We start from the raw sequence: 72,089 nt of genomic DNA on the forward strand, positions 1-72,089 counted from the left end.
AGAGCAGGAGGGTACAAGAACATTTCAAAGGCGCTGATTATCCCTCTCATCACAGTGAAGTCCATCATTAAGAAGTGGAAGATGCATCATACTACCTAGATCATGTCGCCCTCCCAAACTGAACAGCAGGCAAGCAGGAAACTGGTTTGGGATGTCGCTCTGAAGCCAACAGTGACGTTGAGAGATCTGCAAAGTTCTGTGTCTGAGATGGGAGTCAGTGTTCACACATCAACAATAAGCCGGTCCCTACACAAGCTGGCCTGTATGGACAGGTGGCAAGAAATATGACATTACTCAGCAGGACAATGACCCGAAGAACAAAGCCAAAGCCACAGTGGAGTGGTTGAACAAGAAGATAATTAATGTTCTTGAGAGGCCCAGTCAAAAGCCTGACTTGAATCCAATCGAAAATTAATGGCGAGACTTGAAGATTGGAGTCCATCGACGATCCCCAACAAACTTATCAGAACTGAAGCAATTTTCCCGTGAAGAATGGACAAATATTTCACCATCCTAGTAGAAACCTATCCAAAAAGACTCATAGCAGTAATTGCTGCAAAAGATGCTTCTACCAAGTACTGACTTAAGGGGCTGAATACTTATGCAACCAGTAAATTTCGTTTTGTACATTTTCTTTACAAGTTTTGCTGACATTAAACCTCCTCCTCATATAACAGTGTTCAGTTTAACCACTACAGCTTTGAATAAAAAAAGTTTGTTTGAAAAACTATGCAGACATTATTTGTAATTCAACAAAATGTGAAAACTTTGCAGGGGGTGAATACTTCTGCAAACCACTGTACATATATCCCTTCCAAGTCATATATTTATAAATATACAGTACCGAGAAAAAGTTTGTGAACCCCAATGATAATTATGGAAATTCTATAGTTTTACCATGATAGCCTTCTTGAATCAAAACCAGTCTTTTCTTAAATATCGAGTAAGGTTTATATTAACCAATTCCATGTCTTTTGAAACAAAATGATGTATGAATTAGGCAAACAATGGTTTTATCAGCTCAATTAAGGGGATAATTAGAATCAGGTGTTTAATTAGGTAGATCTTCAGGGGTGAGTTTGGGAGGCCCCACCCTATATAAAGATTAGAAACTTTGTGATTTTGGTCTTCACCATACAGGTTTGTGGAAACTTGTCATGCCACGATCAAAATAAATCTCTGAGGACTTCAGAAAAACAGCTATTGATGCTCATCAGTCAAGAAAGGGTTACAAAACCATTTCTAAGGATTTGGGGCTCCACCAATCCCCTGTCTACAAATGGAGAAACTCAAGACCACAGTCACTCTACCCAGGAGCAGTCATAATACCAAAATCTCTCCAAGAACAAACCGGAAAATAGAAAATCATCAAAGAAGTCACAAAGAACCCCAGAGTAACATTCAAGGATCTGTAGGCCACTCTCGCCTTGGCTAATGTGAGTGTTCATGACTCAACTATCAGAAAAAGACTAAACATGGTGTTTATGGAAGGATAGCCAGGAGGAAACCACTGCTCTATAAAAAGAACATTGCTGCCAGTCTGAAGTTCGCCAAAGAGCACATAGATGATCCACAAGAATTCTGGAACAATATTCTCTGGACAGGCGAGTTAAAACTTTTTGGCCTCAATGAGAAATGTTATTTTGGCAAAAACCAAACATATGTGTTTGAACAGCAGAACTTCATCCCAACTGACAAGCATGGTGGTGGAAGTGTGATGATTTGGGGCTGCTTTGCTGCCTCAACGGCTTACCATCATTGACATAAACATGTATTCTGCATTATATCAGAAGATTCTAGAGGAGAATGTCAGGCCATCTGTCCGTGAGCTGAAGCTGAACCAAACGTAGTTAAGCTGTCCATGCAAGGAAGCCCTCAAATGTCATTGAATTGAAGCAGTTCCGTAAGGAGGAGTGGGCCAAAATTCCTTAAAACCAATGTGAGATCCTGACCAACAGTTACAAGAAATGCTTAGTTGAAGTCATTGCTGCTCAAGGGGGTGCCACCAGTTACTGAATCTAAAGGTTCACATACTTTTTCACACGTGGATATTGAATGTTGAATTATTTGTGGATAAATAAATGTTGAAAAAGTATCATGCTTTTGTGTCATTTGTTTAATTAGATTATCATTATCTATAATTATTATAATAACATTTAGGTTTGAAATATGGGAAAATCCTAAGGGGCTCACAGACTTTTTAAAATGTGAACTTTGGGGAAGTGCTCATACTATATGTATACTAATATCACAAATGATCCTTTGTAGGTACAAGATGAGGAAGAATTTGGCAAACTCCAAGAACTGCATGACCAGGTATACATGCAAGCGTGAACCTGGTTCCAGAACTTGAAAAATAGATTTCGGGGGCAGATTTTTCAACACCTTGGACCAGTGCCAGAGAGGGAGGAAGACATACAGGTAAACTCTTCTCTAAAATACCACCCTTTCTCAACAAATGAACTGAATGATGTTGCTGTGAGTCCATTAAATAATGAATTATTAAGAAAACAATCCTTACTATAAACGGTTTATACGTCTTGTGTCTCTTATATTCTTTGTTTTTTTTTTTTGTAGTGAAAATGCATTATATATATATATATATATATATATATATATATATATATATATATATATATATATATATATATATATATATATATAATGAAAATCTGGTTAAGCTTTCCTTATGCATGTTGGGTCCTTTCATGCAGATGCAGCTACTAGTCACTAGGGCTATAACGAGGGGTCCATTTTGACCTTTTGAAGGTTTGGAACACATTATCGAACGAAGGTTTGAACCTTCCATAGTACTAATTTGCATAATTTACTGGTGACCGTCACCATAGCTACTAGTTTATATTTGATTGAAAATCCTATTATTTTACAGGCAAGCTATATACATGGAATAAAACATTCACATGTAGTTTAAAATACATTATATAGAACAGCAATCATGTTTTTCTAATTTAAATACAATATATATGTTTAAGTACACGTAGTTGATGCTGCTTGCAATACATATGGTTTGTTAACAGGAAAAAAACAAAAAGAAAAAACATCTAACAGTGAGTGAATGCTGCCTGATGAACCTACGAAGTACCTTGGAATTCCTGGCTAGCAAACCTTTGAGCACGGCCCTACTAGTACTGAATTGCACCAAATCCACCCAGTGTAAAATACAAAAATTTCATTGATAGCGCGTAAAAAAAAAAACACTGAGCAGCCAGATACTTTAAAAATGATTGAAGACTTTCAGCTTTAGATAAATCATATTCCCAGAAAGTAATAAAATATATTTCTTCCAGGCCACTCCAGAGGGGCCTTCCTGTTGCTGTTGGCTTCTCGCTGTTCTTCCTGTAAATCCAAGATACCAGCTGTCAGTCCTGTCAGTCATGGGGTTTTCATGCAAGTTTTTTTTTTTTTTAACTCGAGACATTTACATGAGAAATGTCTCGTGTAAAATGCTTTTTTGGGTTTGCGTTCGCTCAGTTTATTTTACTCGAGTAAACTGGGCTTTTCACCCGATGTCATGCAAATGAATGGGAAAGGTGGGGGTTGATATGTAAATTAGCTATGCGTAAGTACTTTTTTTTTGAAGATTAGTGAAATTTTGTGAAAATGTGGTTTCCGTGCGCAGAGAACTGGTACACGAGTGAATCTAAGCTGCTGTAATTAAGCAAAATACCTTCTGCCTGGTTGGTTAATAAATGTGTTTTACTGCTCTTGCCCAAATAGTTTTTCAAATGTCATTAGTGGGGTGTCATGTTGTTAGTAGTAAATACTGTTTCAACTAGTTTATCTTATGACTCATTAATTAAAAATAAAGTCAGAGATATAAAATCTATATCTATATCTATATCTATCCCTTTCATTCAGGCAATACAGCATATTGGCTTAGAAACCCTACCCGTCCGGACGGCTGACAGAAGCATTCAATGCCACGCTTGGGCAAATACAGGTAGTGGGCAAAATTGCCACTGCCTGCTGTATCCTGCACAAACTCTTGTCAACAACAAAATGAGGTGTTCAGGAATCAATGGCTGCCTGTGAGACAGAAGGGGAAGGTTACAGTATCACGAGAAAAAAAGCGGCAATGCCTTTCACAACAAGCCCAACAAACTGAAGGTTACCTCAGCCATTTTATTTGGTCACTTCTGAGAGGGCATCAACAACTTGTTGAATGTTTGTTATGCTGTTTTGGGGATTATATTGTTTTCCAGCTGGCTCATGACATCCAGTTCACCAACTATATTTATTAACGTGGAGGGCAGACACGTCTTTAGACATAGCTGGGATCAAAACAAGTACAGGAATTAATTCAGTTACATTTAAGCCGCTCACTTGCTCTTCATGTTGAACTTTAGCAGAGTTTTTACAGCAAGGGTATTCTCAAACAGCTGCTTTAATACTATAACAAGGGCATAACACAGTTCATGGTAAGTGATTTTATACAGAACTGTAAACCCACAAGAGATATACAACATGACAGACCAGACACAGTAAAAAACAATAATAAAAAAGCCACCCTCATAAGGTGAATAACCATAAAATCACCCTTCAGCCATTACTTTCTGCTGTCTTGGAATCCACAGTAACAACTGACCTGCTCCCTTACAGTATTTATAGTTAAGGCTAAACACCCTTACTAACATTTACTACACGTGAAATGCGAGTTTCCATGCAAAACTGGGCATGGATTTTCCTGTGTGTTTTGTCATTTACACGAGTAAATGAGATTTACCCTATCCCTGTCTTTGGCCAATTTTTTCGGCCACAAACCCAATTTACACAAGTAATTCTCCCAAACGTGTGCGCGCATCGCCATTTCACGTGTAAACTAACCCGCATGGAAACCCCATGAATTATGTCACTAAAAGAATGCCTGGGCAAAATCCAGTACATCCTCACATACTTGCAGAGCATCCCAAGTGAATAGCCAATGAGATCTTCCATAAATTTCTGCTGTTCTTCATGTGATGCAGATTAAAAAACCTCATGTGACTTCCAGATACGGAAAACAGCATAAACAAAGAGACAATCTGTCACTCTGGCCTGAAGAATCTGAGCTGCTGTGTCAGATAGATAAGGTGATGTGGTATCAGTAATGCGTTTATATGGGAAGAATGTTGCACAACATCAATAAAATTCTGAATACAAGAAAGAATAAAAGAGGTAGATCTGTTTTTGAAACTGTCGATGCCCAGTGCTTTAAGTTTATAACACTTTTAATATATGTATATTATCTCTGTGTTTTGAAAAAGTTTTGCACACGTATCCAGACACTGGGGGGAAAACAATGCTTATCAAAACCTCTTAATCCACTGGGTCTTTCAAAATCATTGTTTCATTTTACAGTCTTTGGAAAATCTTGGATCCCGAAGTGTTATTTATTTGCAGTGAAGGCAACAATTACATGTACATGTTATGAGCAAAATTACTGTTGTGTTCTGTGTTTCCATAGAGCAAAATATTCCAGTAGCCATTTACCCAACTCAGTTTCAATACAAACACACACACACACTTTTGATCCTAAAGTCCACCCAGAAATTACAAACGCGTTGAAAACAAACGCATTTAAAATGCCATTGACTAGGCCATTCCAGAACCTTGATTTTATTCTTCTTTAACCACTCTGAAGTATATTTTGATATGTGGTTTGGATCATTGTCATGTTGGAATGCCCAGTTGTGCTTTAAACCAAGTTTTGTAGCAGGGGGTTTCAGATGATTGGCCATTATCTTTTGGTATGCTATGGAATCCAATTCACCATGTATTGAAACTAAATCTCCTGTGCCATTAGAGGAAAAACAGCCCCATAGAAAGATATTACCACCTCCATGCTCAACAGTAGGTATGGTGTTCTTTTCGTTGTAGGCCTCGCCAGTCTTTCTCTAAACGCAATGACTGTCAGCGTGACCAAATTTTTGTTTCACAAGTGCCATTTTGCAAACTTTAAGTGATTGTTCTTATAATGTTTTCCTAAGAGGGGCTTTTTCCTTGGCCTGCGCCCATTGAGACCTTCACCATGCTGAAATGGTTGAAATGGAAACCCCAGTCCCACTTGCAGCCAGTTCACTTTGAATATCTTTGGCAGTCAATCTCATATTGTTATTAATCGTCCTCACAATTCTTCTACTCGTTCTTGGTGAAAGAACCTTCTTTCTTCCAGACCAAGGGAGCGTTGTGACAGTACCATGAGTATTGTACTTGATAATAGAAACAATAGTTGAAATTGGGATACTCAAATGCTTGGAAATCTTCCTGTATCCTTCTCCAGCTTTATGACAATAAATAATTTTCTGCCTAAGTTCTTCAGATAGCTCTTTACTTTTTCCCATATTTACTTATTGGTAATGACAGCAAGCATCCTGTGCCTAACCCTTTTATACTCTCTAAGAATGTTTACCTACAATCCATTATTTTCTAGAATTAGGTCCTGCATTGTCATATTGAAATTCCTAGCACCTTGTAGACAATACTATCATAGCATCAAAAGGTATGAATACTTTTGAATTGGCACTTTGAGTTTTGCAAACAAAAGATTGCTAAAATAAATAATTGTAGACACATATTTCTTGTAACTTTTTCTACAACAGAATTTTAGGAAAAATCTTTTAAGAAATTTCTAGAAATTATAAATTTCAATTTTTTGTCTACGACTGTATATAGTGTACCTTCCTCTTTATGTACTTACTAAAGATTATTGTGCAGTCCTCCACTAAGTATTGAACATTTGATATGAAAATGCACTATTACAAGAGACAAAAGTATAATATTTAGATGTATCAGTTTGAAGCTCTTGCCTTATGACGTTTTGTATTATGCCAAACCGCACAAAGCAGTGGTATGGAATTGCATTCCTGCTGCCCTAAGAATTCGGCTCTTCTTTTTTATTATTATGCCTGGCAATGGCTTCACTGTATGCAATTCATTTTTCGTGTTTCTACATTTTATCTTTTCGCTTCAGTATTTAATGTACTGATTTTCAATAGAAATATGTATTTGTACCATACCCATTGCTTTGGTCAGGTGTTAAATTATAGATGACAGGCACCAAATCAACTGAATTTCTTATTTTGGATTAGGTAGCCTTGTTTAATCTGAAATTCCACTGTTTGGGCCACAGCTAAAGAACATTTGATCAAAAACCAAGACATTTGTTGCCAAAATTTTGGTTTATTTTGTTCCTCATTTTGAGATAAAATATGAAAAATAAAATTCAAGTAGACTAATATTTAAAACAGTAGAAGTCTGGCTGTTTTTAAGGGAAACCTGTGGTTGAGTCCAGTGGATTTAAATGTTCCAATAAAAGGCAGTGGTGTAGGATCCTGTGTGACGATTAATGGCTAGTTTCAGAGACCTCAGTTAGTCTTGGACTACTCAGTGTAATTTAGGTAAAGTAATCCAAGATTAGGTCTGTGAAACTAGCTGTAAGTGTTTGAAGTTTAATCCTGTGCTTTTACATTCTTTCTTTGTTTGATACATCATTCACATATCACTCCTTACATTAGGGTACCAGTGTCATAAAGGTTTGGTAAAGCGTTTTGGCTTGCCCATCATGCTAATCTGTATTTGGACATTTTTCTCATTTCTCTAGTCCAGCCATGTGCACCTGTGGTCAGAGGTCACGTATAACAAATACTGGAATATTGCCATTTGTGGATGTTGAAAATGTTGTAACAGTGGGCGGGAAGAATATGACAAGCATGGAGTAATCCAGAGTAGCCTGGAGTAGACAAATCTGGCCAGGACAGTGGAACAAATTCAGTAAAGTTTGCAGAACATCACCTTATTATTAGCATTCCTGCTACAATACCATATACTCAGGTTGCTGCAAATACATTTACAGAAAATTAAAAAATAAATAAATAAATACAACACACACGACTAAGAATTTTTCTGTTATTACCTGTCAGTTACAGTTGAATGCACAAAAACCAACAGTTTTTTCCATTTCTGTGTTAATTTCATAGGAATGCAATACTCAGTTACACCATGCCCTCTTATCCTTAACTGAAAGATCAAAGATGGTCTACAAATTATGTCCCAATTCTTACTTCCAGATCAGCTGGTTTCCTAATTTAAATCAACTGACTGTTAGTTACACCAGATACATTTAACTACCAGCATAAAGCTTGGTGCATTGAAAAAATGTGATTCTCACTTTAAACTCCATTTTAAAGGGTCATTAACATATGGAATGTGTGTTATCATGCTACAACATTGAGTAAAGATACACAAAAGGGAGTCAGGGCATAAAAAAAATAAATACAAATAAATAAATAAATGAAAACAACCTGTTCCACTGTTTATTTTTGTTATTTGAAATTACTTTGTGCTTTCACCAGGGCTTGAGTCAGTACACATTGTACAGAAAGTAGCAAATTTGCTTTTACAATAGAAATTTCCTACAGAGTACATTCTTGCAGTTTCTTGTCAGCCAGTTTCAGAGAGATCCATGTGTTTAACATGGAGGCCCGTAGCTTAGCCCAGACCAGGTGGTTATTCAGGCCAAAAATCTGTGCTGCAAACTGGGCAGCAGCATCGGGTGAAAGGACAGTTGTACACCCCAAACCTGGAAAATACAAGAAAGAATAAAAAAGTTCTCAGATTTGGCAGAAGCAGGGACATCTATTAATTTAAATGTCATTCCACTCAGAAGCCACTGACAAATGCGGATTCTGACAAAATACTGGGGTGGAAATAGCAAGATTTCCCGTTATGAACCCAGTCGAGCACGAGTTGAAGAGGATTGTTACAGAGCAATTTGAAACCAGGGGGAAAAATATTCCCTTGGGCAAAAAGCGTATGCATGGTCAAACAAATCACCTATAAAAAACTGAAAAATCATATCAAGGTCATACCAAATTTTCAACAAAGATTAATAGAGAACGTACTTAAGATACAGATTGACCATCAGAAAATCTTTGATTTTGTTTTGGACTAGTGGTCAAAACAAATGACATAAATTCTCAATATCATGCCAAGTTTATTTAAATCAATTAGTATGCATTCAGGAGACAAACAATAGCTAAGCAAAATCTCAATTTAACCTCTAGGTATGCATCACCCTTTGTCTGCCTTGCTTTGTTCCTCCACATCCTTTGCAACAGAAGTTCCCTCTCTGGCAGTGGTGTCCCATCCTCCCTGTCTTGAGGGCTCAAGCCTCGCCTCACCTCTAAGTAAAGGGTTCAACCCCTAGGCCTAATCTCGCCTGACCTCAAGCTCCCCTTGCCCTGCCTAGTAATCTAAATTATGGGAAACACCATGTGGTTTGCAAAGAGGATTTTAAAATAAACCAAAGCTTGCTCTGGTTAACATGTTAGCCATTATAATCTTAAATAGATTACAAGATTTTACAATTGAATGCAGCATATTTACATTGACATACTGGTCCCAAGTCCTCATGCTCTACCAAACACACAAAGCCATGCCAAAAAGTTCCAGAACTGTCCCTTCTAAGTAATCGGATTGCATAGTAAAGCCTTACCACTTGGCATTCTCAGAGACGACCAGATGTCTTGTGCACCCCAGTCCGCAGTAATTGGAGGGCAGTTGATAACAGGGTATGCAGTGTTTCCTGACATGACTGGGCCCAGCCCATTGCTTCTGCCAGCCACTGCTACAAAGACAGTCGGCACACCATCACCTGGTTAAAAAATTAAATTCAATTTAAAAAACACATGAATAAGACATTTGGTAGAAACTGTCTAAACAGCCAACAGGTTTATTCCGACTATGTCTGAAAGCTCAGAATATAAATGACACATTTTTAGCTTAAAAGTAAATTTAAAAAAAATGTTATGACAAGTGTTTACGAACAATGACGAGAAGTACAGCAGAAAAATTCAAAGTCATCCCATGTTTATATCTGACTGTAGAGATAAAATTAAGATCTACAATTAACTAGTGTTTTACTAAATTCTTTCACCGTTTAAACTTCTGCACATTCCAAATTGTCAGAAAGCAGTCCCTGCCAGACAGTATTCTATGTTAATGCTTGCTTACTCGTTTTGAGAACCAGACACACCTATCTGGTCCCATTAATGTAAGCTTCTACTTTCACACCCCTTTCCCCATATATGAAAACTACCATATTCCCCATCACCATTTACCTTCATACTCCGATTTAATTCTCAATGTTTCATCTGGCTCTTTGTGAGCAGAAGTGACTCTCAGAACACAAGGGATGCCGTAGGAGAGACAGGCCTTTTTGATCTTTTCACAGTGGCCAATATCAGAGGTGGACCCCATGAGCAAAACAACTCTGCAAGTATTCTTTGATTCCAGCAGCAACTAGCATGAGACAAGATATGTTCTTATGAGTTTGGACTTAACATGTCCACAGCATTCCAGATTAATAAATAAATCACATAACAAAACCCCCCATACAAATGTTATTTTTAACTATAGGGCTTTTGAAAAATAGAGCTTGTCTTTTAAAATGGAGACCTACAGTATCCTATTACTCTATCTAATTACTGCATGGCTCAAAGTAAATCAAGTAGTTCACAGAAGAATAAAGTGTACTTTGTAATACATGGCATGTTTAAATTGGTAAATTCATATACAAGAACAGCACATGGAATGAAAATTAGTATGGAACTAAAAAGTCATGAAGGTTCTTGGTCACATGTCTAGTTATAAGGGTAACTGACCGGTCTTTTGCTGAACACTTCAAACACAGTGTTGAATGAAATGTGACAGGTCATGTGATTCTTTAACCTTGCAACATGTGATGCTTTTTTTTTATTTAAAGGCTTGCTTTAAGACCACTTACATATAGTAAAACAATGAAAGGACAGGCAAAATTCAAGGTCTTTAAAATAAAACTGTTAATATTACAAAACAGTTAAACAATTCAGAAAGATAATTTAATGGACAGAAAATTGTGACCAAATTGCTTTTTACATGAAGAACATTTCAACATGATCATAATAAGCATGGGCATAAAAAGAACAGAAACTGAAGTTTGCTTGTTTGACTGTACCAACTTGTATCAAGTGGGGTCCTGATGGATTATACCCAAATTTACAGCAAAAAGAGGTAAATTATACAGTCAGTTGCCAAACTGGACTTTGAACCCCAAATCTCCGACCACAAAGCTATCACTGCTCCAAAATAAGTTTTGAAATAATAACACATTTCAAAACATAAATCTGAGACCCATACAATATATTACTTTCAAATTAATTATGTCATATGAGAAAAGCATTACACACATTAGTCTACTGGTTATCACCCATTTCCATAGTGGAATTCTATTGCTTGCGATTCAAAATGTAGATTACGTAATACTTAATATCCTTTAAATTACAACAAGCATATGAAAAAGGATACCTGGACTCTTTCTGCCACCCATTGAAAGTTTCTCTTAACCACCTGCAGTGCTTCAGGAGTGACTTCTTTAAGATCACGGTATACCTGTATAAAAAAATAAATAAAGAATTTAATTCATTCATTAATTTATTTATTTGTTAGAAACCCAGATTTAACAGGTTAACTAAATGTTGACTTGCCAAGTTTAAAAAAAAGATTTATAGACTGAGGGGGGCACAAGAAAATGTATGCTAAGTAAGCGGGGCGGCATATAAAAAAGTTTGCGCACCACTGCTGTAGAGTATGCGCACAGCACATCATTTCTCTGGTTTACAAGTCCTAGACTGACCGTCAACAACCGTCATTGACATATTTATTAAACATTTTCTATCCTTTTAAATTATTATTATATTTATTTATTTTTTTTTTTTTTTTTTTTTACAGATCTGCCTCTAGTCATAGCCGTGGCCCCCTTACTGCATCTCCCCACATTTTGCGCACAACTGCTCTGCAGTACGGGGTCTGGCAGATCCACATGCCCTGTGAAAATGGCGTCAAGTAGTGTTTCAATTGGTGCAATTCAGGTATAAAAACTACAATGTCAGCAAAGGAAAACATTTAGCAAACTGCACATTGTGTGATATTTGTATTCCTGACAAAGTTAGATGTTGTCCCAAATTTAGACACCTCAGGTCATACTCGTCCAAAGTAAATTATTGTGCTTGCTTTAATTAAGAAAAAAGGAGCAACATATATATAATGTGTACTTTTGAATATTACAACGAAGTCCCTATTCCGACTTTGGATCTTGGGTTGACCTGAACTCGACATTATTGGGACTCTGACTCGACACTCATGGGTTTGACTCACAAGACCAATGTCTTTACTCCAGCTCTACAGTATACGGCATCCAACACCAAAATTCAAACATACAAACAAAATAAGTTACCTGCTTGTCTTTCTGCTGGCTCCGATCACCAGAAGGCCACAGCCTCCACGAATCATTGTCAATAACATCAGCAAGAATAATTTCTTTGGTTGTTACATTCACACCAAACTCAATCTAGAAGAGACAAAGAAATATTGTGTGAACAAAAAACACACCTGTGATCCTTGTAAGCCCAATATGGATTTAGCAGAACTTCACTGAAAGGACGTGGACTAGGGATGGCTCGGTATACTGGTTTTTTAGTTTACATACATTACGGTATTAATACCGTTGCTTTTATTCTAAACCGCACTTACCATAATTTGGTTATACACCGGTTAACGCATTTTTTTCAACTGCAAACACGCTTCTTCTAAATCAAGCGATGGTACTTGCAGCCTTAGCAAAGTGTCTGCGGAAGATCTTTTTGTGAACTGATACTGTATTTTGATAATGGTTTTGAAGGAAACGGTCAACGACACAGAATACACGTTTCAATTGCTCCGTTCTGTTACCCGGTGCTTGCTGCACCGGCTGCTCTTGGCTGCTGTCTTTCTGACGTCACACGCAGCTTTTAGAGAAACGCCCTCTCCAAACCTTGCCGCTCAGCACACATTTTCAACATGCTATATTTACACTTGTCTAGATTATCAACAGTCAGTTTAATGTAACAGATAAACACTAACTTTATTGTAAAATTATACATCACTTATCACAGATTTAGTACATTATGTTTTTTTTTTTTTTTTTTTTAATGATTTATTTATTTAATATAAAGTTGACAAGGCTGTTCACGGCTTCATTGTATAATGATAAAATGTTGTTCGGCTCTGCTAACAAGGTGGCAGCAGTAGTTTTAGGGGTTATTTGCATTACGATTAGCAGGTCACTCATGATCTTTGCATCGTCCCTTTGGTTCACAGCTGTAGCCAGCCTCCCGCAATAACATTTCAAAGCGGCGCTGGGCTATGCAGAATCTGCACATATTTCTGTGGGTGTTGAGTGATGTCTACAGCTCATCTCCGAGACTCTGTCCAGCACTGTCCAGAACTGCGGAAATCTGCGCTATAAGAACACAACCAATGTCTCAAACAAAACTAGCACTTTCCCGCAACTGCAGCAGGATAGCCTACTTATTATCAATAGTTTTGTTTAACTAGTTTCCAATTTTCTTAGGTAAGTGAAGAATTTTAATTTATTTATTTTTTTTTTTTACAAACTCCACATGTGTAAATCATTGGAGGCTTACTTGTGCAATGTCGTAAATGTAAATCCAATAATACGCTTTAGGGTTAAAATACTTTTTTTTTGCTATACATATTATTTATCTGGTTGAAAAAATAAACGACTCATCTCTGCACTTAAATAATAACATATGTTTGTGTTTTAAGCAAAAGGCCGATAATTTCCCAATTGTTTGTCATAAACAATTTATGTATTTATTTATTTATTTAATAAAATGTTTTAACAAACTACACCACCAAGTCATTTTGAGCAAATAATAGATCTTAATACTGCTGTAGTATAACATTGAGAGTGTACAACTTCAGGTTTTTTTTTTTTTTTTTTTTTTTTTTTTTTTTTTTTTTAATTATTCTGATTGTCTATAAAAAAAAAAAAAAAAAGAAACATACCAAGTTATTTGGCATAGTAAAATACTATTTAAAGGAACTGTTTTGTTGGTTTTATTTTCGTGAATTACGGTAGTTTAAGTGATTTACATTAGTCTTTCTTTTGAGCCTTTATTTGATAACTTGCATGATGTACTGTATACCTTGATATTAAGGTTACCATGGTATTTTTTTTTTCAACTGATATCATACCGTGCAAATTTGAAACCGTCCCATCCCTAACGTGGACACTCACTTAGGTCTACAAGAAGGAAATGTAAACAACTAAAAATAAAAACGAACATTCTTCTTACTTTCATGTCTACCAAAGTGCAGTCCTGAGTAGACCAGGCTTTCTCCAGGATCTCAAAAATTGCCACAGTGGCTCGGTTCATTACATCGACTTCACATTGCCCGATGTTCAGACCTGCAAAGCAGAACTTGGCCTCAATCAGCTGCTCTTCAGACCACTGGGGGTCATTGTTCTCATCGTCCTAAAATGCAACAAAATGAATATCAATCAATTTCACAGGATTTATTTTCTTAATCTTGGTCTCTTTGGCCATGGTAACAGTTCCTGGAAAGCCCCAGATCAGGATGGAGATCAATTGCATTGGACCTTAACGAAGGGATAGCATATGACAAAAACAAACAGAATGTCTTTAACACCACAAGTTATACATTACTGTAATTGCAGACAGTGGGTATTGTAATGCAGTGAGCAGTTTTGTTCAGGTTGACTGATGTGACATTCTGCAGCAAGGTTTTGGAGAAGTTAGGGTTAAACTAGTGTTGAGATGAGATGTAGGCAGAGTGTTTGGAGAAATTAAAAATAAAGATGCAAAGTGTGACTGTGCTAGGTGAAACAGTGATTTTAAAATGCCAGCTTTACTTCCCAAAGTGTATAAAACATCTAAACAAGCAGTTACATTAAGTTTTTTAAACTGCACCTAAATTTAAAAAAAAAAAAGAAAGTACTCTGCAGCAATATGTTTTTCCAGCAATTTTGTTGCTTCTGTGGGGCTTGAGTGGTGCATCCACAGCCGCACAGTTGTTTTGGTCGGCCAAAGGGGTCCTCGGCTCAATGTGCACCAGCGACCCCTGTAGACTGGCCAGGTGCCTGTGGGCTTGCCTGTAAGCTGCCCAGAGCTGTGTTATCCTCTGACGCTGTAGCACTGAGGTGGCTGCATGGCAGGCCTGCAGCGTAAACAAAACAAAAAATAAAAAAATAAATAAAAAAATAAAAAAAGGTCAGCTGAAGGCACACGTTTCGTGGGACAACGTGTGATCGTCTTCACCGCTCCCGAGTCAGCGCCGAGCCTAAAAATAATATAATTGGCCATTTCAAATTGGGAGAAAAATGGGGTAAAAATCAATCAATTGGTGACTACTAAATTTAAAAAAAAAAGAAAAAAAAAGTGTTGCTTCTAAAAAGCCCTTCTGTACAGGGCCTATTTTGCACTGCCTGAATGATAGATTACAAAAAGCTTAATTTTAAGTTTAACATTTTATTTTTAATTTTCTTTTCATTAAAATAAATAACACAATTTAATATATTAGAAGTTCAATATTCCACTCCACATATCTTATTGCACTTGTGGGTGGTTGAAGATAAGGGTGTGTCTAAGACAGGCCTATGTCTTCTAACACCCTGTTGTGGGTTAATTACTTTATTTACTAAGTAAGAAGTAACTGTTAGATAATACTCATTATTTGAAAAGTCTCTGACGCAGAAAATACATTTGTCTTTGCAGATTTTAGGAAATTTTACTACAGATTTCTGTGGGGACTAATTAAAATGTAACAAAAATGTTCCTGTAGATAAGTGATAAAAGCCAATGCCTGGATTTAAAAAAGGTTGAACTGTGTTTCTTTCTGTGGCCAATAATTAGCTTATATATAAAATCCAAAAGCAAAAATGCCAAACACCCTACACTTTGGCCTTGATTTAAGTTTAGTGGCTCTGGTGTCCTCTACAAATGTATTGAACTGAAGGCCATTTTGGCCTTGTCCTTTGTGTTGCCAAATTTAGAGCCCTAGAATTGCAGCCTTTTAGAACATAAAGTTTACAAACAAGAAGAGACCATTCGGCCCATCTTGCTCGTTAATAGGTTATTGTTCCCAAAATCTCATCGAGCAGCTTCTTGAAGGATACCAGGGTGTCGGCTTCAACAACATTACTGGGGAGTTGGTTCCAGACCCTCACAATTCTCTGTAAAAAAAAAAAAGTGCCTCCTATTTTCTCTTCCAAATGCCACTTTTCACTATGTATCAGAGCTTTTTTTTTTTTTTTTTTTTTTTTTTTTTAAAACTTCCCCACATTGCCCAGATGAAGACATTTCTGAGTTAAACTCCTAGATCTTTTTCATAGATTCCTTCTTCAATTTTAGTATCTCCCTGTGGCAAAATAGTTGATCGTGTACAGGTGCAGAGGTGATGCAGTGCAGGAATAAAACAGACAGATTGTTTGGACAACAATCCACGTCTGTTGACCAAACAATGATCCCCAGCAATACACAGCAATCTGTAATGCACAGGGTTAATAATAACAGGTTTGCATTTGGCTACATTTAGTAAAAATAGCCTAGAAGCTGTTTACTGATTTAAGTTATTAGGATTTAGGAATATTATACAGTGGCTCTCAAAAGTATTCACCCCTCTTGGACTTTTCCACATTTTATTGTGTTACAACATGGACTCAAAATGGATTTAATTAGGTTTTTGCCACCGATCAACACAAAAAAGTCCATAATGTCAAAGTGAAAAATAAAATCTACATATTGTTCTAAATTAATTAGTGCAAGGTATTTTTGCAATTTCTAGCGAATACAAACATCTGAACTTTGTATCCGAATAGATGTCAAAAAATATTTGTTCGAATATGCGTCCCAGCACTGATTGTATTTAATATACACCACCCACTCAATATATAGTGGGTGTCGGGGTCCAATATAAATCTGCTATATAAAAACCGTGGCCTGCAATATAGCGAGAGACCCATAAAAAACTGATAAGCTAACAAATACTGTACAGCCACTCCTACGTTTTATCGGAGGCATCAGGGTCCAGTATAAATCCACAACGCAACAGGCTTTTCCGGATTTTTCATATAAAAAGCAGCACACCATTTTCATTTGTACAGCAGAGGGTAATTCAATTTCAGTCTCCCATTAATTTCATGAGTGTTCCTCTCCTTTCGCCAAATGCACAAACCTGCTGCATTGAAATAATCCTTTCCCAACATAACAGGTTTGTTGCTAGGGAGTGGACGTCAATGGCTAAAATAAAAACCACGTCAGCAATAGATATTTAATTTGCTTTGCGTTATTGTGCAATACGTGTGTATATGATAACAGTACAATATTAATGCTTTGCTTTTAATTGTTTGGGATATTGTTGTTTGTGATGTGCAGTACGAAATTAAACAAACAGGAATTCTAAGTGCCTGTGCACATTGCAGCTAAGGAATACGCAGTTAGACAGTAAAAATGGCGAACAAACTCCAGGACCACGCTATATCCGAATCCGCGGTATAGCGAGGGGTGAGTGTGTAATTATATATATAAATACACAATTAAAGTAGATCACTCTACAGCATGTTCATATACAAGTGTAAATGTGACAGACATACAGAAAGACATTAGGACCTCCTTAAATCCCCAGATTCTGACCAAAACTTGTGCACAAGAATATTATTATTTAATAAAAATTGTATAAGTGGTTCTCTAGTTTTGGTATTTGAAAAAAAAAAAAAAAAGTATTGTTGCATATAAGCAGGTAAATACTGTCACTTCCACTACATTCATTGTAACTCCATGAAAAGAAAAAAAAAAAAAAAGGATTACCTTGAAGAACATCTCCAACTTCAGGGGACTAAACCTGTATCCTTCCTTTACGCCAGGATTCCTCTTCAGGAAAGATCCAGTGGCGATTCTTCTGCACACCCATTCGATTGGGATCATGTCACACTGTGCAGCTACAAAGGCGGTAGCAGAGTGCTGTTCAACAAAAGCTGTCTTGATTCCTGGAACAAACACATTGCTATTACAATACCAACAAATAAAACCCTTTCAAAAGTAACATCTTCAGAATATACTGCAGTCTCAGCTTTTGACAACAGCATTTTCTTGCATTGTTGTGGTAAACAATGGATTCACGTGGATTGTACTTCTCCTACTCATGTTGTCACCTGGTGGTATGCTGTACCTTATACCAGCACCAAGCATCCTTCAGAAAGAACTTTCAATTTACATTTACAAACCCTACATAAAAAATAAATTAAAAAAAACAGTGTGTTCTATGTTATCTATTTAGGTTTTTCAATATTACATTATACAAGATATCATAGAAATACAAGGTTTCCATGACTTCTAAAAAAAAAAAAAAAAAAAAAAAAACCTTGCAAGGTCACATTACTCCAATTTCCACTGTACAGCTGCTATAAAAAAGTGACTTGGTTAAAGATAAAATGTTGCTTTTACTTATTTATTATGGTGTTAGACACAATAACATTAGAATAGTCTGAACTGATTTTGGTTGTTCAGTCACTTTTGCAGATATTGGAGAACAGGACATCTATTAGGCATACCAGAACTAAATCAACACAGCTGCCAATATCTCCCAAAAGTTAAGTTTGATAACCACAAACTGGGCAGGATTTGGGTCACATTCAAAGCAGGCCATCAGACATTCAGGGCCATGTGCTTACAGGTTGCTGCCTACAACATGGAGAAAGGGGCTAAAAATACATACCAGCTTCTTTCAGCAGTTTGAAGACACAGCCTGTCGTCTTATTGGAGATCGCTGCTTTCCCCTCCATCTGGTCCCGCCTCACTGTATTGCCCGCTGTGATCTGGTCCTTGGATTGCACCAGCACATGACCAGGGCGCTCAAGGAGTTCATAGATCTCTTTCGTCTTGCCCTCATTCAGCTTTACCAGTTTCAATTCTAAAAAAAAGAAAAAAAAAGTTAATGAAAAAATAAAGCTTTTTTTTTTTTTATCACCCAGTACAACACGTTAAGTCTCTTTCTAGGTACCACATATGTATTGTGTAATCCGAGACAGAAATCTGTTAGGTATTTCTGCTTTCTACCGTGTCGGTGGTAGATTTATGACTAGCTTGATGTTACAGTATTTATACCGGAATGCACTTGTTTTATATTAAATGCAAGCTATACAATAGAAGCACTACACAAAAAGGCCAATACTACAAAAAATGCGAAACCTGTATGATGCTGCAGGTCAAAGAGTTTTTTTTTTTTTCAGGTGATCCAATGGACAGCAGCATGTCTTCAATGTAAATGTTACAGAATGTATTGTATTATCGAAAAATGTCATAATAGAGTCCACACTGTCCTGCTGCAGAACTACTCGGATGCTTAAAAAAACTGACTAAGCCAAAAATGCATAAATAAAAACAAACCTCATGAAAGTTAATTAAAAAAAAAAAAAAAAAAAAGTTTTCAAAGAATGTCAAATTTTACAAACCTGCAGCCATTACGGAGGACCGTTCCTGTTCCTACAATCACAAAAAAAGCGACATTATCATATATTTTGTTTTGTACGATTATTTTGCAATAATAATAATAATAATATAATATAAATAATAATAATAATAATAATAATAATAATAATAATAATAATAACAACAACAAGTTTTCAGATAACCATAACTTACAATTGCCGCACAAGAAAATAGATTACAGAGTACTTCAACAGAGGAGGAGACAGAGAAACTCGTATTAAAAAAAGTTACTAACTGCACGGCGTCTCACACAAAACCAATCAGTGATGCTCATGACGCAACGTCGTTATACAGGTGAAAAACAGTTCGAAATAAAATGCAAATCAGTAAAACTATTACAACATGTGCAATAAAGACAATAAGACATTTTACATACGATTTTCTGCAATAATAATAATAATAATAATAATAATAATAATAATAATAATAATAATAATAATAATAATAATACATGTACCCCTATTAGACAGTTATATGCGATTGGTCAAATTAGTTCGGCTTGTACCAAATCAACTTCGATATTCGAATGGTTTTTATAAAGTTTGATATACATGTAATATTTTTTAAAACTATATATATTTTGAATTACTCTAAGAATTATACTATATATTTTATTAATAATAGTGTCTTAATATAAACATATTATTTTTCTTCTAGTGTGCTACACTCCCTATGAAAACAGAATGATCGAACCTAATCCGACTGTCACGAGTAGAAAACTGCACATGGTTGCAGAAGGTTAGAATTGACAGGAGTTGTTGTTAAAGCTGACATGTTAAAGCTAAGTAGTGCTGCAAAAGTGGGAGCTGGATGATGTTGTTTTTTAAATGTATTTATCTGGAATAATTCTATCTGAATTGTGGAGTTTGAAGAACTTGGAATCCGCGAAGAGTGCGGAGTGTTTGGCTGTGTTGCTGCGGGAGAGTGGCCAACTCCGCTGGAGGCTGCACAGGTAATAACTCGGGTTGGTAGCATTGCAGCACAGGTAAGTTAAGAGTATATCACTTTATTAAACAGTTGGAAATCTGAGAAAAAAGGAGGACACATGATATGTGAAAGTGCACACAAAAGCTGCTTTAAAATAGTTAATTACGTTGTAAAAACTAATAGACAGATAAAAGTTAAAACTCCCAAGAAATATAACTATTTTATTAAATAATAATTAATGTATTGTTGCTGGGATTTATGAACGATACTGTAGGTGTTACAAATAAATCAGATCAAAGTATTTAAGCTTTTTATGTGTGAAAACAAAATAGAAATGGCATTTTGCAAAGCATGTATTCATGTTATGCTTCTGTTAAGTGCTTGATGCAGCAACTGTTCACATGTGTAGAACTTGTATCAGAAGACACATTTTCCATACGAATTATATAAAATTATGTCAGTTATGACACTTTGAAGTTGATAGAGGTACAAAAAGAAGAGCATGTCAACAGTTAACTTTTACGTGCGGCCAATAACATGTTGTAGACAAGCTATAGAAAATAAGTGTAACCGAGTAACGTAGTTCAATAGATAAAATATCAGCAGTAATAATACAACAGGTAAAACGTGATGCTAGTACTAGGTTCCTGCGCTGTTATACTTGCTTGTCAGGCGCAGGCAGCTAAAGTTGTGTAGCTTCACTATTGTACAAACAAGGACGCATCGTGTCGCAGGCCGTTTGACTGCAAATCTCTCGTTTTACTTTAAATATAGACTGCATTTGCGAAGTGGGTAAAGTGGAGTTGTGCTGAGTTTATACTGTACCTCTGCGAGAGTTTAAAAAAATAAAATAAAAAGCAACAGAGAACCCGAAAGGGAGAAATATATACATTACATTAGAGCGATGCGGGTACATGACAGCAAAAGGTAGTGTTTTAGAATGACAGGTGAAACTTAGGTTTGACGATCTGTTAAACAGATTGGGACCATTGCTTCTACGCAAAAATACACATGGGATGCCGGTGGCACCTACAAAAACACCGGCAGTCACACTGCACTTACTAACTGGCAAGACCCAGCAAAGCGTGCCCACGAGCTTCCGACTCCACGATTTGCCAGAAGGGGTTGTAGCATTCTGTGGCCAGTGGTCAGGACCACTCCAGCCATCCCTGTTATGTTTCCGATTTCACAGTTTCCTTTTCATTTTCTTTATTTGCAATTGTTATTTTACAAATACGTATGTTACAGTAATACATGACAGTTTAAAGGTTTATAATAATAAGCAGGACAAAAATAAGATTACACTAAACTTGTGGGGAATGGGGCATGCTACCAAAAAGAGGGCTGTCCTGGGAAAATCAGGATTTTCACTTTTTTTTAAGAAAATGAAACATGACCTTTGATGAGGATGGCAACACTATATTATGCAAGTTTGTGTTTCTTAAAAAAAAAACCCCAAAAAACCCACAACATTCACAGTCAGGTTTCCAAACGAATCTACCTCCTAACGAAATGCTGTTCTTGAGAATGCTCCAATGGGCAATGAAACACAGTAAGACGTACTGCTAGACCAAAAGCCTGGTTAGTTATGCCTGAACTGTCAAGTGAAGATCGATTAGTTTTGAACTGGAGAGAGTGACAGAGGCTCAAGCACCAATGGAGGAAAATAAGGTCCTGCACCGTGCAAATAAATCACCTGTTCTGTCAAATTATAGTGTGGATGCTTCACAAGCAGAACTGTTATTGCAGCGTTTAAAAATATAAAATCCATTCAAAGCCTATACAAAGTCTCACTCATTTTGCTATGCTCTTATTACTATCTATAGTAGGTACAGCGTCCGTCAGTTCTGGCAGATTCTACTGTACTTGCTGAAGCGTTTTTCTCCCACTGCTAATTCAAAACAAAAAAAAGCAAGCCACCTAGCTAACAAGTTGGACTTTAGTCAAGACCACATGTGTACGTGAGTACATGAATTATTGTAGATAGTAATTCATAGTCAGCCAGCATTTTTGTAAGTAGCAACACATGTAATGTACAATAAAATAAACATTTTGTTTGTGTCATCTGTGTCAGTTTCAGGCGGAACTTCATGGTTGGCAAGGTAACACAGCTGAGAGAATTTTTTCCTTTGTCATTCCATCTGGTGCTGTCAGTTTCTCAGCACACAATATACACTGAACAAAAATAAACGCAACATGTAAAGTGTTGGTCCCATGCTTCATGAGCTGAAATAAGATCCCAGAAGTTTTCCATAAGCACAGAAAGCTTATTTCTCTCAAATTGTGTGCACAAATTTGTTTACATCCCTGTTGGTGAGCATTTCTCCTTTGCCAAGATAATCCATCCACCTGACAGGTGTTGCATAGCAAGAAGCTGATTAAACAGCATGATCATTACACAGGTGCACCTTGTGCTGGGGACAATAAAAGGCCACTCTAAAATGTGCAGTTTTGTCACACAACATAATGCCACAGATGTCTCAAGTTTTGAGGGAGCGTGCAATTGGCATGCTGACTGCAGGAATGTCCACCAGAGCTGTTGCCAGAGAATTGAATGTTCATTTCTCTACCATAAACTGCATCCAACGTCGTTTTAGAGAATGTGGCAGTACGTCCAACTGGCCTCACAACCGCAGACCACGTGTAAACATGCCAGCCCAGGACCGCCACATCTGGCTTCTTCACCTGCGGGATTGTCAGAGACCAGCGACCCGGACAGCTGATGAAACTGTGGGTTTGCACAACCGAAGAATTTCTGCACAAGCTGTCAGAAACCGTCTCAGGGGAGCTCATTTGCGTGCTCATCATCCTCACCAGGGTCTTGACCTGACTGCAGTTCGGCGCCGTAACCGACTTCAGTGGGCAAATGCTCACCTTCGATGGCCACTGGCACGCTGGAGAAGTGTGCTCTTCATGGGTGAATCACGGTTTCTGCTGTACTGGGCAGATGGCAGACAGCGTGTATGGCGTCGTGTGGGTGAGCGGTTTGCTGATGTCAACGTTATGAACACAGTGCCCCATGGTGGTGGTGGTGTTATGGTATGGGCAGGTATAAGCTACGGACAGCGAACACAGTTGCATGTTATCGATGGCAATTTGAATGTACAGCGATACAGTGATGAGATCCTGAGGCCCATTGTCGTGCCATTCATCTGCCGCCATCACTCATGTTTCAGCATGATAATGCACGGCCCCATGTCGCAAGGATCTGTACACAATTCCTGGAAGCTGAAAATGTCCCAGTTCTTCCATGGCCTGCATACTCGCCAGACATGTCACCCATTGAGCATGTTTGGGATGCTCTGGATCGATGTGTACGACAGCATGTTCCAGTTCCCGCCAATATCCAGCAACTTTGCACAGCCATTGAAGAGGAGTGGGACAACATTCCACAGGCCACAATCAACAGTTCCTTCATTTTAAAAACATTATTTTTTAAACTTCATGTTTTACTTTTATATCTATAATGTACATCAATATGTAATTTTTCAGGCTATGATGCGTGACATTTTATATATTTATTTATTTTAACGCACGCTAATTATTTTTCTAATAACGTTACTTCATATATTAACAGTGCAGATTGTGTGGTCATTTTTATTTATTTTCATCCTTTTGGAGCATAGCATATAGAAGAAACAAATTAACCATCTGTGTTTATTTATTGTATTTCATTTTTACAATTGAGGTTTATAATGTAATTTGGAAATATGTCTGTTTTAAAAAACATTTAAGTCTTGTTGGAGAGGGGTTTCAGGGTGCAAAGTGTGTTGACAACAGCCCTCAGGACTAGCCTTTCAAGTGACAAACTACATCCTTGTCATAAGAGTTGAGGGACCTCACTGGAAAGAGTTTGATTATGGGAAGGCCCTGGCAAAGTTCACAAATGAAAAGGAAAGGTGGCCCCCAGATCCCCAGCCTAAAGATTGGTTTTGCCCCAGGAGTTTGTCAAAATGATCATTGGCCACTTTCACCCATGGATTAACCATTCAGCAGAATGTGGCTACAAACAAGTGAGTACAGACATTTAAGTTTCAGTTTTAGTATCACTTTAGTTTCTTAACATGTTGTGTTTTTTGCAGTTGAATGTGGTAGCAACCAACTTGCTCCTGAAGTGGCACCCAACAGTTGAATTTGGTGACCATTTATTTATTTTTGGCTTATGTTCCATTGGCTTCGAATGCAAAACCTGTGTCTGGAGCCCTGCTTTGTAATTTTATTTTAAATAAATGTGTTTTCAAGAACAAACAGGAAACAAAAACAAAGCGGGCCGTGAAGCTTATTTGACCAAAAGTGCGTTACCAGTGTTACTGCAATCACTTGCACAAGCAACTGAGACAATTGTGTGATTTATCATATCATGACTCTCATTGTGAAGACACTGCCGACATCCATTAAATGTGTGTCGCCTATAAAAATCAATTGCATACATTTTCAAACAGCTGTACTGTACATTGGAAGATGCACCAAGTTACAACTTGCATTCAAATGATTAAAAAAAATGCTTGATGTGACTTATAAAGAAATACTAAATGCTGCAATATTAGACCGTCCTTGAGTTATTGGATGATGCAATAAAACATGTCGTTTTGTTTTTGTCATTGTTTTTGAGGAGACCTACACTTGAAATCACCTGATAACCTTGATTATTATTAGTGCTGGGACAAACACAGGGTTTTCTCAGGAATGCAGGCAGAGACAGCATAGCAGCTGGGGCAGGGGGATGTGGCCTCTGTGTCTGTGCATTTATTTTACAGCACAGTGTTACAATATGTAACAGGTTAAAGTAGAAAAATATCCCAGGAGTAAAGAATACGTTGTGTAGGCCATACTTTACCTCAGTGAATTAACTACAAAACAAATAGCAGTTCAAGTTAAACGTTGTTTTGTTTATTTCTGAAAATAAATAGTCCATAAAGTTGACACCGCATTTTTCGATAATCAAGTGTGTGCATCGTTTTTGTGCAAAGGGTTTAAGCAAAGTTTTGTTTTTAGTTATTAAATTTGGAATCAGCAATTATGTTTTGCATTAAGCGCAGAGCTTCTCTGCTCCCCTCAGGTGTGACTCACTGAATCTGCATGCGATTGAGCTCACCTTATCCCCCTTGCCCCGCCGCCTGTGAGTGTTTACTGATGGGGTTGCATCTGTGCAGACAGGAGTCTTCAAAGTAACAGAGCAAGTTAAGAGCGTTGTACTAGAATTACAACTACTGTATCGACTGAGCTACAAATACAATGTCTTCCGATGTTTGGCAGTTATTTTCAAAGTAAGACAGCAAGAAAGTAAAGTAAAGTAAGTAATGTTTGGGATACTCTGGTAACACAACTAATCTGCGTGACAGTTTAATGAGATGGCACCCTGCAAAACTTCAAACAAAGTCTGCATTTATTCATCTGAACTACCCCGGAGTAGAAATGAAGAAAAACAACTAAGATCGTTACAAAAGTTGTATCTTTAGTCAAAAGTATGGCAACGTCAGTACCAGATTCTGTTGCACTGTAAGAATGTTGTTACCTCTAGAAAATGTCACTTCTCTTCCAACACCTCAGAAAGAGTTTCTTTACAAATGCTATAAAATGAGGCACTGAGGCCATCTGTTTTAAGCAGCCACAAATGTTTTCATGTTTTACTGTAATTGCATAGAAATGTTTGTGTTTCCATGCCAGAAAAAAATTATTTAGGCTATTTCATATTTCTGTGAAAAAATGAGGGAAAATTAGACTGACCTGTATTTGTGGATGCTGACATGAAGTTTCAGCAGAAATGTGCATTATTGGGATACAATGGTGGTCTTCCTCTTGTTTGCAGTAACCTTCTGGTTGATTTCCATATGCTGTCACAGTTTCAAATGTTATGTGGCTATTAAAAGTTGTAGTGCCATTTCTTTTTTTGGAAGATACTGGAGAACCTGAAATCATATAGCCTATCATCAGCTGTATGTAGTTTTAGGGAGCACTGAATTATACCATAACTTGATTTCTAAAATAAATAAAACAATTATACCATACATTTTTATATTTTATATATATATATATATATACAGTGCCTTGCAAAAGTATTGACCCCTGACCAATTCTCTCATATTACTGGATTACAAATTATACATTGAAATTTCATTCTGTTTGATATTTTATTTTTAAACACTGAAACTCAGAATCAATTATTGTAAGGTGACATTGGATTTATGTTGGGAAATATTTACGAGAAAAAAAAAAAAAAACTGAAATATCTTGCTTGCATAAGTATTCAACCCCTGTCCTGTGGAAGCTCCCAGTTTGCACAGATGAAAGAAATTGCCCTAACGAGGACACAATTACCTTACCATTGGTCTCCACCTGTGAACCATTAAAGTTGCTGTCACATTTTCTGGATAAAAATTCTATTGTTGAAGGATCATTGGTAAGGCTGTGGATCTGAAGGAAAATGAAGACCAAAGAGCATTCTACAGAAGTTAGAGATAAAGTAATACAAATGCATAGATTAGGGAAAGGGTACAAAATAATATCCAAATGTTTGGATATCCCAGCGAGCACTGTTGGATCAATAATCTGGAAGTGGAAGCTGCATCACACCACCCAGACACTGCCAAGAAAAGGCCGTCCCTCAAAACTCAACGCTCAAACAAGAAGGAGACTTGTGAGAGAAGCCACAGAGAGGCCAACAATCACTTTGAAGGAGCTACAGAGTTCAGTGGCTGGGAGTGGAGTAATGGTGCACCAGTCAACCATATCAAGAGCTCTGCATAACACTGGCCTGTGTGGGAGGGTGGCAAGAAAGAAGCAGTTACTCAAAAAAGTACCAAGTACCATCTCAAACTCAAGATAGAGCTTTTTGGCCAAAACTCAAAGCGCTATGTGTGGCACAAACCTAACACTGCCCATGCCTCAAGACACACCATCCCTACAGTGAAGTATGGTGGTGGCAGCATCATGCTATGGGGATGCTTCTCATCAGCAGGGACTGGGCATCTTGTTACAATGAAGGAAGAATGGATGGAGCAAAATACAGGAAAATACTGCAAGAGAATCTGCTTCAGTCCGCTAAAAAACTGAAGCTTTGGAGGAAATTCATCTTTCAGCAGGACAGTGATCCCAAGCACAAGGCCAGAGCAACATTGGAGTGGCTCAAGAATAAAAAGGTGAATGTCCTATAGTTGCCCAGTCAAAGTCCTGCTCTCAATCCCATTGAGAATCTGTGGCACTATTTGAAAATTGCGGTCCACAGGTGTCGTCCAACCAACCTGAACAACCTGGAACAAATCTGCCAAGGAGAATGGGCCAAAATCATTCCGACACTGTGTGCAAAGCTGGTACATACTTACCCCAAAAGACTTAAAGCTGTTATTGCAGCGAAAGGTGGCTCTACCAAATATTAATGTGTGGGGGTTGAATACTTCTGCAAGAAAGATATTTCAGTTTTTTATTTTTCTTAAAAATATTTCCCAACATAAAACCAATGTTACCTTACAATAATTGATTTTGAGTTTCAGTGTTTTAAAATAAAATATCGAACAGAAAGAAATTTCAATGTACCATTTGCAATTCAGTAATATGAGAGAATTGGTCAGGGGTCTGAATACTTTTGCAAGGCACTGTATATATAATAATTTATTTTCTTTCCAACAGGACTCGCATGTTTCAGGATTGTTCTGTATTAGACTATCTTAGTAGTTGGGGTAGATATACATTTCTAATAAACTCATTCAATTGATGCCTGCAAATGCAGAAGTCTTTTGTCACTAAGATACTGCAAATGTCAGTGTACTCCTTTATGGACAGCCCCTCAATTCAGCACAGTCCGACACAACAGAGCACTTGAGTTCAGGACTGAGGAACGTTGACAGAGAATGAGGATGGCTGCGTAGCCCCATGTGCCTGACAAGTCAGTAAAGTTTGGCAAAGTTGTCTGGTCAGATCAGCAATATCTTAGTATATGTTGAAGTGTCTTTTTGATTTTGTCAAAGAAAAATAATGGTATGGTAGCGTGATGTAAGGCTAAGCTTTAACTTTACAACAGTTAACCCTTAAATTCACCTTATAGCTTGCTGAGTATTCACACTCAACGAATTCCAAAAATTAAGTCTGTTTAAAAGCAGTTTGTAAATTCAGTGAAGTGCAGCAACAATACATAGTAAGGCTGTCCATACCTACTTCACTTGCTTTCCTCTTTGTCCCTGCAGTTAAACAATCTTCTGTTGTGTTGCTTGAGTCTTCATCTGTGTTTTTAAATAAAATAAAAACATTTTAAAGCTCTATGATCAAGCAACACACTTCCCAAGAATTCCCCTTTATGATGTTAAATTGACTGTACTCAAATGTGTTATGCTGTCACCAGTAATCCTATACCATATATTTAGGGCTTCTGATTTTCGATTTTAACCGATTAAACACGGATAAAACACTCCAATACCAAAAAAACCAAACAAAATGAAAATCGGTGTATATTCAATAAACACCAGAAAAACACTTGAAATGGTTACTCAGTTCAAGTTTACTTCACCTCTTTCCTAGTGCAGTTAGTTATGCAATGTCCCTCCTTCCTGACTTGTGTCTAACATTGATTTGTTCTGAATACTGTTCTGAGATTACAATTTGATATGGAGGATTGTTCTGGCAAGATTTAAAGATGTATTGATGTCAGACTGGGGGGGGGGGGGGGGGGGGGGGGGGGGGGTTTACATGCTTGTGGGTTTTAAAACTGAATTACAAATTGTGGTGACATTTAAATAAAAATGCCTAGACACACAAAGTTCAGAAGAATATGCCTGTGACTATAAGGATTTGGTTGTGGAAGACAACAAAGGAAGGAAGGCACTATTAGTGTGCAAGCACTGTTGAGTTACTGTACAGGATAAAATACCCAAGAATATTGAAAAGTAATCAAACAATAATATCATGCAGTATATAAAAAACGACAAGGTATCTACATAGAACTCAAATACTTAAAAATAAACACTGTTCATTAAACACCGAAAAACTGAAACCCTACAGATATACTCCTGATGAAATAGCACATCACCAGCACCAGCAGAGGAGGTGCTTTCCTTTGAGAAGTGCTTTTCAACAGTGGCAGTAGAAACTGCACTTTCAAAGGAATAGATATTCTAAATAAGCTTCAGAAAAATTGGCTTGTATAAATAGCCTATGATGCTGTGGGGTTTATGCATTAAAAACTGTACTTTAGATTAGTAGTAATATAATATAAAGTATTATTTCTGGGTACCGTGGGGTTAAATAATTGGCAGGAGGCAGTGTGGTCCAGTGGTTAAAGTCCAGGGCTTGTAATCACAAGGTCACCGGTTCAGAGCCAACCTCTGCCACTCACTGACTCACTGTGTGACCCTGAGTCACTTAACCTCCTTGCGCTCCATCCTGCGGATGAGATGTTAAATCCGTGTCCTATTGTAAGTGACTGCATGTAATGCACAGTTCACAGCCTACCTCTGTAAAGTGCTTTGTGATGGTGATGAAAGGCGCTATATTAAAGACCCTGACTCGAGTCAGTTTCTTTCATAGTGCAGATAGAATATGATCTCTTTGTGGCAGGAAATACTAGTCCTTTGTGTGCAAAGACACAATTGTCCCAAGCGCAGAAGATGGATTCGGCCCTTGGCAATGCTTTAATTATTTTGGTTGCCCTTTTTAAACTTTAATGTATGAAATTTGAACCTGGAAGACTTAGTTATATGCTAAGAGTCATTTATTTTTGTTTGCATTTCACTATTAACCCTATGATTTGTTGGGATGGCTTGAACAGTGGTGTTAATACTGTATAAAATTTCTGGTTTCATTTACCTGCACTATTCTCTTCTCTTGAATCTTTTTCTGCCCTGTCAGTTGTGTTCAGATCAGCAGATTGGCAGTGTTCTTCAGATCTCTTGTGTTGTTGAAGAGCATGTGATCTTCTCAAGATAGCATCCACTTCAGCATAAAATCTCATTACCCTTTTAGGGTTGCAGGCATGGATATTCTGCCTTTGGAGCATTCTGTATTCGTATTTGAGGTTTTTGTACTTTGTCCGACACTGCTTCCAGTCCCGGTCAATCCCTATCTTCATCAACCTCCTGGAAATCTGCTCGAATATTTCTTTGTTTCTAGTTGCTCCTTCAAGTTGCTGTCGGATGTTTTCATCAGACCAAATAAAAATGAGTGCGCTGACCTCATCGTCGCTCCAGTGCCTTCCTATTCCTGTGTCATTGACTGTGATGACAGTGAACTGATTTGGAGCCTTATCCAATTGTGTGTGCTCACCTGGAAAACAAAACTTTAATTTTTTTTTTGTATTACTTTAAGGCCTTCTGTCTGCAACATTACCACATGAGCCCCATAGACAAGGTACCTTAATACATATAGCCAGGAAAAACATTGTGTCTGCTTGACGGAGCCGTTGGTTCCATGTGTTTTAAATGTGAAGCATTCAGAATTACTATAGGATTGCACTACAGTACAGTGCTAATAGAATATGTACATGCCAAAAGATTCTGGTGTCAGATACTGTAAGTTTTACAATGCCAAGGGAAGTCTAATTTTTAGACCAGAAAATGCATAAAGTACTATTAAAATCCTCAGTTCATAATTTGGTCAAAGGTCTTTTTAAACTCATACAATAATAATAATAATAATAATAATTTAATCACCTGGAATCTTTTTTAGAGACTCTGCTCGGCATCTAAGGGGCTAAAATACTAGTTGTGCCGTGGGACCAGTCACACATCAGCAGTGCAGTAATCTCCACAACCCAGGACTGATCAACTCTGCATATTTGTAGATTTCTGCTGCATGTTTAGTCAGTTAAACAATTACAACACGTTTTCCACTGCTTGCTCTCTTTATAAATTATTTTCACATTTGAATATTACTGCTTTAATCTGCATCAACCATCTTTTTATTTTATTTTTTTACCATACAACTGTATGCTTTCAATGATACCATCTTTGTGATTGCCTTAGGCTTGCAACTGTCTGAGAAAGGAAGTGGTTTAAAATCTCACAGGCCTGTGTATTGTGTTTTTTTTTTTTTTTTAACTTGCCTGTCTCTCTTCTCTTCCATGAATTCGGTGTTACAGGATCTTCAGAAGTGGCACTAACAGAGTCTTCATCTTGGGTTAAAAAATAAAAATAATAATAATAAAAAATCAGTCAATTTAAATAATATGTGTGAAATGTTAATACTACTATTGCATGAATTTACCAATATTTGGAGGCTCCTTTTTAATATGTGTAATCACTGGATCCTCTGAGGCTGTACTATATAAGTCTTCAGCCTCTACTGGATGAGTTTCTTCTATAAAAAGAGTGGTATGCTCTTTAATTCCCTCATAAAGTTAGATGGGAAATCCATGCGTTTTCTTTATACTCCTTTTGAAAAAATATACATGTGTATTTTTACACAGATTTTAAATATTTTGGCTGGAGGACTAAGGTTGTAGTGTTTTTTTTGTAAAACCGATGTGTCTGCTATTAACTTTTTGTCCAGTCATTTTAATACTGCTAGAGTTGCACAGTAATCAGATGGACCTCTCTACAGAATTGTGATTCTGAATGGAAAATTGTGTTTAGGATTTCTTTTCTGGTTGTTCCAAATGGTAAAAATAATCAAAATATTGAAAATGAAACACTTGGAGTGCTGAAAGACTAGCTGAATAGGCAAGCAATCTGTAATACTATACCTTCGCTGATGTGCTCTCGATCCCCATTTTTGTCTGATTGTTTGGCAGGTCTGCGCACCAGGATAGCATCTAGTTCGTTGAAAAACTTCATGCTTTTACAAGTGTTACCAGAACCTTGAGCGCTCCTGACAGTCTTGTACTCATATTTGAGGTTCTTATACTTGGTCCGGCACTGCTTCCAGTCTCGATCTATCCCAAACTTCTGCAGCTTGTTGGCAATCTCTTCAAATATGCTTTTGTTCCTCACTGCCCCTTCAAGCTGGGTCTGGATGTTGCTGTATGACCAGATGTGCAGCAGTGCTCGGACTTCGTCGTCTGTCCAATGCTTTCCACCTTCTATGGCCACAGAAGGAATGAAAGACAGCTTTGCATGTTCCTGCATTAGCTTTTGGTTGCCTAAAAAGAAGATACATAAAAAGCACGAATGCTATTCATGAAAAGTGGTATAAAGTGTTAATCCAGTGAGCATTTTGTAAGCCCTTTTTAAAAAGGAAATAACCAAGAATTGAAAAATGACTTTCTTACCTCATTAGCAACTTTCTTGCAAGCCCCTTATTGTTCTTCTCCAAATTAGTTTTATATTCCAGAGTTTATATTCACTTTGACTCTACCAACATACTGTATATTCACTCCCTGTGCAACAGGTATAGGAACCTTGCTGTGAGACATGATACTCCCATGTTGCACCTTGGACTTGTGGTAAGTAGTGTCAGATAGGATCCCTGTATTGGCTGCATTGGGAGTGAACTGTGTTGTGGCAGTACTGTGTAAAGGCCACTGTATATTTTGTATCTATTAAATTCTCCAACACCACCAAATGTGTCCATTTTTTAAATCATCACTATCCTAGCCTCATTAAATTGCATTTCTATCACAACATGGACTACTGACAGGAAAAATACTGTCGTTGTACTGTCGAATATTAATTGGACCATTTTCTGTCACAATGTCATATTTGTCCATTTTAATTTCAAATGTAACAAGTCTTAGATATTACAAAGGGTACCTTGATCATAGATTTTTGTTTTGGTCTTCATTGGTGAAATTGTCATATCATCTGAAGTTGTGCTGATGTCATCATCTTCTAAGGCTACACAGATCTCTCCTGCGCAAACATGTTAAAAAACAAGATTCCACAAACCTCCAAAAAGAACCGGTATATTGAAATATGTTTATGTTGTCACATTTAAGGAGCAAGGAGACTACTTATTCCATATAGTTCAAAAATATGAAGAGTATAAAAATGCATTGGGTGCATACAAAGAATCTGATCGTCAACAGAACCAGCACTTGGTTTACAAATTCCAGTGCGTTGGTACGTAAGGAGGACATTCCAGAAAGCATTGTCTCTGTTTTCATAATGTAGGCAGCGTTAAGTGAGCATACATATTTTAGATTCATTTGGCAGCTGTTGAACTTGATATTCAAATAATGTGTGCTGTAGGGGTTGGGAGAAACTGATCTGGGCTTGTCTGCTGCCTGATTTATAACTGGCGTAGTGCCTTGACTGCAGAAAAAAAGCCCCATGAATGAGTTCTGCTGCAAGGAGTATGTATGAGTTAACTGTACTGTACTGTTCTGTCCTTATTTCACAAGTGAGCAGGTTAATGGGTGAAAGTTTTCTGTCTGTAGATGGAATTTTGTCAAAGTGGCCTCTCCAGTTCCATGCCTATGATTTGTGTAGAAATGCAGAAAAAAAGGGGGAGAGGGGGGTGGGTGTTTCTGTCCAGCGTTTATTGCTAACACCATTTTCAATGTTAATGGTTGCAGAAACACGTCTTTTGAGGACAGCAACAATATATTTTGCTAGGTTTGTGTTTCTAAAAAAAAAAAAAAAAAAAAAAAAACACATTCACAGTTGGGTGTCCAAAACTACAGGACATCTACCTTGGAACGAAATGCTATTCTTGAGAATGACGCCGATACCACACTGACACATGCTCCACTGCGGAATGAAACACAGTAAGACATACTGTAGACTTATCTGTTTGCTAGACAAAAACATAGTCTGCCTGGCTGATTAGTTACACCTGAACTGTCAAGTGGCAATCGATTTAATTTTGGACTGGAGAGAGAGAACAGAAAAGTAGGAGATGGACTGACAGAGCAAGAGACTATGAGAAATGCATACTTGTTTAGTTTTACGTGTATATTTACCATTAAAGTGCACTAAAAGTCGTGAAGCGAAAGCCACAGCTACATTTTACTTGGTTTACATTCATAAATTTAGTGTTTGCTTTATGTTCTACAAAAATGTGCTTGATTGTAAATTATAGAATGTATACCAATATGTAATTTTTCAGGCTATGGTGTGTGATTTATTTCATTATTTTAGCTAAAGGTAATTTTCTAATAAAGTTACTTTACATATTAGCAATACAGATTGCGTGGTAATTTTGGATCAAATCCTTTTGAAGTGTGTAATTTTATTTATTGTTTTTAACTTTGTCATTGTTTTTATTTATTGTACTTCATTGGGGTTTAGTGGAATTTTGAAAATATGTATTTGTTTAAAAAACATTTAAGTCTTGTTGGAGAGGGGCTTCAAAATGTGTTGGACAGCCCTCAGGAATGGACTGGCAAGTGACGGGCAGATTCCCCTCCTTGTCATTAGAGTTGAGGGACCTCACTGGAAGGTGTTTGATTATGGGAAGGCCCTGGCAAAGTTCAGACATGGAAAGGCTCTTTTGCACAACTGCTGCAATAAAGTTGTTTCCTTGTTTTTATCAAGGTAATTTCAAAAGACATAGTTCTTGCTGACTGAGTACTAAATGAAAACTTTTTTTCATTTTTATTTTTTGTTGTTCTTCAGAAACACAAGGTCAGTAAACTGTTGGCATGTATAAAAAATACTGTGGTTGTGTTGAATTCTAAATCATAAAACATATTGCCCCCCTCACTAAAGAAAATGTCCTCCTAAAATTTTGGTAGGGGGGCAAATTGACCCTCAGTCAGCAAGTCCTGGAGCAAACACTGCATTTTAAAAACTGTTTGTAACTAGGTAATATGTGATTTGTCAGGTTGGTCCATCTGCTAAAATGACAAGTTGTAAGTGAAGTAGTTTATTTTTCTGCAAAGTCAAGCACAACTTTGTTTCTGAAAGTGGTCCAGGATATGCCAGAATACATCAGAGAGCATGTACAACCCCAGAGCTAACATTGGTTTTGCCCCAGGAGTTTGTCAAATTGATCCCATGTAGGTTGGAAGTAGTTTGTAAATGTAATTACTAGAGAAAAGTAAGAACAACATGAAAAAGAACTGTGAAATGCTACTAATGAGAGAACTTGTTCAAGCTGCTCCTGCTTCATTCTTGAAGTGACTGAAGCCAGGAAAGTGGCAAATGGGTCAATTTGGTATACTGTATCTCTTATTTATTCGATTAGCTGTTTAGAAGTACACTCCCTGCTATGTGATCCTCCCTGCTGTATTTAAAGCTGAAGTAACTAGATACAGTAGAGTACACATCACATTAAGTAGAGAATTTACATTGTCAACATGTACTGTATCAGTCAAATGAAGTACTTTGTATGTAAATGATGTAGTATGCATACATTTTAATGTCTAAGTTCCTGGGATTGTTTATGTTTGAAAACTAGATGCATATATTTTCATTTCAAATGAACAAACCTGTTTTAAAATTCTGGCTCCCTGCATTCCATTCCATTACAGAAATGGTGGTTTCAGTTTCTTCCACACACTTCTTGGTAAATACTTTAGAGTATGTTGCATCCTCCTCTTCTCCCAGCCGCGGCTCAATCTCCAAGGCCAAAATGGCATCTAATTCCAGGAAAAACTTCATGGATTTTCCAAGTTCTCCAGAGTTATGGGCAGACTTGATTGTTCTGTATTCATACTTCAGGTTTTTATATTTTGCTCGACACTGTTTCCAGTCCCGGAAAACCCCAAACTCCTGCAGTCTGTTTGAAATGTATATGAACATTGCTTTATTCCTTGTGGCTCCATGAAGGTAGTTCTGAACTCTCTTCTCTGACCAAACAGTTAACAGAGCTTTAACCTCTTCCTCAGTCCAGTGCTTTCCTGCTCCACACTCCATGTTCCAAATGACCTGGAAATAATTATCTTCCTCCCCCGGTGACATCTAGTTTCCTAGGCAACCAGACGACTGGTTATCATTGAACGCCCACAGAGAGTAAAGAAGCTTGATTACTGGCTTAAGCTGCATAAGGGGTGGGAGGCTGGGAGCTTGTGTAACCAGAGAAGCAGGCTGCAATGCAGAACCATTCCAAATAAGGCAACTCAAAAGCAAATGCTTCTCATGCATAGTTTATTAAGCTGGTCTGCCTGAGCAGCTAAAATGAGCATTGAAGCTTTCAGCTGCCCCATTTTATTACTTAATACACTAATGAAATCTGGCTAAAAATTGTCTAAAAAGAAGTTGCACTTGTGTTTCTGAAAAACAGTTACTCAAATGAAGATGGAATTGCAAATTGATAACATAGTGTAATCTTTTATTTGTTTTTTGTATACATATGCAGTTCTGTACGTTGCATAACTGTATTTACATCTGAAAGTATTGTGGTATGAAAATAGCCAATGTTTCCTTCTGTTTTGTAAGGTTAAGGTTATGACTGATATTGATCTCATATCCTGGAGTGCTAAGCTTTCCTGTGTATATATAGAAATGTGGAATTAAGATGTGGTGTAGATGTGTATCTGCTTGTAGTTCATTCAGAGTTGTATTTTGAAAATAACATTGTTTTGTAAAACAAATTTATCTGTTTTTCCTCTCTTTATTAATCCTTTTAAGAAATCATGAACATTTAGACAATGTGGTTATTGGCTATCATTGAAAAATAAATTAATGACATCTGCTGTACATATAATTGCAAACCAGTTTCTTACAATCAGCATATATATCAAACCCTGTAAAATGTTTGCTTCAGTGACGGTTAAACGAGTGAGACGCATATCCGATTATTTCATTTTGGCCCATTCCAGCCCTTGTCCATTTTTCAGGGAACAAAAAGGATACAATGTCAAAAATACACAACTGAAAGGACTGTGTTTTAAAATAAGTAGGCTTCCATTTATATGTACTGTAGTTGGTTTTGTTGGTACAGTACTATATTTTCAACAGAAGTATTTAAATTCATAATGATAGGATTCTGGAAATATCACTTGCCAAAGAAGACATATGGACTGTAATACACTACCTACTTTTAAATATGTTGCTATTGTAGCAGTATGTAAAATTCCCTGTTAACAACCCAACAGCAAAATGAAATCAAAATGTTACCCATGCAGAGAATTGTGTAAAACGTAAAAGATAATGCAATTTAGCAAAAGAAAAAAAAGTTTCCAGAATTTAAACAGTATCCAAAGTCAGTATTCAAAATTGCAGAATATAGTGCTCGATAAGGCCCTAATGTCACAGTTCATTTGCAAATGTAAATGTGCAAAAGCAACTAAAGATCACAGATTTAAAAAATAAAAACGGACATCACAGTATCTAAAGCGGTTTATTGATTTAACTGTTTTACGTTACAGTAGCTGATCTCAGACTGATTTGAGCATGCGAGGGGAAAAAAAAATATGTATAATCAAATAATTAACATTGAAGAGATGGACTTTGTATCACAAAACTGGTGATGGAGTTGGAAATCATGTGAATGGGTAAGTACATTAATTTGATATATAAAATGGGAATTGATTTGTTTCTAAATACAGGGTCGGTAAAACGTGTCTGACTCGTAAATCCGAGTGCTGACTATAACCATTCTTCTTTGAGCACAAGTTGTACTACTGTAGCAATCTGCATGGCACTGCTGGATTTTACAGTAGGATAAATGTTTTCAGAACACATTTAGTTGGTGTCCTTGAAAATAGGTGGTAGTTTAGTCTGCTTTTCAGTGATCCCCAGTCATGACATGTAGTCCCGTCTGTTAACAATCTGTTACAGAGCAGCTGTTTTCTCATCGGCCTTCCATCTTAAAGTTAACTCAATCTCATATTTAACCTGTAGTTTGAGAGATAGCTTTAAATAAGTCAAGTAAAACATGTATTTATTTATTTTTCAGAGGTCAGGAAAGTGCTGGAATTGTTATTGGGCCTTGTAGCTTAAGGCAGTGTCACCTGTGTGTTTATTTTTTTTTTATTTTTAGGAATAGTAAGCAACCCAGCATCCTGGGATCGGAGTCATTTAGGAGGGTCATTTAAGGCTTTGTAAATTTTATAAGCAGGACCTAAAAATCAATCCTGAAGCATACAGGAAGCCAGTGTAGGTCTGCTAACACAGGCAACATGTGATCATGCTTTTTTGGTTTTTGTTAAAACCCTGGTAGCAGTGTTTTGTTCAAGCTGCAATCGAGATAAAACATAGTATGGAATACCAGAAAAAAGGGCACTGCAATTCTAGATGTTACGAAAGCATGCATCACTCTCGGCATTTTGTAGCGAAAGAGAACGTCTTATTTTAGAAGGGTGAAAAAAATACACTAGTTACATTCCTAATATGAGTTTCGAATGAAAGATCTGGGTCAAAGATTACACCCAGATTTCTAATTTCAGCCTTCGGTGCAAAAGGGAAGCTGTCTTCTGTAGAAACACATAGATTTGTTTTGTTTAGCTGATTTTTTGATCCCAACATTACTTCTGTTTTATCTGAGTTTAACATTAACAGATATTGGAGTCACCCGGTTTCAGAGAGAGAGATGTAGTTGAGTATCATCAGCAAAGCAATGAAAATGTACCTCATGGCTACAGACAGTATCGGCCAGGGGTAGCATATTTTAGGAAAACAAAATTGGTCCAATAACAGAACCTAGCGGAACACCACATGTAACTTCAGATATAGAGGAATCTTCCCCAATTCTAACATATTGTAACCTATTTGAAAGATAAGATGTAAACCAAGACATGAAACTTACTGACAAACCTACAAAGTTCTCAAAACTTGGACCAAAGTTGGGTGATCAATAGTTTCGAACGCTGCTCTTAAATGTAGAAGAATAAGGACCGAGGATGAGCCTCTCTCTCTCTCTCTCTCTCTCTCTCTCTCTCTCTCTCTCTCTCTCTCTCGAATCTCAAGACGTTTTAGAGTTAAGGTGAATGAAAGCAATACATTTTAAAAACAATGGGTTGTAGAGACATATGCAAGTAAATTACAAGAGCCAATCAATTCACGTGAAAGTTGCCAAACTGCTTCTACATTCACAGCATTTTAAAAGTCAAAATACAGTAGATGCATACGTGTTTTGCCCTTTTTGGGGCGCATCAGTAATAAAAGCTCATTGTAATGCTTTATTTGCATATTTCTCTACAACTCATAGTTTTTCATGTATAAAATAAATATATAACATATAAATGTGCTGCGAGGAATGTATTAAGTTGAATTGCTACTACTTTCTCCAAAACTTTGACTAGAAAGGGAGATTGGAAGTAGGCCTAGAATTCTACACTGGCAGATAAGTATGTGAAATTTACACTCCACAGACCAAATTAACCCTCATTTGGTGAATGGACAGGTGCTAATTTCAACCCAGACGTATATTTAAGTAGTATGGCATGACGGGGTGTGAGGTAATTTGAAAATACAAACGACAAACACAAACTGGTTAATCGCTACAGCTATCAAGTCACATAACCCATTGAAATAAGAGGTCAATCCTAACCGTTGTATAGTATGAATTACAGAATGCATATAGTATCTATGAATGTTACATTTATGAGCAGCAAAGCTATTGTAAATTATTTCCGTGTTTTCAGTGGTTTAATCTCATTTCTCGTTTTTAATTTTTTTGCTTGGTTAGGGAATGGGTCTGGTGAACAATGCGTTTCAACCAGAGGATTTGGAAAGCTTCTAGGGTTTTCACACACCGGATACTCAACCACTGGGATATCTGAACTCCAGAACTGTCAGCCTTTTGTTGTGGAAACTCTCCATGGAAAGATTGCAGTCGCCCGTAACGGAGAGCTTGTTAATGCTCAAAACCTGCGCAGAAAGGTAAACTTTAAACCTAAATAAAGTAATTTAAAAAAAAAAATCAGTATTCTTAGTTTTTGATATTTATTAACATAAATAGTTTGGGGTGTCTTAATCCATTAATACAATACGTTTTTGTCAATCAAAAATGACTATTGTAAATTTTTGTATGCTGCAGGTAATGCTACATGGAGTAGGGCTGTCGACCAGCTCAGACAGTGAACTTGTAACCCAGTTGCTGGCCTTGACGCCCCCATTTGAGAAATGGATGCACCTGATTGGGTTGCAAGGTAATAATTCTGAGAGAGAAATGCATAGTAAAAATGTTTGAAAAACCTGTAGTAATATTTCTGCTATCTTTTGTACAGCATGTGCTATTTTTCTTGTCTTCAAGGGAAGCATATACAGTTTTTATAGATGTTTAGAGTTGTACATTTTTGGTGTATCATGTTTATTCACAGACTTAACTATTATTTATTTATTTTTCAGAATAAAGAATTTGACAAATTCCTACTTCGTATTCTTTACTTGTAGTGCACAAAGATGTAACCCACAAAGATGTAAGAGGTAATTGTCCTCTTAGCATTGGTCGTCTTGTTCCGATTTCTAAGCTGCACAGCTCATGTATTTACACATACCAGACTGTATCTTGTCTAATAAATAGGTAAATGCAGTGTTGTCCAATAGAAATCGCTGACTAGCCAGAGGGGTGGCTACAGTTACACTGTTTAGGCACATGCACTAATTTTAGTAGAAAATGCCTTACGTGCACTTGCATAGTACAGGTGAATGTACTTCAGCACTAACATGTTTGTGTATAAAACAAACCTGGTGTTCAAACAGGGACGACACAAGTTAATGATGAAATCAACAAACAACAACACAATGTTTTTTTCTTTTAACACTAGTCTATGTTTACATGTATATTTACTTAGCAAAAATCTACTTAACAAACATCTACCACAATTCAGTGTAAAACTTTGCAGTCTTTCTCTTTCACCAACATGTGCAATTCTGGCATTAATTTATCAGACACAGCACAACTTAGTGCAGCTTCTAGGTTTGTGTTCAGCAGTGTATGTGTAAACCTTTTTTAATAAGCCCTTTTAGCGTAAGAGCCATAACCAAGTTTAGAAAATACAAGGATCAAAAAACACCTGCACACACTGCTTTTCGTCTTGCCATTTAACTAACACACACACACACACACACACAGTTTACTTGTTTTTCTGTGTTTTACCTTTTGTATGGTACTCTCATTCTGTCATGTTTTCACAAGTATCAAATTCATGAAAATAATTACTGTTCTTCACTTGCAGGAACGGGATGTTGATGCGCATACAGAGGGGTTGTTTCTTCTGAATCTTGCAGTTTTCAGTCCAATGGGGCCAGGTACACCAGATGCTGACAAACAAAATACTAAAACACTATATTGATATTGTGACCAGTATGTGCCAAGATTTCAACAGTGGTAGCGAAGAAGACCCAAATAAAGTCACAAATTAGGCCAAAAATGAAATGTTCTGATGTATGTATTGATTCTCAATAAATGAGCATTAGCCAACTAAGTCACCATTTATGCTCTGTGGTGTGCGAGTTTATATTTTTTTTGTTGAAAATGTCTTTGACAAGGCCTGAAGGGTTAAAACATTTTCTGCACATTTTGTTTTCCATTACATAAGTTGGAATGGTCAATAAATGTCACTATCTAAACCTTTTGCGAAAACATTTTCAGTTTTATCTTTGGCACAAGTATGTTTTGAGATGATGTACACAGTTAATAGTCTACATGACTGCTGAACCTGTGGTGTGGGTAAGGAACGATCACTACAAAGTCATTGTTTCTGATTTGTTTCACTGTTTTTTAACAGCAATTATTCACTGTTGGTTTTTTAATAAAGTCTATGTTGCCTTTTAGGTATTTCCGGGAAGTTCTGCCGGGAGAGATTGTACAGATTTCAAAACATGTGATTCAAACCTTGAGCATTGTGCCCAGGCCAGAAGGAGACCTTCCAGCCTTTTGTATTTTTGAGTATGTTTATTTTGCAAGACCAGACTCGATTATTTGAAGGTAAATTTCCTTAGGCTTTTTCCTAAAATGTGTGGTAGTTTATTATTGGTGATCTATAATTGCATATATGTATATTAATATGATTATCCTGTTAAACACTGTGGAATGACTTGCACATAAATGGCAGATATTGTAAATTTCATATTGTTGTGATGGAACGTTTTTTCTTTTGGGTTTTTGGGTTTTGATCACGCTTTGTTTTTGAGAATTAACATATTAAACCTTTAGGTCAGATGGTGTATACTGTAAGGCAGCGCTGTGGACGTCAGCTTGCCCTTGAAGCCCCAGTAGATGCAGATGTGGTCAGCACGGTTCCTGAATCTGCCACTCCAGCCACATTGGGCTGTGCTCAACAGGTATTTTAAGCTTTTATAGTGAAAGTCATTCGTGCACAGCCCAAATCTTTCATATAGGTGTTGACCCAAAATGGCATTGAATATAAAAAAAAATTATCTGTTTAGTCATCAACCATGTTGAGTAAAAGACAAACCAACGTCCACTTGTTTGTTGTTTGCAGAGACCGGGTGGGTCGCACGCTCAAAATGGCTCAATTGTATTCTTAATTCATTTTAGACTTTCTAGTTCAAGAGAGTAAAAAGCAAGCGGCAATGTTTTACGTAAGTGTGCTCTGTGAAAATGTAAAGTAATTGTATCTAACAAAATAATTCCATACATTTTAGCCATTTCGCACTTCCATTAGCTACATGGGTGTCAAGTGCAGTTTTGAATGAAACACATGTTAAAGCACACATGCATTTTCAATTTAAACCATGCTATCTGGTACTACTTTAGGTTGAAGGAAAGTGTTTCTTGTATTCTTGGGTTATTGATTTTCGTTTGTAGTCCCAGGGTAATTTTTGCCGCAGGAGTGTCTTCTGGGTGAAAGCATGTTACTGGCTGAAAGTTAATAGGGGAAGCAGCTGATTAGTTATTGACCAGAAAGAAGCCAGTGAAGGGTGGGGACAATGACCCAGGAAGTACAAGACAATCTGAAAGCATGGTTTCTTTAACCTAGTGCCGTACTAGACAACATGTTTTAAAAGGAAAATACACATTTGCTATAACCTGTGTTTCTTTCAAAACTGCACCTTTTGAGACCTATAAAATAAATAGATGTGCATCATGGAGACATTCCATGGAACTATTAATGTTAGCTACAATTACTTTTTAATGGGTACCGTTTTACTGAATGATCTGAAACTTAAGTTTTTCTATTCAGTTTATGTTTTAAAATGCCTAATAAATGTTTGACATTATGAACCATAATTTACGTTTTTTTACATTTTTCTTTTTGATGTACCATTTTTCTAGTCTGGGCTGCCTTACGTGGACGTTCTTTGCAAAAACCGATATGTGGGAAGAACTTAAGTGCCTTAACTGATAACTTTGCAGGAAAAAGTTTTGTGCTCATTGATGACTCCATAGTAAGAGGGAATACAATCTCTCCCATCATCAAGTTACTGAAAGAAGCCGGTGCTAAAGAGGTAAGTAACAGAGCGTGATTATTTTGGTGGAGTGCTGCTTTTATTTTATGGTTTTAAAACCTCCTTTGTATCCACCTAAAAAGTATAAACATAACATTTGGAGATGGTGACTTCAGTGGTTTCAGCTGATACATTTCCAAAGACTCTTCTCTGTTAGGTGCACATCCGTGTGGCATCCCCAACCATTGGATTCCCCTGTTACATGGGGATCAGTATTTCAACCAAAGAGGAGCTCATCGCCAACAGACCTGAATTTGAGGACATTGCTAGCTACATAGGTGAGGTGTTCCTTCCATAACTTAACACGTAGGGCTGATGGTAAAGAACCAATGCTACAAGATATAGGGGTTATACTCTACATAGCTGTATTCTGCGATTCCCACTGTTGGTATTATATAAGAAAATGTAACCCTTTAATGACCATTTATTTTTCATTGTGTTTTTAGCCTCTGGATATGTCAGTAATACCAGTCTTCTTCACATTTCCCTTTTGCTTCATGTTTACAAACCGTCCATCTGATATGACATGCCCATTTTGCTGTCAGGGATGCATTTTTTTTGTTCACAAAACGCAGTTAAGATTTGCAGGTAATTGCAAATCTTGTAATTGCAATGAAATAACGATAAAAATAATAATGAATGTATTAATATTGGTTCTTGAATACATTAATGAAATGGTTAAGCCTTTGTTTGGTAAACATTTTTTACTTTTGTACTTCCTAGTAGCAAAAGCTGCTGTCACAGTATTAAATGCACAATATTGACCACTTTTGTGTTTATTATTAACTCTGCAATGCATTTATTATTTGTGGGGTTTATAACTGGTATTGAAATATTTATCAAGAAACTACACTTTTTATAGGTGCAAAAATGGTTATTGTGCTTAAATTCCTAAAACTTAATTTAGTCCTGCAGTCAAGAACTGGATTCTTATGAATTCTACATAGTGGAGCTATCTGTCAGACTTGGAAGACCATGTTTTTTGATTACCACAAATCATTTTCAGAAAAAGCAACAGCTATTTTGGCAACATATAACCACATCATGAACTGGGCACAAACTGATTTAGACCTATTAAACAGGATTTTCAGCGGTCTCTGAGCCAATGCTTGCGTGGTCTGTGGTTCTACAAGACACTCTCTTTGCTTGAAGTTGTCATAGCATCAACCTCCAGATCAGCAGTCTGCATCACTCCTCCCCATTTCTGTAACATTACCTTGATACCCAATTACATCCATTCTTCTGCCCCACAGGAGAAGACAGACTTGGGCAAAGAATCAGATATGCAGGAGGAAAGCAAATATGCAATCATCTGCTCAATGAGGCAATGCAAAAATATCCATATGTGCAGTTTCTGTGGGGATGCTTATTCAAAAGCTATCTGCCCAGTAACTCCAAAGTGACTTTCTTGAACATTCAGTCTCCAATCCTGTAAATATTCCCAAATTAAAACAAAAACTTCTGGACCATCCAGACTCGGTCAGATCCCTTCCTCCTCCTTTCAAAGCAAAAACCTCTAATCTGCTACTCGAGAGCCCAAGACAGTACAATCTCTTATTCAAAGAGATTAAAAAAGTATTTATGGTCGGCCTATTTGCAGCTCCCCCATTTCCAATATTCAGGATTAACCCCATCGGCATCGCCACTCTGAAAATGTCAAAAAAGCGTCTTATCATTGACTTGTCAGCACTACGGGGATCAAGCACCAGTAGCATCAACTTGCTCATTCCTCACGATCAATTCTCTCTACAGTACATTACCATTTCAGGTGCAATTAATTCAATTAAATTGGCAGCTTGCAGCTCCTGGTTAGCAAAAACAGATATATCAGACACATTTTAAAGTAATACCAATTCATCCTTCTCTTCGTGACCTGTTCGGGATATTCTGGGAAGAAAAATTCTATTTTTCCACTCGGTTAACTTTTGGCTGCCGCAGCAGCTCAAAAATATTTGATCCTCTCAGAGTCTTTATGCTGGATACCTCTCAATTCATATCATGCTCCATTTCTGCTCCACCTACTTGGTGAGTTTCTCTTGATCTCTCCTCCCTCAGATCCACCAGCAGAAGTGATCACCAATCTTAAAAGTTTGTTTTCAGAGGTTGGCATCCCGTTTTCAGAAGAGAAAACAATCGGCCCCTTCATTCACTGGAATTTCTAGGAATCATACTGGACACAGAAAACTTTGAAACCAGCCTCCCCATATCTAAACTCAACCATATTCATTCTCTTATCCAGAGCTTTCAGATCAGTAAAACATTCTGGAAACACGCATTGCTCTCTTTGCTGGGTCATTTCAATTTTGCAATTCACATTATCCCCCAGGGACGGACATATAAATCTTGATTGCTCTTTCATCAGCAGCAAAAAACTTAGACTCTTACATCACTATTTCCTCAATAGCTAGGAAAGACATTAAAATGTGGTCTGCTCTCATACAGCATTGGAACTGCCTGTCTATGTTCTATGACGATTTCATTTCAGCACCTCACGATCTGGCTTTTACAGATGCTTCATTTACGGGATTCTAAAATCCACAACTCTTCTTGAAATTTACCCAATAGTTTCGGTAGCACATCTATGGGGTCATCTTTGGTCAAAGAAATCAATACTTTTGCGATAACAAATCTACAGTTCATATTATCAATAAAGGCTGTTCCAGTTCACCTCTTACTATGCGATTACTGTGGTGATAATATGGATTTCAGAATCAAATAATTTTCTAATCAAAGTAGGCATTTATAAAAATTCAGCTGGTGCTCTATCTCGTTTACAGATTTTCTGATTTCACAGTCTGGTCCCTACAGGTCTGCCAATTCCAGCAGTGACACTCCAGTTCAACCAGTTAATTTTCAACTGAACCCAACTATCAGTGGACTGTTCAATACAGTGCAAGCATACATGGCTACAGCATTTGCTCCTTCCACCAGATCCTCTAATTCCATCGTCTGGACCATTTAATTTGACTTTCTGCTCCCGAAGCAGGATTAATCCAACCCCATTCAATCAGGACTGGATTATGGCTTTTATAGTGCACGCAAAGAACTCTTTACATCTTCCACCAGCTACAATCAAATCCTATCTGTCAGGAAAACAATACCAATTTTGCTTAATGTCTATTATAACCCCAACTCTCCTATCAATACCAGCTGTCTGTCTCCTCCTGCGCAGAATCTTTAAGAGCTCTCCGACCGCTTCTCCTTCTTGTCTGCCTATCTCTGTACATATTATGTTTTTGCCAATATGAGGCGCTTCAGTGCTTATCTATTTTTTGTTTTTAAATGGTAAGATCATTTTGATACTCTAAGTGAATGGCTGGTTTTCTTTTTTCTCTCTCACAGAAATTCCTAAATTAATTTTCCACCTGGTTACACTGTGATGCTGATGTAGTTAGATAATCAAAACCCTTTTGAAGTTGCAGTGCAGAGAAACACATAACCTGGGGACAGCAAGTGATCTTCGAGAGGGCGACTGAAGGACAACAGCAAAATGCACAAACTAGCAAAGTAGATGCCTCTGAGTCATCTGTCTCTGTTGAGCAAATTGACAGCAGAGTTTCAGGGTGCCTAGCCTATGTTCAGGGGCAACACGACTTCCCAAGATTGTCAGAGTGCCTCACAGGTGTTTTGCACTTAAGGTAAGTGCACAATTTACACTTCAAAATAAACTAAATGGTTCCTGATTTTCTTTTTAGTGTTTCATTTGTTTATACAAGAATATAGTTTTTTTTAAAGGACAGTTTTGTAAAAAGAGCTATTTAAATATCAAGTAATATGAGAGAAATAATGTTGTGTGCTTTATTCCAGTTATGTTGAAATGTTATATTGGGGGGCTTCATCAGTTATTAAACTGTTGTAAAAACATTCTGATTGGAAAAGGAGGAACAAATGATTTGTAGTTCTTGTAACACATGTACTATTTTGACTGTGACAACTGGGCTCCATCTAGTGTTTAAAATAATGAGCTTGTATTTTTAAAAAGGATAAATTTGTGCCATCTTTGTGCAGTAACAAAAGCTTATATTATTCTGGATCTATGTTTATTTACATACAGTATATAAGAAAGGAGGTAGTTATTACTTACTAACCATATTCTTAAATCTTCATGATTCACAACATTATATTTGAATTATTTGTGTACTCCACAATATCTTTATTTATCAATCAGTTTTAATACTAATATATCATATCTTCTGTTTACAGGGCTATGTTTCAGATCACTCCTGAGGATGTTTTATTTATAGCTTCTCCTTTGACTTTTGACCCTTCTGTTGTTGGATTGTTTTGGAGCCTCTGCTGATTATACCATCAGTTGTTAAAATTAAGCCAAATAAGCTTGCTGCTGCTCTACTTAATCAAATTAAACTATTTGTATAGCAGTTTTCATGGCAGAGACATCTCAAGGCACTTAACAGAAAACAACTTTTTCACTCACCAGTAAAGCTTCTGTGTGTCAGTTTGCAGACAGGCTTCAGGGTGAGGCATGGGGGGCTACTTCAAGTTTCTCAAACGTTCCATATGAAGTTTATAACTAAAGTTTGGGGGGAGGGCCAGACAACAATCTACGCGTCACCAAATTGAATCATTCAATTGACACATTGGCTAATTAAGATTGTTAGCATTATAACGTTATTACCATAACCCTGGTTCCCTGAAAAGAATCACATCCATTATCGAATGGGAAGAGCCCTCTCTGACCGTCAATCACTGAGCATATATAAAAAAAGCTGCCCTATCAGGGCCATACTGTGAGGAGGAAGTCCCTCCCACCTCCTGTTGGAGAGGGTCGTCCTCACAGAAGCATATCGTCATTTTCTTCAAAAACCTTCAAAAATCGAAGGTCAGCTGGGTACATGACCTTGAAGGGTAATGGTTGTCATTCGTTTCAGGGAATCAGGGTTATGGTAATAACCTAATGTTCCTTTTCAATTGGAATGACAACCTTTACCGAATGGGAAGCTGTACCAAAGCTGTCGTGGCTCCAGATTACCGACAGTACAGCCTCGTGGCGATAACCTCAGAGCCCACATGACGCCTAAGGGCATGCTGCCTGCAACACCCTAGAGCCCAAAGAGGGCCTCACTCGGTTTGCAACATCAAGGTGGTAAAAACGCACAAATGTCTGACTACCTGTCCATGTAGCAGCATTGCAAAGCTCATCCAAGGAGGCGCTTGGCCTCTGGTAGAATGGGCCGTAATGTACCCCGGCAAGGGGGAGCCTGTCAGTTCATACGCCAAGCGTACGGCATCTGCCACCCAGTGCGATAGACGTTGCTTTGATAGGGTCTGACCTCTAGAGCGGGACCCATAGCAAAGAAACAGCTGGTTGGACTGTCTCCAGGATGCTGTCCTAGCCAGGTAACCCGTAAGGACCCGCAGTACCAGTTCCAGATCCCACTTGGGGACCATGCTTTTCATGGGAGGACGAAGCCTCCAAGCCTGTTGTGTGAAATTGAATTACTTTAAATTTAAAAGGAAGTTGATGTGGAAGTAAATAAGACAATTACTTCACAGAGTAATTTTAAAAGGTCCTTTATTATTTCACACACACACACACAGTTACATACACAGATGCTATACTGCGAATAACGATATCCCTAACGGGACACAACCCAACAAGGTTACATACAAAGATTATATTAATCACAGATCAATACAATCCATGAGACGCAACTGAACTAATTCTTACCCTTCCAAGCGGATCGGGAGAGCCCTTCGACCCTGGTAAGAGAAAGCAGCTGTCTCCAAGAAATTACCGAGCAGGACTGCGTGCTAATCCTCACGGCTGACTCTCATCAGAGCAGGGGAGAACCCCGTCCTTTATAACTTACCAAGTTAGGCTTTTGAATAAACCATCCCTTTCCCTAGAACATTCTAACAAAAACAAGTTATATAAACGTGACAAAAACAAGTTATATAAGATACAGGGTTATTATAGGGCAAGGGTACAGATGAACTCGAACGCATTTCTAGAACTTTCTAGAACACACTTTTTTTTTTATTACAAAGCCCCTTTAAGATATTGCACATTTATCGTGGCACACTGATATTGCTGCCAAGTATACCTTCAGAGTGGACGTGGATTTAACCGCATCAAACAGGTGTTGTAAGAAGGTTAGTATTGTCTCAATAGGGCAGGTCACCAGATCGTGACCTTCAGCAATGCACCAGTCTTGGAAAACTTTCCATTTGTATGAATACTGGTCTCTAGTGCTCAGTGCCCTAGCAGACTGTAGTGCCTCTACCACTGCATCTGGCAAACCTCGCCTAGATAGATGACCAGACCCAGAGTTAGAGCTGGGCTGGGTTCGGGTGTCATAATAACCCCTCCGCTTTGCTCAGGAGGTCCTTGCGTAGGGGAGCTGCCATGGTTGACACACACAACATGTTGGAGAGGAGAACAAACCAGGGGCACCTTTGCCATCTGGGTGCAACCAGAAAAATCTGTGCTCTCTCCACCCTGATCCTCTCTAGTGTCAGGGGTAATAGCAGTAGCAGAGGGAACACATACAAGTGTACAACTTGTGCAGTATGAAACCTCTCCTCTCCTTTTTCACCACCTGAGGATGCAGTCTCTATTCTGAGCTGTCTGAAGTTCTTCTGGACAGGAGGTCTGCTGCCTTGTTGTCCACATCAGGGAGGTGAACCGCCCTGATGGAACGCAAGTTTCTGTGCGTCCAGGACAGGAGTCTGTGTGCTGCATGGTGAAGGTCTGGCAAGCGCAAGTCGTCTTGGTGGTTTATGTAGGCTACCACTGTAGTATTGTCTGTCCAGACCAGCATATGTTTGTGCGCTAACTACTGGCAAAAAGTAGATAATGCCAGGGCTACTGCTTGCAACTCTTAGGTGTATATGTGCACCTGCTGCCAATGTCCATTCCACTGACCTCTTATTACTCTCCCATTCCAGACTGCTGACCAGCCCAGGCTGAAGGCGTCCATAGTGAAAACTTGCCTTCTGTGAGGGGAGATCCGAGGTGTAGATTGCCGGGATGGAGCCACCACTCCAGTGTCTTCCAACATCGTATGGATACTCGCACCAGCCGGTGTAAATCGCGGATCATGTGCAACTTGAGTGTATTTACCCAGGCTTGAAGTGGGCGCCTTCTCAGCAGCCCTAAAGGAACGATTGTCGAGGCGGCTGCCATCAGCCTCAACAACCTTTGGAATATTCTGACCTGTAAAAGAGCATCCTCTCTGAATTGGGAGAGTGTGACTTCCAACGACTGAATCCTGTCTTCCGACTGTGAGGTAAGCATGCTCACAGAGTTCAGTTTGATCCCCAGGAACACTGTGGACTGAGACGGTATGAAGTTACTCTTTTGTTGATGTATGGAGAGCCTTAACTTCGTCACATGATCTATGACCTGTTTGGTGTGCGCCTCGGCACGTGCTTTGGAATGCGCGCAAACTAGCCAATCGTCCAGATAGTTCAGGATCCGAATACCCCGCAGCCTGACTTTGAAAATGTGCAGGGTGCCAGTGGGAGGCCAAATGGAAGCACGCAGAATTCGTACACTTTGCCTTGAAAGGCGAAGCACAGATACTTTCTGTGCGTGGGACAGATCAGGACATAGAAGTAGGCGTCTTGCAGGTCGATCGATGTGAACTAGTCGCCCGGCTGGACGGACTGGAGGATACGTTGTGCGGTCAACATGTTGAACTTCCTTTGCTTGAGGAACATGTTGAAGACCCTGAGGTCCAGAATAGGTCTGAAACCGTCGTCCCTTTTGGGCACCAGGAAGTACCTGGAGTAGAAGCTACTGAGGGCATCGCTTGGGTTTACCAAGCGCACAGCGTTCTTCTTTTGAAGATTGCCTGTTGAAGGATTATCGTGCTCGCTGGTTCGATGGTGGTAAGGAGCACACCCTTGAAGGGTGGCGGACCTAAGCGGAAGTGTAAAGCATAGCTGTGTCTCATTGTCTATAGTACCCAGGAGTTCTGGGTGTTGGGAGTTGTGTCCAGTGGTCAGTCCGGTTGTGGGGGGAGGGGGGGAGGTGGCAGCCGGGGCCCCTCTGGGGCGGTCTCCTTTGGGCTTGGGAGGGGGCACATCTTTCTTAGGCCCTGGCCTCGATCTCCAGCCGGAGAACCGGTTCCCCCTGGCCGGCGGTGGTCCCTTACTGCCGGCTCTCCCTCTGCCTGCCTGCTTGCTTGTTCTGGGGTGGAGGGTGGCGTTCAGGCCCAGTTGGCCCTGCAGGCTGTGAAGGCCACCTTGGACGTTGGCAGTAGGCAGGGACACGAGAGAGCTTCGAAGCGACCTCTGTGGCCTTGTGGGACCTCTCAAGGCTCACATCAGCGGTAGCTGCAAAAGTCTGCCCTGGTGTAATAGGGGCATCTAATTACGCCACCTTTTCGATCTCCACGACCTTGGCCTGCGTTAGCCATAGGTGTCTGCGAGCGGCTACCAGCGCCGCTAGAGACCTGCCTGATGCCTGATCTAACTCCCCCATTAGGTCGGTCACTGCCCTTGTTACCGCCTGTAGCTCCCCCACGTCCACCTCAGTTGCCTGTTCATGCAGCCTCTCAGCCAGCTATGACTGGTACAGGACCTACAGTGCTTGGATAGGCAAGTGGGGTCTTTGTTCCCTCTGATAAAGGTGGAGCCCTACACCAGTAATGTGACCATGTCCCCAGTGGTGGGAAACGTGCTCAGGCCAGCTTCTTGGGCTCCTGCGTTATGAAGCAGGGATTCTGCTGTTCTGGAACTTGAGGGAGCGGACACTGGGTTGCCACAAGAGATGCGGACCAGCTGCAGGAAGTCCTGGCACAAGGGTAGGGCTTGCTGTGGGTGCCCTTTCTGTTTTAAAAACTTGTTCTCTTTCCCCTCTGTGGCAGGCTGGTGAGTGGATAGAGGCACAGTCTGGAGTTCAAAAAAATAACTATTTTATTATAAACACAAAAATGAAAGGGCGCAAGGGCCAAAACAAAGCAATTTAAACACAAAATAAACAAAATAAAGCAAAAATACACTCACAAAAATAAAGGTTTCCAGGCTGGGCAATGCCTTCACTGGATTCAAAAACATTCAAAAATCACAAACACCAAAACACCAACCTGCTTCCTCAGCTCCCTCCTCCCAAATGAAAAGCAGAGGCCTCCTTTTATGTCAGGTGGCTGGGCGCTGATTGATCGTTAATTAAACTAATCATCTAATCAACCCCAGCCACCTGAACACAATGAACCAAGGCAGGTAGGGGAATTTAACCCCATCCCTGCCAATTTCTAAAGAGCAGAGCTGTGCTCTGCCGCATACCTCCCCCCATGTACAACGTACACCGGCCGCAATCGGCCAACTCCCCCCCCCCCCCCCCCCCCAAGAGTCCAATTATGTCCCTTGGGTGGGCTGTTTTGGTGGGTGGTGGTGGGCGGGGTTGATGTCGGAGCCCCCAAGACTTCTTTGGTTGAGGGGGCCCCGAATCTCCAAGGTAGCACGGCGACGACGGAGGCCCGGCTCCCTCTCGTGGCAGAGGCGGCGACGGCGGCAGCGAACCCTTGGGAGGCCTAAAAAACAAAAAGGAGACACCAGCAGCCCCATCCGATGCGGAGCAGCAGGCGACCCCAGCCGATGCGGATGCGTCATCCTCCTCCTCCCTCTCTGGCTCTCGGGGGAGCTCCTCCTCCCTCTCTGACGGCGGCAGCTCCTCCTCCCTCTCTGGCTCTGGGAGCGACGGCAGCTCCTCACCCCTCTCTGGCTCTGGGAGCGACGGCAGCTCCTCCTCCCTCTCTGGCTCTCGGGACGACGGCAGCTCCTCCTCCCTCTCTGGCTCTCGGGACGACGGCAGCTCCTCACCCCTCTCTGGCTCTGGGAGCGACGGCAGCTCCTCCTCCCTCTCTGGCTCTGGGAGCGACGGCAGCTCCTCACCCCTCTCTGGCTCTGGGAGCGACGGCAGCTCCTCACCCCTCTCTGGCTCTGGGAGCGACAGCTCCTCACCCCTCTCTGGCTCTGGGAGCGACGGCAGCTCCTCACCCCTCTCTGGCTCTGGGAGCGACGGCTCACCCCTCTTTATTGGAGTGACCGGGGCATCTCCCATGTCTACCGCCAGGTAATTAACCACCATGAGGGCAACCTCTGGGAAGGATGCCGGGTGGTGTTGTTCCTCCCATTGTTCCCACCTCTCCCCATCTCGACGCCACAGCGTGTTGATAACTATGGGGAGATCGTGGACGAGGTCTGCCTCAGGGTGCATCAACCAGTCCCAGATCTCCTGGGACGGTGGTGAAGGTGGTGGTGCTGGAGGTAGTGGGGTGGCCCCTAATGCCCAGGGTGAACACTGCACCTCTTCCTGGGCCTGGTTGTAGGGGCATCCTGCCCAGTTGTGGCCGTCCTCCTCACACCGGCCACACCAGTTTGCCGGTGGCACATCTGGGCAGGACCGCCAACGATGGTCCTCCTTCCCGCACCAGGAACACCAGGGGAAGAGGCTGGCCGGGTCCTCCAGCGGTGGCTGCAGCAGCTTACATTTCTTCAGCTGCTGCTTGTCCTGCCTTTGCCGCTGTCTGCTCTTCTTTCCCATGTTAAAAAAAAAAAAAAAAAAAAAAAAAAGATCCCAAAAATTCAAAAAAAAAAAAAAAAATAAAAAAAATACTGCTCTGAGCCTCTAGGTGGCGCTATCCCACTTCTGACACCAAATGTGGCAGGCTGGTGAGTGGATAGAGGCCCAGAGACAGTCTGGAGTTCAAAAAAATAACTATTTTATTATAAACACAAAAATGAAAGGGCACAAGGGCCAAAACAAAGCAATTTAAACACAAAATAAAGCAAAAATACACTCACAAAAATAAAGGTTTCCAGGCTGGGCAATGCCTTCACTGGATTCAAAAACATTCAAAAATCACAAACACCAAGCTTCCTCAGCTCCCTCCTCCCAAATGAAAAGCAGAGGCCTCCTTTTTTGTCAGGTGGCTGGGCGCTGATTGATCGTTAATTAAACTAATCATCTAATCAACCCCAGCCACCTGAACACAATGAACCAAGGCAGGTAGGGGAATTTAACCCCATCCCTGCCAATTTCTAAAGAGCAGAGCTGTGTTCTGCCACAATGCTAAACAGAAAACTATTAATATAATAAAGGGAAAGCACTTGTGAAGCTTATTCAAGAATTTCAATGCAGAGTTCTGAAATGCAGTATCATTTATTTGTACACCATATATTCTTGCACATGCCCTGGTCCCTTGTATGGAAGTACACACTACCAAAAATTTATATTTAAATATAAATATGTGTTGTCCAGTGTTTCCTTACTTTTTACAGGAAAACTGACAATATTCCATTGGATCTTGCCTTTCCTTTCTGGCATTGCTCTAAAACAAATCAGCTGTTTATATATCTACCCGCACTTATTCAGTATCAAGGAGAATTTGGTTTAAAGTAAGTGGACTATCTAGGTTTGGTTAATACTTTATCATCCAATGCATGACCCTTAAATCAACTAGTTTTGTATTTCTGTCTTAAAAAGGGGTCCCCAACTATTTCTGTTTTTTAAATCTTAACACTGTGACTTAGCAGAGTACAAAGATTGTAAAAGATGAATACTGGTACAATTGAGCCAAAGACATACCTTTGCTACATTTACTAGGACATTCTGGAGATAATAATTAACATTTCCAAATTAGAACAAAATACATTGAAGACGAAACTGTAATCTACTGTGTTTATCCTGACCTGTCTTGTCAGCTATCTGCTCATGTATGCACTAGCATCACCTCAAACTCAACCTCTCTGAATCTGATCTCCTTTTCTCCTTTTCCTTTTCTGAGCAACAGACAAAGAATCCGACCCTTCCTCATCAACTCCATGCAACTCCTCGTCCATGCAACTCCACTGGCTCCCGGTCACCGCTCACATCCAGTTCAAGACTCTTGCATTCGCCTACCGATGCCTTGAGCAAACTGCACCCAGCTACCCTCGCCTCTCCCTACACCCCCACCCGACCTATCCGCTCCGCACTAGAAGTCACTAGAAGACTGGCAGTACCTCCTCTTCACTCCCCTGCCTCCAGAGCCCACTCCTTCTCCACCTTTGCCCCTCAGGACTGCCCAGTCCCTGACCACCTTCTGGCACCTCCTCAAGACACACCTCTTCAGACAACACCTGTAAAATTCAACTCTTCCCTTCTGGACAATATAGCACTCTGCCTTTAATGCACTTTAACTTGCACTTATCTGCTCCCTATTTTACTGTATTTAATCCACATTTAACCCAGTCTGGGGTATTTTGTATTTCACTTGACTCGTATCTAACCCTGATGTAACTATCAACACTGTTAACTTCCCAGATATCAAATCATGCTGTGTTTTGTATTTGCTGTTATTAGGACTTAAGTCATTGGATTTTGTATTTTGTTCGTAATTGTACTGTAATTATTGATATGTATTTTTTTTTGTATACAACTGTAAGTCACCCTGGGTAAGGGTATCTGCTAAGAAATTATTATTATTATTATTATATATGATTTCTGATTGATGTCTTCTCTACAGCATGCTAACAAACTCTTCAAGGCAAATGTATACAGCAGTCGAAATACTAATAATTGATCTCATATACACTAACCTCCAATAACTATTGGGACAGGACTGGGAGACAGCTTGATGCTCTAATACTAGTTGGGTGACAGTGTTTACAGTATCCCAGGATTGTTGTATCCCAGTCTGTTTTTCGGGCAAGTGTTCACCAAGAATGTATCTGAGAATATATAGTAATAGTATTGGAAATACTGTTGGTTCTATTTTATTATAAACAATTGTGAATTCAAATACTACCACAGTTTAGATAATTATTGTATAGGGCAATGTGTGCATAAAAGTTATGAAAATCACAGTGCTTGGGCATATGTGAAAAAATATGAAAATTTAGATGATAATATTTGAATGTTTTAGGACACGGTTAAATTCAGCCAATAGCCCCAAGAATTACTAATTGTTTTTACTAAGATTTGTTCTTCCTAAGGTAAGAGTGCCACCTTGTGGTAATAAGTGCATATAGTTGGAAAACGTAATGCATCAATGTCCTTAATGAATTAACTAGACTATGTGTTTTTGTTTACTAGTTTTAGGCTTTTTATAGTGATCTTTTATTGTCATTTAAAATGTAATGAATTTGTAACTAAAAACAGGCACACATTCAAGAAACCCTAAGCTTCATAAAATACTGTAGAAGGTCAAGTTATGATGAAGGTTGTGGGCATCTTCTATTTGAGTAGGTTGAAGGTCAAAAGAAAAAAAAAAGAGTTGCATAACTCTAAGTCAGATGCTTAGTTGCAATTTGTCAAGGATATTAGAATAGGCTGCTATTTGCTTGTGCTGCACTGATGGTTATCATCTGTAAAATTAGCAATAGTACTTGGTTTTACTTCATTACTAAGAACTTGCATGACTGAATTTTGTAATCCAGCCATCAAGGTTATGAAATCTTCTGATGATGAGGGCTTTGTGATGTCTTCAGTGTGAATACTTAAATCAGGTTATATTGCTAAAAATGATATGAAAAGGTGCTATTGCAGGTACCAAATGTCGTTCATGGTTCAGTGACTCTGCATTACCGGTGCCTCATACAGCATGCAGCCTTTTAGAATTTTCTCATTTTTTGTTCATTGTTCAACCCTCAATACCATGAAGTAGAAAAAGAAAAATGGTTGTTTTGCAGAATACAGTACATTGAATAATTAGCAACCATTTAAAGAAATACTTTACACCAGAGCTTCTCAAACTCAGTCCTGGGGACCCCCTGTGTCTGCTGGTTTATATTCCAACTGAGCTCTCAATTACTTAACTAGGCCCTTCTTAATTGAACTGATAATTTGCTTAATTAGACATTTTTACTTGTATTCAGCTCTTAAACAGTTGCAGTTCAATTTACTTAGAAATGTTACATCTAACTTGAAATATGCAACTGTTCAAGAGCTGAAAACAAGTAAAATGTCTAAAAAAGCAAACTTTATTCCCTCTGGATGTGCATACTGATTTAATTCTATGCTTATTATACCATGCCATGTGCTTTTCTCAGACATCATATATTACTTTTTTGGCACTTTGACATAGATATTTGGCATGTTTAATAAATGAATCAGTAAATTTGACATGAACATGGTGGAAGTTACTTGAGACCAGAAATGCACCAGTAATTTCTTTTCAGTGAGCTATGGTTTTAAAAGGAAAAATATCTCATTGTTCCAGGGGAAAGAACTTACCAGAGTGCACCCCCTAGTGGTCATTCTTATACTTGTCTCAATACAAAAGGCTTGCACATTGAAGCTGAAGCATGTTATAGTTCTGTCCAATATAAACAGTGTATATAATATGCTACATATTGTAGCGGGTAGGACTGTTGGACACAGGGGAATGCTTTTTCTGCAAATTAGCAGGTATATTTTTCAGGTAATTGTAATTTGTTTTATATAAACCGATGAACACTAGGAATGCAAGGCAAAAGAAAAGAAAAAAGTACCAAAATTAGGTTTGTCGATTACATTTCTTATTATTTTTAGATATGTTGTTTATTATTACTTGTATTAAACTCTACAAACACTCTTTAACCACTTTACCTGAATATTGACAGCCAAAATAGCTCAAACTAAAGGTGTGGGGATATGAAGACACTTTGTTACTTGGAACTTGGTTTCAGGAGACTTGGTTTCAGGCCAGTACATGGTACACAAGGAGAGACTTGGGGTGTGATACAGCAAAGGTGCCTCAAACTAGGACTGCCGGTCTTCTGGAACCAGGTTTCAAGCCACTGTTCCTTAAAAAGTGGTTTTGTGTTACCTCAGCTTAACACCAATAAAGGGGGGATTACAGTACTGTGTTACTCTGAGTCTTATTGTGCAGAAACTTGAGGGTTAAGGAGTTACAATATAATTTACATTTTCCTAATGTGTAATTTCATCCCTGTTTACCATATTGTTATATGTTGTATATAATACTGCTTAGATCATTATTGGTCATGCTTTAATTATTCCAGGGTAAAAAAAAAAAAATCCACAATGCTTCACTTTTAGTCTGTATTGCACCGTGCTACGCTGTTATGCTTCCCCACCTCATAGCAGATAAACAATTTTTGCTGGATGCTTATGTTTTTTATTACTGTAGAGAACTGAGAGGTTAGATGCTCCTGTTGAATACATCTTGATAATGTAGTGCTCAATGGACAGGGGATTCACAACTGTGTTTCCTTAAGTCTTTTAAGTTTACAAAAGTCTACCATTTATATATAAAAAAAAAAAAAAAAAATCGTACTACGCTTTCAGTTTGGGGGGGGGGGGGGATTTTATTATCTTATTACTTCCTTTTGTTAAACAAATATTTTAAACTGAAATGGTACAGATGCTCCATCATGGCTATGTTTTATTCTCAGTTCCTTTCCTTCTATAGTCCCTTTTCCCTTTCCTGGCTCTTTATTTTGTGTGTCAGGAAAACTGGTTACTGTGCCATGTTTTAAATATAGACATCCTTGCTATCCAAAAATATCACTTGTATTGTTTAACACCTGATTTGACAGAACAAGAACAAAATATATACATTGTTTACTTGTTATATCAACACCTGCTTTATTTTCCAGGTGCTCTAATTCATAATACATTGTTGTCAGGGAGTCAGACATTGAGCGTGGCACTGTATAGGATGTACATTGAAGTCATGAACACTGTTAAATTTGATTCACAGCATACCTACCTTTACACAGTACTAACATGAACATTATTTTTTGCTGCAGTTTTATATCACATGTTTTGACGCTAGGCACATTTTTTTTTAAAATAGTTGTAAAGAGGAGCAGCTGATGTCTGCAGATAACCCATAGGAGAAGCTGCAAAGACCAGTATGTGGCAGTAAACACCCTGAAAGGATCTCAAGGGACCTCAAGTGAGCAGAACCCAACCTATAAACAAGTGTTTCTGTCATCCCTAGTGAGCTATATATTCACTACCTAAGTGTCATTCTCCTGGTAACTACACAAGCTTTTTTTTGCAGCACTGAGATGAAGGAGATTTTCAACCAAGAATTCATATAATATAGCATGAGTCCAAATGTGATAAAACTGGAACAAGTTATTTTTTGTAATTGGTTTGCTTGGTCTTGACAATGATTTCTTCTGTGATTCCAGGAAGGGAATTGCAATTGGCTAAAAACAGAAAAAGTAAGCCAATAATAATAAAGCAAGTAATATCTTGAATTCAAGTTACTGTGGAAAAGAAAGGCCGAAATAAAAACACAACTGAAATTCAAAAGTGCATATGAATCTGTTACCGAGTGGGACAAGGCAAACTAATTTATTCAAGCATTTCTAGTACTGCTTAACTGTGCTGTTGTTTTGGCATATATTATCCAAATAGAATTTATACAGCCCACTGAAACAAAAAACTATATTGGGCAATAACTTAACAACATTGCTCACCTTGCCAGATCCAGTGGTTGATTTGTGCGTACCTTTACTGGAGGGAATGATGTTAATCAAGTAAGGAACTATCTAGCACCAGAAAATGGTACACTAAACCAACAACTTAAAACCTGACCACATACTGTACGCAATTTTTCTGTCTCTGACAGGGCAACATCACTGGCAAGGCTGCTTCTACCAGGAAGGGCAAATCAGACACAGAAGGTACAGTGAAGCACTAATGTCCACGTTTACAATAATAATAATAATAATAATAATAATAATAATAATAATAATAATAATAATAATAAACACAAAACAACAGGAAAAAAACAAATGGCACAATGGCCAAAACAAAAGGGTATACAAAAACACTCACAGAAATATAGGACAAAACACGGACGTAAATATACCACAACACAGTACGTGAAACAAAGCCCTTCACCTTCACCTTCACCACCTCCACCTTTCACCACCTCCACCATCACCTCCACCTTCACCACCTCCACATTCATCACCTCCACCTCCACCTCCACCTCCTCCACCACCTCCACCTTCACCACCTCCACCTCAAACTCTACCACCTCCAGCTCCAGCTTCACCTCCACCTCCACCTTCACCAACCTTTTACTTTTACACACTATCCAAGCCATCACCTGTGATCACCTGTGGCAAAGTGATTAATAGTGCACAGGTCTAGTGGTTATATAGTGCTTAAACAACAACACACAGGCAGAGTTCATGGTTCAAACAGTTATTTTATTTTCCTGAAAATGGTTTGGCACCGTTCAATAATAGCACTGGCAATTACACAGCTATGTGTAGTTTGCACAGCCAAATAATACCGGGTTTCAGTCACGAAACAATAATAAACAACTGCAATGTACTGGCATGGCTCTGCATTCTTTTGCAGTGCTCCCGTGCTGAGGGTGAATACAGTTATTTGTGACTGTTGCAGTATTTGTGATCAGAGTTGGATGCTGGCTTGACAGTGACAGCTCCTGGTTGTTAGCCTTCTGATAATTACAAAACAGCAGTAGTCAACAAACAAATACAAACACTCACAGTTTTACTTTTGCTTTAATTTATCCTATACAGGTATTTTTCAACCATAACCAAGGAATAGATTGCTTGGCCACACCCCCTGAAATACCCTTAGGCACGCCTCCTTTGGTGGCGAGTCCAATCACGTATCCTCGAATCCGTACCGCATTAAGGTGATAACTTCTGGTATTGTGGCTCCTCCCCCTTTCTGAATGGCCGACTTTCAAGTGACCCTGGAATGAACTGTCAAACCATCCAGTCTGGGGCACACTGTTCCTGTTATACCTTGCCCTCATTGGTTGGGAGGGAGATTGTTGACTAGGATTCATTTGCTCTCTGTCACATCACCTTATTTATAGACCAGGGATTTTAACTTCCCCCATGCCACCCAGTAATCCACACACACACACACACACACACACACACACACACCCGTGCTTTGGCATGGCTTTCACCCTGCCACTGCCACAGTATGTCATTTATTTCTCATGGCTTAACCTTTTTTCCTCTCTGTTTTAATACTAGCATTAAACATTCAGCATTCAAGCAACATAAGCCTTCTAACCATGAGCTAAAATTGCATGTCTCAGCTAGCCTTTACAGGGCACCATACATGGAGCTCATAGAAGGTCTGTTTTTGTGGCTCGCATTTCCTGTACTAATTCTTACCAGTCACTTGAGGGAAAATGTAACACCATTCCCATTAACCAAGCTTGGAACATGTTTCAGTGGAAAGTTTGCATACACAACTCATTTCTTACTAGAAACTTTTTCAGAAAAAATGTGAAAAAGTAGCAGTGAGAGTCCCTGGGATATGAAATTGCATTTAATTTTAATATAAATCATATATCAGACCAAAGATAATGTATATAAGGCACACATCTTCCTTTCATCACTCAGTCTTGACTTGACAACACATTGTTCTATGTTCTCTTCCCCTAATCACACATTCTTTAACATGTCTCATTAGTAAATGGTTGAAAGAGTTGCATAAACCTAAAGGACAAAAAACTGTTATTTGGTTCTCTTACAAGCTGCCATTTAACACATTTCATCACAACACAACACTGAACGGGATCATTTGGAAAACAATAATCAGACAGAAATAAATCAACAAAGTTTTACTGAAGAGCGACAGCATTTGGATATCACCACAGAGGAACAGGAAGAGTGGCTAAACTAGATATAGTTACATTATTTAAAGTATGGTACCTACTATTAGCTTCTCAAAGCTGTGATTTTAAAGCCTGTTTTGACAAATGAAAGTAAAAACTGGTATTCATGAAACCTTGTTTCACAAGCATTTGATTTGGACTATTCTCATTCAGAGTCTTTCAAAACACACTACCCTTTGAAAGGCAAAGATTTGTGAATAAGGCTCAGGGAGCCACATTTTTAAAGAAAATGAGAAAGAACGAGAGTGCTTAAAAGACCCATTATTAAAGCCCCTTTCACACTGGCACTCTTACTTGGGTCCGGACCAGGGCTCTGGCTACCCGGGTCACAATCCCATAAAGTGTGAAACCACATACCTGGGTCGTACCCAGATTGACCCAGGTCGCAACGCCCCACCTCAGGATGTGGGTCGACACGCTTTGACCCAGGTTGAGTGAGACAAAATGCATGATAGCCGTTTGTAAGCCGACGAAATAACAAACAGCCACGTCTGCTTGAAGGTTTCTCTTCAACAAGGTACATACCTGTTTATTCTGTTTAGCCATATTTTTGTTGATTGAGAAAAACCATGAGCCAGATTGCAGCAGGGATGAAGAAAGATTTGCTCTAATCAACATTTGGGCTGACGGTTCTATCCAGAGAAGCTTGGATAGAAGCGCCCATAACAATTTGTTTCCGGGGCATTGATACATGCATTGTGTATTTGCGTCTGTCACCCAGGTCAACCCTACTTAATCAAAAGCAGTGTAAAATCGTATAGCCAACCTGCATGACACCAGGTCCTGAACCAGGTAGGTTCCTGAGAAATATTGCTCAGAGATCTCTATTTCTGGATACAGACACTACTTCCGGAATCTCCAATTCCACACTATGGGAAACCCTGAAAGCTTACCTTCACTCCCACACCTGACCTATACAAAGACTGGCTAACTTTACAGACTTAGTTCAATCTCCTGTCTACTGAACAGGCCTAACATCTACTATATAAGTCCTGCCATACAATCCAGAAGTCAATTCATTCAATGCAGAGTGGTCCCCATGTCCGGATGGGTTCCCCATAGAATTTTATAAAGAATTCTGCCCTCAACTTGCCCCTTTGTTGAGCTCTGTATTTGCAGTCCTTCACATATTTGTCTCTACCTCCAATTCTGCATCCATATCATTGTTATTAAAAAAAACATAAAACTCCCTTAGATTTCATCCTATTCTTAATGCAGATGTAAAGATCCTTTCTAAAATTCTGGCCCATCGACTCGAGACTGTCTTACCCTCTATAAACTTGTTGGACCAAACAGGGTTCATACAAGGCAGACACTCTTTTTTAAATATTATTTGACATTATCTATACTAAAATCACTTTACCATTGCCAGAAGTTCTGATTTCATTAGACGCATTAAAGTTTTTGAATGGAACTACCTTTTTGCAACTCTACAAAGATTTGGTTTTGGGCCACATTTTATCTCCTGGATTAATTTATTATATTCATCTCCTGTAGCATCCATTCGCACAAATAACACATTTTCCTAATACTTCTCACTACGTTGTGGCACAAGGCAAGGTTGTCCCCTTTCCTCATTTCTCTTCGCCATTGCCATTGAGCACCTTTCAGTTTCTCTCTGTGACTATTAGGATGTGCGAGGGGTGGCACGGGGTGGGCTGGAGCATAAGGTTTCCCTTTATACTGATGATTTACTTATTTATATGACAGACCCAGCCTCCTCCCTCCCCCTCACCATCTCTATCCTTGAACAATTTGACAAATGTTCTGGCTATAAATAAAAGTGAAATATTTCCAATTAACCCAGCTGCCCAAGATTATCCTCCCACTAATTTTCCCTTTAGAATTGTTACCAACAGTTTTAAATATCTAAGAATCAAGGTTACTCGTTCCCACACCAGTCTTTTTAAATCTAATTTTCTTCCCTTCATTGATCGTACCAAACAGAACTTTGCTCATTGGTCTACTTTGCCTCTGTCTTTAACTGGTCATATTATTTCTGTTAAGACAAATTCCCTTCCAAATTTTCTATATTTATTTCAATGCATCCCAGAATTTATTACTAAATCCTATTTTAGATTCCTTGACCAGATTATAGCCTCTTTTATTCGGAATAAAAAGTTTCCAAGAATATGCAAAGCCTTCCTCCAGAGACCAAAAGCATTACCTAATTTTCTGTTCTATTACTGGGCAAGTAACATTCATGTAATTTCTTACTGGATGCAGTCCCATGTTCAACAAAATGGTCCTTCTTGACTGCAGATGGAAGCATTCTCCTGCCTTTGCTCCTCCTTACCATCCCTAGTGTGCACCTCCCTTCTTCTTTCAATCTCTAGATTTAGCACTAGCCCCCTAGTTAAGTGGTCACATAGGATTTGGGAACAATTTAGAGAACACTTTGGCTTTCAGTCCATCAGTATCTATGTAAATTACCTGTGTCCTCCCTCAGTAGCAGACCAGACATTTTACATTTGGTGTGGAAGAGGTATTGCATCTTTCAGAGTCTTGTACATTGATGACTGCTTTGCTTCATTTGAACAGCTGTCCCAAAAATTTGAAATACCAAAATCACACTTTTTCTGTTACCTACTTGTTAGGGATTTCATAAGAAACAAAGTGCTGAATTTTCCTGTCCTCCCCCGAATTGGCTATTGATTTTATTTTTTAAATTAATTCCAAATTGTAATGGTGTAATATCCCAGATTTATCCCAAGTTTACTCTCCTATACTGTCTCTGGAGTCTCCTTCCTTGACTATTATGACAAGTCTGTGGGAGCAGGATTTGGGGTGTGAACTTTCAGAGGAAATATGGGAATCTATGCTGTCTTGAATACATTCTTCATCACTATGTGCGAGGCTACGTCTGATATAATTTAAGATCCTTCATCGCATTCATTTTTCTAAGGCTAAACTAGCTAAAATATTTCCAAATTTATATCAAACTTGTGATAAATGTAAACAGGCCCCTGCTACTTTAATTCATATGTACTGGTTGCTTGCTCTCGCATTTGCGCTGTGATCAGAATTCACAATGTCAAATAAACAGGTTTTCATTTAGATGTATTATAGATGTACTACAGTACTATATTTTCAACAGAAGTATTTTAATACAGAAAAATATGATTTTAAAAACATCACTTACCAAAAGACACGACCGTAGACACATGGACTGTGCATTCTTTTAAATCTGGTACATATTAATTTGTAGCATTATGTAAAATTCCATATTATGACCCAGTAGCAAAATTAAATCAAAATGTTACCATGCACAAGATCACAGATTAAAAAAAAAAAAAAAACAACAATTCATCACATAGTATCTAAAACTGTTTAATGTAACTATTTCCCATTACCATCGCTGGAAGCCCTCTTCACGTTTGTTTATTTGTTGCTATTTGTTGCTGCATTTTTGTCAGGTAAAACTCCCTGACACACTGTTCTTACACACAGCCATGTGCATGGACTGATATGCGCATGTGAACAAAAAAAACAACAAAAACAAAAAAAATGTGCGTTGTGACAGATAAATGTTAACACGGAAATTGGCCCTGAATCCTGAAATTGGATGTACATCTTTCTCAACGAATGCTATTAGCTTTCCGTTATTTCCTGTTTACATCTTTCATTTATTGGACGCTTCAAAAATGTAAAGAAATTTGACTGCCTACTCTGCGTGTCACTTGCCTTGACTGCAGTACCACTCGTTGCTTGACTTTCAGCCGACAGGTTTAATGGATGTTTTCCTCTGAGGTGCGCAAGCATAGACAATGTACTTTGGTTTTATTTTAGCACTTTGTGACAGTGATCAAATTAAGCAGTCCAACATAGAGTATTATCATAATGAAGTTGCTTCATAAAAATGCTTGAAGAAATTATTTGAGAGTGAGTTCCATTCTCAAAGTGTTGCTACTACATTTACCATATAAGAGATGCAATGGAATTACACAAATTTATATTTAACTAACTGTCACAAAGATGGCTGGAGTGGGGGACGTCAGACCAGAAAAAGGAACCAGGAAATAAACAACAGAGAGGTGAGGTTTTGGTGGAGCTAAGCAAATGGTCTTGCTCAGCATGTAATAGTGCACAGACAGACAGAAAATAAAAGGTTGCAAGACAAACAAAACACAGGACACGGCACTCGTCTCCAAAACAAAAAGACAAACAAAAAGGACTATACAGACAAAATACGGTGAGCAGATATTTTTAAATATTATTATTACTCTTCTTATTATTACCTCTGTCTCCAATCCCATTCTCCACTACCAAACACACAACCCTGAGTGAGTGAAAACATGCAGCTATTATGCAGCTGTACCGAGACTCGATTGCTAATCAATCATTCAATTGGAGTCGTGGTACAACTACACGTGAATTAATAAAGTGCAATTCCCCGTGCTCATATAGCATTACTTTTTACTTGCATGTGAAGTGCTGTGCAATCCTCGTGCCTAAATGCAAATATACATTTTAAACACTTGTGTTACACAGACCAGTTTATATCCCGTGTACCAATGACTATACACCAATATTAAAACACAACAAACAACACAAAATACACACAGGGACGGGCACTTTGCCACATATACCCCCCCCCCCCCCCCCCCCTTGTGCAAAGCACACATGGCCTCAATGGCCACCTCCCCCCTTAAAATCCCAAAAGTCTCGCTCAAAGTCCTGGGCCAAGAACAGGGACTTTAAGGGGTTGATGGGCAGCAATGTTGCCAGTAGCCAGGTTGCTACTGGCAATGCTGTCAGCAGATGTGCTGACAGTGGGATGAATCTCTCCTGCCGCTGTACCACTGGCAGTGGAAATGCTGCCAATGGTGCGGCTGTCAGCAGACGTGCTGACAGCTCCCAGACGGACTCCTTCAGTCAGGGCAAGTCCAGCAGCGGAAAAGCTGCTGGGGTTGGTGGTCTCCAGACCTCTCCCCCCTTTTTCATAGTCGGCAGCTCCCTTTGGTGGGGCTCCGGCCACACTGACCCCTGCGGCCAAGCAGAGCTGACTGCAACCCCAGCGGAGTGGCTGGCAACCCCAGGCGATGCGGATCGGCTGGCAACCCCAGGCAATGCAGAGCGGCTGGCAACCCCAGGCGATGCGGAGTGGCTGGCAACCCCAGGCGATGCGGAGTGGCTGGCAACCCCAGGCGATGCGGAGTGGCTGGCAACCCCAGGCGATGCGGAGTGGCTGGCAACCCCAGGCGATGCGGAGTGGCTGGCAACCCCAGGCGATGCGGAGCGGCTGGCAACCCCGGGCGATGCGGAGTGGCTGGCAACCCCAGGCAATGCAGAGCGGCTGGCAACCCCAGGCGATGCGGAGGCAATGCAGAGCGGCTGGCAACCCGGCAGGGGCGATGTGGAGCGGCAGGCAACCCCAGGCGATGCCAGGCAGGCATCCTTGGGCGAAGTGAGGCAGGCATCCTTGGGCGAAGTGAGGCAGGCATCCTTGGGCGAAGCGAGGCAGGGAGTCAGGACAAACTGGGGTGCGGGTGTTGCCCCTCTTCTCGGCCACTGTGGCCGGGCGGTTCTTCCCCGTGCTTCCCTCAGCAGCCTATGCAAGGGCTGCTGAGGACCGCCAACATCTATTCCTGGTCCTTCTGGTGCAGAGGAAGCTCCTGCTCCTCTCCCCCTGATGGTGATGGAGACAGAGGCAGCTCCAGCTCCTCTACTTGTGATGGTGGGTGGGGGAAGTGATACCAGCAGGCATTCATCCTCTGCTGGTGGGGGAAGTGATACCAGCAGGTATTTATCCTCTGCTGGTGGATGGGGACCCAGCAGGCATTCACCCTCTGCTGGTGTAGGTGGCGGAGGCAGAGGCAGTTCCTGTTGCTCTGCTCCTGCGGAGGCGTGTAGGTGGCGGAGGCATGTAGTCTCCTGCCGGTGAAGGTGGCAGAGGCAGAAGTAGCTTAATTAATTAAGGTAGTAATTAATTGCAATACTAAGAAAATATATCTTCACTATACCTAGACCAAACATAGCTAAATGAATTGTATTGCTATTTCTGCTGTGGTTTTCTAATGTTCCAGCTATGGTTTCTTTATAATACAAGGGGATCTTTCCCTGATTAACTGTGTCCCTGCTCCTTATTTTGGAAATTAATTATCAATTCTTTCCAATAATAACTCCTTACTGTTGTAATGCAACAGTTATCACTGAAATAACTAACATTTTGTATTATTTTGTTTCCTTGAGATAATATATATATATATATATATATATATATATATATATATATATATATATATATGCAGGAGTAAAGAGACCTGCTATAACAATAACCACCTCTGATTCCTCCATGGATGCTGGGGTGACTGTTGAGAGGTTTGTTTTTTGAGATGGTTTCTTGTGAAACATCAATAAGGAATGTGTGCTATTCTAGATGTAAAAGAACCTGACAACTGCCTGCTCTCAGTCTGTCACATCTGCTGGGGATGACTGTGATTGAAATGGACCTGCAACAGGGCACAATAATACATTTTTAGTCAGGTATATATAGAACAGCACAAGGTACTTCATATTCTGTAATCTCAGGCACCAGGAGGCCAGCGAGAGAAGTGAATTACCACACATTTATAAATCTCTTTGGCCCTAAATATAGCTCTAATACATGGCAAGAACCTAGGGATGTGCATCATAGTGTGACATTGCCATGGAAATGAATCCCACAAACATACGTCATTTCTTTTTGGTCCCCACCATTTTATTAGGAAAATAAAAGCTAACGATTTTCCTATATAACAGAAAACCATTCTTGCTATTCAGTAATTTGTTTTTGTGCCATCCCAGTATGGAACAACTTTTATCATGAATATAAGCAACTTGAATTACATATGCCTATTTAAAAGAATATCAGGCATAATATGCAAGACACTGAACTATGCCTAGTGCAGTTTAGAGTTTACTTTACCCAACTAGTTTACAGAAATAAATAAACTAATTACCAATAATATACTTTAAAGCTAAATGGTTCCTATTATCTTGACGTGAGTGGATATGGATGTAGAACTACTATCTGTATTTCTGTCTGTGATTAATTTATAGTATTGAGCTCTTTACTTCTACAGTGTATAAAATGACTAGTGTCCTTGACTAAATTATCTTCAATGGTATGCTGTAGCACTACAATGGCAATGTTTCTGTTCAAAGTAGAAATTATGGAACAGGAAGAGCTACAATATCATGAGCTATTGGTAGTAATATAACATTTTTGTAATAACATAATAATATAACATTATGACAATGCTATCACAAATGTATAAAAGAGAAGACGACCAAGAACCATACTTTTGGGATATGCCTGCCACAAGTCAGGTATTTAATAGCATTTTATGTAAAAGCTGCCGATAGGCCCCTCCGAGGACTGATGTCCTCGGTCCCGCCTACTGAGGGAATAAGTAGTCACTCTGCGGAGCTCACTTCCTCTTTTGCTTGCATCAAACCCACAAGGTTTCTTGCTCGTCTTCTCTTTCAGGGAATCAGGGTTACATCCGTAACCTGTCGTTCCCCTTCAATTTGAAAACGACCCTTTGGGAAAGTATATTGGAGCCATCGCGAGGGAGCATGAGCGGAGACAGCAGATGAGGGACACCTCGCTACCTCCAAACTAATTTTGCCGGTGGGAGCGTGCGACCTCAAGGACCCTCATGCCTAGTGAAGTAGAACCTGGTGAATGAATGCGGAGTAGCCCAGCTAGCCACAATACAAATATCTGTCAATGATGCACCTCTAAAGAGGGCTCATGACGTGGCCACACCTCTGGTAGTGTGCGTGGCGACCCGCCCAGGTGGGGGTAGGCCGGCATTAGTATATGCAGTCGAGACTGTATCCACAATCCAGTTAGACAGTCACTGATTCAAGAGGGCTTGACCTCGAGTCCTTTCACCATGACAGACGAAGAACAGAAAATACGCATCCACGCATCCACGCATCTTAAGTCCACAGTGGTAAACCAGTCGCCCATCTGGACAGACTGGAGGATGTGACGACGTGTTATCATCTGGAACCTCCTCTCCCTCAAGAACCTGTTGAGGTGTCTCAGGTGTAGGATGGGGCAAAGGCCACCGTCCTTTTTTGGCCCTAGAAAATACCTTGAGTAGAACCGTTCTTTTTGAAAGATGTGTTCTATGAGACAAATGGCTTGTTTCAGAATAATGTATGTACTGCCTGCCTGAGGGCCAAGATCTGGAAAGGGTCACTCACGGATGAAACTGTGATCCCTTGAAAGCTCCGTGATCGCTTCTCGGCCTCTTGGCTCCGATCATGTGTATGTGTAGCGTCACAGCACTGGTTCAAGGATCAAGGCGTTCCCTGAAATCGAGGTTACGGATTTAGAAATGGAAAAGTAAATTGGATGGATTGAAATGGTTTTCTGGAGTTTTGGAATGGACTAGGTTACGATTCTGGAAATGGAAATGTTTTTTTTTAACGGACAAAAATTCAAAGGGCATAATAATAGTAGCATGCTATAGACCGCCAGATTCAGACGGTGAGCACAATAATCTGTTATACAATGACATTAGAAATGCGTGTAGCAAAGGAGAAGCCATACTAATGGGGGATTTCAACTTCCCCCAAATAAAATGGGAAAACCAGGTGGGTAGCACGAAGGATGAAATAGAAATGGTGGAAATGACAAATGACTGCTTCCTAACACAATTTGTCAAGGCACCCACTAGAGGGGAGGCATGCCTTGATTTAGTCTTTTCAAATAACGAAGATAGAATAACTAAAACAGAGGTCAGAGAACCACTGGCAAACTCAGACCACAACATGGTCTCATTTCAAGTGTTTTTTAAAACCCCAAAAGTAATGGCTAAAGCTAAGGTTTACAATTTTAGAAAAGCAAACTATGAAGGTATGAAACAGAGACTTACAGAAGTAGATTGGAGTAAAATAGAGAAAACACCCACAGAAGAAGGATGGTTGTTCTTCAAAAATGTAGCACTAGAGGCACAAAACAATTATATCCCTAAAATAGACAAATCTAAATGTAAAACTAAATTGCCAAAATGGTTTAATAGATCAATTTAAAAAAATATTCAGCGAAAAAAGGCACTTTACAGAGCATTAAAAAAGGACCAAAAAGAAAGTACGCAGAAAGAGTACACAGAACTGCAAACGCAAGTCAAAAAGGAAGTTAGAAAGGCCAAGAGAGAAATAGAAATGGACATTGCTAAGGGAGCTAAAACCAATTCCAAAATGTTTTTCCAATATTACAACAGCAAGCGAACATTCAAAGAGGAGATTAAATGTTTAAGAGATACAAATGGCAAAATCGTAGATGAAGAAAAAAAAATAGCAAATATATTAAATGATTACTTTTCACAAGTTTTTACAAAGGAAGATACTGACAACATGCCCCACATGTCATCCAGTTCCTATCCAGTTTTAAATAACTTTAGCATAACTGAGGCAGAAGTGTTAAAGGGACTAGGAGCTCTTAAAATAAACAAATCCCCTGGGCCGGATGAGATCCTCCCAGTAGTACTCAAAGAAATGAAAGAAGTAATTTACAAACCGCTAACCAAGATCATGCAGCAGTCTCTTGACACAGGGGTGGTACCGACAGACTGGAAAATTGCAAACGTAATACCGATCCACAAAAAGGGAAACAAAACTGAACCAACTGAACCAACTACAGACCAGTAAGCCTGACTTCTATTATATGCAAACCTATGGAAACTATAATAAGATCCAAAATGGAAAATTACCTATATGGTAACAGGGTACTGGGAGACAGTCAACATGGTTTTAGGAAAGGGAGATCGTGTCTAACTAACTTGCTTGATTTTTTTGAGGATGCAACATCGATAATGGATAATTGCAAAGCATATGACATGGTTTATTTAGATTTCCAGAAAGCTTTTGACAAAGTCCCGCACAAAAGATTAATTCTCAAACTGAACACAGTTGGGATTCAAGGAAACACATGTACATGGATTAGGGAGTGGTTAACATGTAGAAAACAGAAAGTACTGATTAAAGGAAAAACCTCAGAATGGAGTGTGGTAACCAGCGGAGTACCA

The 72,089-nt window shown here is 39.1% G+C and overlaps 2 protein-coding genes across 2 annotated transcripts; one reads left to right on the forward strand and one right to left on the reverse strand.

Annotated features, from left to right (window-relative positions):
- Nucleotides 1-7,889: 7,889 nt before the first annotated feature.
- LOC121320173 lies at nucleotides 7,890-36,056 on the reverse strand. The gene is made up of 16 exons (XM_041258429.1): nucleotides 35,608-36,056; nucleotides 32,987-33,085; nucleotides 31,981-32,376; nucleotides 31,342-31,410; nucleotides 30,108-30,563; nucleotides 28,460-28,528; nucleotides 26,040-26,221; nucleotides 19,349-19,379; nucleotides 18,613-18,807; nucleotides 17,706-17,884; nucleotides 14,175-14,354; nucleotides 12,272-12,385; nucleotides 11,344-11,427; nucleotides 10,119-10,299; nucleotides 9,494-9,652; nucleotides 7,890-8,578 (listed from the first exon to the last, which is right to left on the reverse strand). The coding sequence occupies exons 1-16, from the start codon at nucleotides 36,032-36,034 to the stop codon at nucleotides 8,412-8,414; spliced, it is 2,988 nt and encodes a 995-aa protein (XP_041114363.1). The 5' UTR covers nucleotides 36,035-36,056; the 3' UTR covers nucleotides 7,890-8,411.
- Nucleotides 36,057-39,752: 3,696 nt separating this feature from the next.
- Nucleotides 39,753-45,639, forward strand: ppat (phosphoribosyl pyrophosphate amidotransferase). The gene is given in 13 exon segments (XM_041261466.1): nucleotides 39,753-39,795; nucleotides 39,798-39,943; nucleotides 40,101-40,185; nucleotides 40,188-40,260; nucleotides 40,419-40,573; nucleotides 41,269-41,314; nucleotides 41,841-41,982; nucleotides 41,984-41,993; nucleotides 42,222-42,349; nucleotides 43,305-43,356; nucleotides 43,359-43,477; nucleotides 43,635-43,755; nucleotides 45,533-45,639. Coding segments are annotated over 13 exon segments (1,227 nt in total).
- The last annotated feature ends 26,450 nt before the right edge of the window (nucleotides 45,640-72,089 follow it).

The sequence above is a fragment of the Polyodon spathula genome, chromosome 1, assembly GCF_017654505.1.
Source record: "Polyodon spathula isolate WHYD16114869_AA chromosome 1, ASM1765450v1, whole genome shotgun sequence".
Classification (NCBI taxonomy): Eukaryota; Metazoa; Chordata; class Actinopteri; order Acipenseriformes; family Polyodontidae; genus Polyodon; species Polyodon spathula.

What these genes read in the sequence shown, in the direction of transcription:
- LOC121320173 (XM_041258429.1), bottom strand. Translation starts at nt 36,034, where the DNA reads ATGGAGTGTGGAGCAGGAAAGCACTGGACTGAGGAAGAGGTTAAAGCT. An exon ending in AAGAGAAGAGAATAGTGCAG is followed by an intron (nt 28,529 to 30,107) that starts GTAAATGAAACC and finishes TTAAAAACACAG; the next exon opens with ATGAAGACTCAAGCAACACA. An exon ending in GCACTTTGGTAGACATGAAA is followed by an intron (nt 12,386 to 14,174) that starts GTAAGAAGAATG and finishes TGTCTCTTCTAG; the next exon opens with ATTGAGTTTGGTGTGAATGT.